At 36.8% G+C, this 60,948-nt stretch overlaps 7 protein-coding genes across 12 annotated transcripts; 2 read left to right on the top strand and 5 right to left on the bottom strand.

Annotated features, from left to right (window-relative positions):
• Nucleotides 1-720: 720 nt before the first annotated feature.
• LOC148566627 (uncharacterized) lies at nt 721-1,176 on the bottom strand. Its single transcript, XM_088484348.1, has one exon. The coding sequence runs from the start codon at nt 1,174-1,176 to the stop codon at nt 721-723; it is 456 nt and encodes a 151-aa protein (XP_088340474.1).
• Nucleotides 1,177-1,752: 576 nt separating this feature from the next.
• LOC107635989 (uncharacterized) lies at nt 1,753-2,127 on the bottom strand. Its single transcript, XM_016339533.1, has one exon. It carries the CDS (start codon nt 2,125-2,127, stop codon nt 1,753-1,755), a length of 375 nt encoding a protein of 124 aa, XP_016195019.1.
• Nucleotides 2,128-3,229: 1,102 nt separating this feature from the next.
• Nucleotides 3,230-8,701, top strand: LOC107638809 (pentatricopeptide repeat-containing protein At1g73710). 6 transcript variants are annotated; one of them, XM_088483743.1, is made up of 8 exons: nt 3,255-3,521; nt 3,801-3,968; nt 4,293-6,952; nt 7,056-7,199; nt 7,295-7,369; nt 7,849-7,935; nt 8,019-8,094; nt 8,282-8,701. In XM_088483743.1, the coding sequence occupies exons 2-3, from the start codon at nt 3,945-3,947 to the stop codon at nt 6,870-6,872; spliced, it is 2,604 nt and encodes an 867-aa protein (XP_088339869.1). In that variant the 5' UTR covers nt 3,255-3,521; nt 3,801-3,944; the 3' UTR covers nt 6,873-6,952; nt 7,056-7,199; nt 7,295-7,369; nt 7,849-7,935; nt 8,019-8,094; nt 8,282-8,701. The 6 variants fall into 6 exon arrangements, with proteins under 6 accessions (XP_088339867.1, XP_088339868.1, XP_088339865.1 ...); XM_088483744.1 differs by having other exon boundaries at nt 3,258-3,521; nt 4,286-6,952; XM_088483741.1 differs by having other exon boundaries at nt 3,230-3,521; nt 3,801-6,952; nt 7,056-7,195.
• A 1,464-nt stretch (nt 8,702-10,165) lies between these two features.
• LOC107638806 (Nucleotide/sugar transporter family protein) lies at nt 10,166-11,938 on the top strand. The gene has a single exon (XM_016342203.3). It carries the CDS (start codon nt 10,500-10,502, stop codon nt 11,796-11,798), a length of 1,299 nt encoding a protein of 432 aa, XP_016197689.2. The 5' UTR covers nt 10,166-10,499; the 3' UTR covers nt 11,799-11,938.
• A 1,534-nt stretch (nt 11,939-13,472) lies between these two features.
• LOC107637568 (polygalacturonase-like) lies at nt 13,473-17,048 on the bottom strand. Its single transcript, XM_016340971.3, has 4 exons — nt 16,380-17,048; nt 15,327-15,616; nt 14,301-14,529; nt 13,473-14,178 (listed from the first exon to the last, which is right to left on the bottom strand). The coding sequence occupies exons 1-4, from the start codon at nt 16,833-16,835 to the stop codon at nt 13,960-13,962; spliced, it is 1,194 nt and encodes a 397-aa protein (XP_016196457.1). The 5' UTR covers nt 16,836-17,048; the 3' UTR covers nt 13,473-13,959.
• A 31,690-nt stretch (nt 17,049-48,738) lies between these two features.
• Nucleotides 48,739-50,433, bottom strand: LOC148566626 (uncharacterized). The gene is made up of 3 exons (XM_088484347.1): nt 49,666-50,433; nt 49,212-49,299; nt 48,739-49,124 (listed from the first exon to the last, which is right to left on the bottom strand). Exons 1-3 carry the CDS (start codon nt 50,431-50,433, stop codon nt 48,739-48,741), a joined length of 1,242 nt encoding a protein of 413 aa, XP_088340473.1.
• A 159-nt stretch (nt 50,434-50,592) lies between these two features.
• On the bottom strand, nt 50,593-52,298 carry LOC148566625 (uncharacterized). The gene is made up of 2 exons (XM_088484346.1): nt 51,331-52,298; nt 50,593-50,878 (listed from the first exon to the last, which is right to left on the bottom strand). The coding sequence occupies exons 1-2, from the start codon at nt 52,296-52,298 to the stop codon at nt 50,593-50,595; spliced, it is 1,254 nt and encodes a 417-aa protein (XP_088340472.1).
• Between the last annotated feature and the right edge of the window lie 8,650 nt (nt 52,299-60,948).

Below are 60,948 nucleotides of genomic sequence, written 5' to 3'. Positions count from 1 at the left end.
GATAAAAGCAATTTTATCTTGGTCAGCCGAATACATTAATATTTGGTTGTAACCAGAATAAGCATCCATAAAACTTAAACATTGGAAACCGAAGGAACTGTCAACAAGTTTATCAATGCATGGGAGGGGGTATGCGTCCTTTGGACATGCCTTATTACGGTCTGTGTAGTCCATACACATCCTCCACTTACTGTTGTTTTTTCTTACCATTACCACATTGGCTAACCAGGTGGAGTATCTTATGAACCCGGCGTTGAGGAGCTTTTCGGTTTCTTCTAAGGAAGCTGTCTTTTTATCTGTTCCGAGGTGTCTTTTCTTCTGGGCTATAGGTCTGATAGATGGATTGATTGCCAATTTGTGACAAATTACGTTGGGATCTATTCCTGGCATGTCAGCTGGGGTCCACGCGAATAGATCAACGTTTCGCCTCAATAGCTCGGTCAGTTGTTCTTGTTCCTTGTTTTTCAGTGCGTTGCTGAGGTATGTATATTTTTCCTCCTCGGCTGTTAGTTGGACCTTTGCGAGGTCGTCTGTTGGCATCGGTCATTCTTGGTGATTGGTCCGAGGGTCTAAGTCAGCCAACGGGGGTAACTGTTCTGAGTTGTATACTATTTGGACATACTGTTGCTCGGGTCGTCCTGAGTATTCGTTTTTCAAGCTGGCGTTATAACACTGCCTAGCTTCTTTTTGGTCCCCATGGATTGTTACGACTTTGTTATCCTACGAGAAGAACTTGACACACAAATGCACAGTGAAAATAATAGCATTGAATGCATTCAAAGAGGGTATGTCTAGAATTATGTTGTAAGGACTTTTGCAATCAACCACTAGGTATTGTATATCAATAGTTTTGCAGTCAGGATAGTTTTCGAGTGTGGTCTGTAACCAGATATATCCTCGGATAGAAATTCGCTCACCTGGGAAACCTACCAGTTCTTCGGATGATGGTTGTAGGGCTTTTTCACTTAGCTTCATCTTCTGAAACGTTGAATAGAATAGTACGTCTATGCTACTCCTCGGATCCATTAGGATTTTCTTGACCAATGTCTCTCCAACCTGCGCAGAGATAACAACGGGGTCGTTGAGATTGCGGTCGGTTGCCTTATAGTCGTTGGGGAGAAATGATATCCACGGCTTGTCTGGGTTGATAGGTTGAGATGAGGTTGATGCCGTCATGGTCATCATAGCTTGGTAGGATCTCTTTCTGGCCGAGTTTGTACATCCTCCTCTTGCAAAACCACCAGAAATGCAATTTATTATTCTGTGAGGTGGATTAATATCATCGTCTACCTTTCTCCCTTTATCTCGGGGATTGTCAGTTGTTTTGGGATGTTGGCCGAGGTCTTCTGTGTTTCGCTTTCTTCCTCGGCTTTCGATATATTTGTCCAGTAGGCCTTGGCAGGCCAGCTTTTCTAGGAGATCTTTTGCTATTACACAATCATCTGTGGTATGTTCGTACTTCTGATGGAAAGCGTAGTATTTGGATTTTTCTACATATCGTTGGTCCTGGTATGTGCCAGCCCTGTTTGGAGGTTTGATGAGTTTTAAATGTAGGATGTCTTTGATGATGTCTTCTCTTTTGGTATTGAGGGGAGTGTAGCTATCGAATTTGGGTGTGAGTCTAAACGACCTTTGGTCTGTCTTGCTGTTTGAATACTTGCTTCGCCTCTCGTCTTCTCTGTGCGAGGTGGGCTTCTCTGCCTTTCACAGTGCTCGGAATTCTTCTATCTTGATTTGGGTTGTTGCTTTTTCTCAGAATTCAACTAGGGTTTTTGGTTTTGCTATGACTATGGTTTCTTGGAATTTTCTAGGGCGGAGGCCGCTTTTTAGGGCGTGGAGGTGGACTTCTGGGTTCAGGTTGGGTATTTCGTTGGTTGCTTCAGCGAATCTGGTCATGTACTCCTTTACGCTTTCATTCGGCCCTTGCTTAATAGTACCCAGGTAGTCAGAATTGTGCACGTATATCTTGGATGCAGCGAAGTGGTTGACGAATTGGTCGGCTAATTCATCAAAGTTAGAAATGGAGCCTTCAGGGAGGTTGGAGAACCAAATTAGGGCGGCTCCGTCCAAGAAAGTTGGGAAAGTACGACATAGGATTGGGTCAGACTCCTTGTTCATGAACATCATGGTGTAAAATTTGGTGACGTGGATGTTTGGGTCTCCTATTCCTACATAGGGTTTCAAGGTCATTGGAAGGGTGAAGTTTTTGGGCATCTGAAAGTTCATGACCTCCTTTGTGAAGGGATTAGTTCTTTTGGTTACGGTTTTTAGGGAAGTGTGTATGGTGTGCTTTGCCTCTGACATGTGTTCTTCATTGTCATCCTTGTTTTAGAATAGAGATATTCAGAATAGAGAATAGAATGAATTGCGTACCTGTGACCTAGTAGGTCACTAGTATATATTGAGTCACTCTGAAGTGCTTATTCGTATCTTTGTTGCTAGTTTTACGAAGTCTTTTGTTAATGCTCCGATTTTTGGGGTTCTGATGGTTTGGTTGGAGAGATTTTCGTAGGATTATCTCTTTTAGCGGTTATTCGATTCCGAGCTTTGCTGGTTAGGCCAATTTTAGTGGTAACGGATCATGACTCATAATAAGTATAATGTCCATGTAGCTAAGTAAAAGGAATCAACTACTACAGAGGAATCAACCACCATAGACATTGAAAGTGAAAGAGTGTGAACTACTGAGCTATATTATTTGGGAAAAAGAAAAGAAAAGCAAAAGATGGAAGCCTTTTCTCCTCTTTTTTTTTACTACTCCAAATTCCCCATCAGTGATTAATTCACATTATCACAACACAATTTTTTCAAATTTGCCTATAAATAAAAAATTATTTTAATTATTATCCTTCACAAAAATGTGTCTGAAAAACTTTTAAAAATAAAATAGCATTCTATTTTTATCAAAAAAAACAAATTTTAATTTATTTTAAATTCAAATTTATAATTTGGATCAACTAATTGTATTAATGAAATGAATTATTATATACCTGGTGAGAAATTTATTGTAACTTCTTACTTCTATAATGAATAACAAAGTCATGAAACACAAATGATTGGTAAGGAAGGAAGAAAAAGCAAAAAACACAAAAAACTAGGTATGGCAATTTTTCTCGTGGGGGGCGGGGAAAGGAACCCGGGCCCGTTTATTGGCGGAGCGGGATAGAGATTCCTGTGGAACCCGTTTAATACCGTTATAAAAAATGTCTAAAATACCCTTGACATATATATGTCTGAATTCTGATTCCCCCTCTGTCCCTCTCAGTCCATCTCTTCTCTCCAGTCCACTTCTCCTTTCACCGCCATCCACCACTCTCCTCCCCCCTCATCGCGGCCCTCCCCCTTCTCACTGCTTTCCCCTCTCACTCTCAAGGTCACCGCAGACGAGGAGAACGTCACGTCGCGCGCCTCACCTAGACTAGGAGAAAGTCTTCGCGTAGAGAGCGTCGCCGTCGTCGTCGTTCAAGAGAGCGTCGCCGTCTTCGTCGTTCTTCATCGCCGTCGTCAGCATCTTCCTTCTGGTAACTCCCTCTCTGTGATTTCTGTGATTTTAATTATTATAACATTGTTGCGATTTCTGTGATTTATGTAATTTGCTCAGCTGTGATTATGTATGATTTGCTGTGATTTCTGTGATTTTAAATTTGGGATTTCTGGGATTTTAATTATTATAGCATTGCTGTGACTTCTGTGCTTTTTGTAATTTGCTGTGATTATGTATGATTTCTGTGATTTGCTGTGATTTCTGCGAAGTATAAAGTTCAATACATCAAATTATCTAACCGTTCTCTACTATAAAGTTCACCGCAGGCGAATTTCCCCACTGAAAAATCTTGCTTCTGTCGCCGTTTTCCCACCTTAGACCCTCACCAAGGCGCCAACTACCTCCTCCTTCTCCTTCTTCCTCTTTCTGGGGTTCGTTATTACTTCAAAGAAAGCATAACATGTCATGTTCAGACATATTTTTTGTAAGTCCTCCTTCTTCATCTTCTTCAAACTTTGTTGCCAACGTTATCACAAAACCTCACCACTGGGGCCATTTGCCAACCCCCATCACAAAATCGCACTTTCCTCGCATTCATTGTCATTCAAAGACTCTATCTTTACCCACAAACTCCTCTTCTTCTTCTTCCTCCCTAAAGGGTCGGAAGAGCAAGAAGAAGAAGGGGTATGGCGGTAATTTACCTTCAATTTTGAAATCTTTAGAGTATTCTGTTGATGTTGAAGCGACCCTTGATTCTTTCTCTGAGAATCTTAGTCCTAAAGAGATAACTGTTATACTTAGGGAACAGGGTAGGTGGGAGCGTGTTGTTAAGGTTTTTGAGTGGTTTAAGTCACAGAGAGGGTATGTTCCCAATGTGATTCACTATAATGTTGTGCTTAGAGTTCTTGGTAAGGCTCAGAGATGGGACCAATTGAGGCTTCTCTGGATCGAAATGGCGAAGAACGGGGTTTCGCCTACTAATAACACTTATAGCATGCTTGTTGATGTGTATGGGAAAGCAGGTCTTGTTAGAGAAGCACTTCTGTGGATTAAGCATATGAGGTTGAGGGGTTTTTTTCCTGATGAGGTTACAATGAGTACGATTGTTAAGGTGTTGAAGGATGTGGGAGAGTTCGATAGGGCAGATAGGTTTTACAAGGATTGGTGTGATGGTAGGGTTGAGTTAGATGATCTTGATTTGGATTCTCTATCAGTTACTGCTACGAATGGTTCTAGATCGATGCCTATTAGTTTCAAGCATTTCCTTTCGACCGAGCTGTTTAAGACGGGTGGGAGAAACATTTTGAATTCATCAAACAAGGAGATTGGTCCCCAGAAACCCCGGTTGACTTCAACTTTCAATACCATGATAGATTTGTATGGCAAGGCCGGACGGCTAAAGGATGCTGCCGAAGTCTTTGCTGATATGTTAAAATCCGGAGTGGCAATGGATACAATCACTTTTAATACTATGATCTTTATCTGTGGAAGTCATGGTAATTTGTTGGAAGCTGAATCTCTGCTTAATAAAATGGAAGAAAAGGGTATATCCCCTGATACGAAAACTTACAATATCCTTCTGTCCTTGTATGCTAATTCGGGGAATACTGATGCTGCTCTTTGTTGTTATAGAAGGATTAGAGATGTTGGGCTCTTTCCGGATGATGTAACTCACAGAGCTCTTCTTGGTGCGTTATGCTCAAAGAATATGGTTCAAGCTGTGGAAACTCTGATTGATGAAATGGAGAAATCTTCTGTTTCTGTCAATGAGCACTCTCTTCCTGGTATCATCGAGATGTATGTTAATGAAGGAGCCCTTGACAAAGCAAATGATATGCTTCAGAAATTTCTAATGAACAGTGTACCATCATCAAGTATATGTGCTGCAATTATGGATGCTTTTGCTGAAAAGGGACATTGGCTTGAAGCCGAGAATGTGTTTTATAGGGAAAGAGGTGTGCCAGGGCAGAGAAGGGATGTCATAGAATACAATGTCTTGATCAAAGCGTATGGCAAAGGAAAACTTTACAACAAAGCTGTTTCTCTCTTCAGGGGAATGAAGAATCATGGGACTTGGCCTGATGGTTGCACTTATAATTCTCTCATTCAGATGTTATCCGGTGCTGATTTAGTCGATCAGGCAAGAGATCTCATGGTTGAAATGCAAGGGATGGCATTTAAGCCGCATTGTCAGACTTTTTCTGCTGTTATTGCATCCTATGCTCGTCTCAGTCAGCTTTCTGATGCTGTCAGTGTGTACCAGGAAATGCTACGAGCGGGAGTAAAACCAAATGAGGTTGTGTATGGATCTTTAATAAACGGATTTGCAGAATACGGTAGTCTTGAGGATGCACTTAGGTATTTCAACATTATGGAAGAATCCGGATTATCTGCCAATTTAGTTGTCTTGACATCCTTGCTAAAGTCTTATTGTAAGGTTGGGAACTTGGAAGGAGTAAAAGCGATTTATGAACGGATGCAGAGCTTGGAAGGTGGTCTTGATTTAGTTGCGTGCAATAGTATGATCAGTCTCTTTGCAGATCTCGGATTGGTATCCGAAGCCAAGATGGCTTTCGAGAATTTGAGAGAAAAGGGCTGGGCAGACGGGATTTCATACGTGACAATGATGTATCTTTATAAAGATGTGGGAAGGATCGACGAGGCCATTGAGATTGCGGAGGAGATGAGGCTTTTAGGTTTACTGAGGGATTGTGTTTCATATAATAAGGTACTGGTTTGTTATGCCACTCATGGACAGCTTTATGAGTGTGGTGAACTAATACATGAGATGATATCTAAGAAGCTTTTGCCAAATGATGGAACTTTTAAAGTGTTGTTCACTGTATTAAAGAAGGGAGGGTTTCCAATTGAAGCAGTTGTGCAGTTGGAGTCATCTCTGAAGGAGGGGAAGCCTTATGCGCGACAAGCTGCGATCACTGCTTTGTATTCTTTAGTTGGTATGCACAATTTGGCGCTTAAATCCGTTCAGACATTCATAGAATCCGAGGTTGATCTTGACTCATATGCATATAATGTGGCAATCTATGCATATGGTTCGGCTGGAGAAATCAACAAGGCCTTGAACACATACATGAAAATGCAGGATAAGCATTTGGAGCCGGACATTGTGACTCAGATTAATATGGTAGGTTGTTATGGAAAAGCCGGCATGGTTGAAGGCGTGAAACGGATATTTACCCAACTAAGAGGCGGAGAGATCGAGCCATGCAAGTCTTTGTTCAAGGCTATTATAGATGGTTACAAAGTTTGCAATAGAAAGGACCTAGCTGAGTTAGTTAGCCAAGAGATGAAAATCACATTCAACTTGGAAGAAAATAATGAAGTTGAGAGCAAAATTGAAAGTGAAAATGGAAGTGATTGTGATTGATTTTGATGAAAGCTTCTTTGAGGTCTGTTAAATCCACAGGTGGTTGTATATTAGGGGAGACAAATTTATGTATGAACAATGTAAGTAATCATATATAAATTTCTTTCTGCTTATTTTGTATAGCGAAATATATTGATTGACAACAATTATTATTCAGTATCTTTTCTATTTATGTTTTTGCAGGATGTTGGCAAAATTTGTGAACAGTTACCTGCTTTGCAGGATCTCAACTTATCTAACAATTTAATGTCACCATATAAATCAGAACTTCCACCACTGGAAAGCATCCGTATTCTAGTTTTAAATGATACTGGTGTAGATTGGCAGGTTCCTTTCTATATCTTTCCCCAGCTTATATTTGCTGCTTAAATTCCCATCATGTTTGTTAGGAGCCACTAAATGTTTCATGTTTAACTGGGCAGGTTGAATGGCTTAGACAATCATTGACAGCTATTGAAGAGCTACATCTTATCGTAAACAATATAAGCAGAATACTGGTACATTTTGTTTTTGGTTCATTATTCTTGTTAAATATCTTAACGGCTGTACGCTTAGATATCCTTTCATGAGTACCCATTTGTAAACTATGGAGAGCAGTTGAATAAACATTAGAAATTGAACCATTTTGATCACACTGCAAGATTTCTCTAAAAACTATGTACTGAGTATTTTTTGAGCAAGTCTTTCATGTCTGATTGAGTTATTGTGTCTCTTGCTTCTTGTAAACACATTTTTTTTTGGTGTATATTCCTCTCGAACTGCTTTCTTTACATAACATGGATGTAGTCAGATTATGAATTCATAATTTACCATAACCCCAAGACTGACCCTTGAGGCTGAAATTTATTTATAAACAAAAAATTTACCATCACATGGATGTAGTCTGATTGAGTTATTGTGCATTTGATCCTTTTTTGAAATAAATAAATAAATTGAAAAATCCTAAACTTGTGATATTTTATTAACTTGGATATAGGGATATGCAGCTATCACTTTGAAGTGTGTTGGAGCATCCATGGGTGAGAAGCAACTGTTGACGAAGAAGCTGCCAGCAACAACTACGGTTAAAAATCTATTCTTTTATTAATGTAATGTTCACCCTGTTTAGACCTAACACAGTTTTTCTAATTAATTTGTTTTTCTCAGGTTGGTAAGCTGAAATTTCTGAGAGAGCTTTTTTAAGCTTAAGTCATTGAAGCTATAGTTATTTCTTCAAGAAGAGGTTTGTTTTCATTAAAAAAAAAATAGCACGTGTGTTCAAATCACGATTGCCTGATTCAGTTACCGGCGACTTAATCTTGAAAAATCATTTCATTTTCCCTTGATCGTCGCAAAGCTTTTCAAACTGATATGCTGGAAAACTAGAATATAGTTTGTATTAATGTAGTGCCATGTCTTTGAATTTGCAGGGCTCTCCATTACCTGTGCTGCTGGACAACGACACATCATCTCTTATGGATCTTGGAATTGGCAATGAATCAATTAATTTTAAAAGTTGATAGAAAGTTCAGAAATTGAAGAAAGTTGGTAGAAAGATCAGAAATTGAAGAGATTCTCTTGTGCTGAAATTTCTACCCCGTTCTGATTAGCTGCAATTAATTTTAAAAGTTGGCTTGCAAATGAATGTATTTTGAAGTGGTAGACCGATTGAGTGTGGTTACAAGCCAACATTAGATGTGTCATGTGTGTTTGAGGCCCTGCTAAATTGGATGTTCTTTACCCTTTCATGCCACAAATCTTTTCGGATTCCATTGCAAACAGATTTGGATCTTGCACGCCAAAAAAGAATAATGGCATTATTTGGAAAATGAGCTCAAATCTATTACAAATATGTTGTTTATGGAACATTTATTTTTGCAATGCAGATTCGGATTAGTCCCTCAAAAAGTATTGTTGTTTCTGTTTAGTCCTTGGATTAGTTGGCATGGAATATAGGATAAATAGAAGGGTTAGATGGAAAATTTGTGATATTTTAAGGGATAGAAGAAAGAGTTTAGTTTTCATATACTAGCAGTGTAAAATACTTTCTATGATTATTCAATTAGATTTGTATATTTAGACTTTAGATAACCTTTTAAGTATTACTTTTGAATTTTTTTTTGTTGATGTGACAATATATGACTGGTTGTTTATGTAAATCTTTTATTCTGACCGTATATAAAAATTAAATTAAAAAATTATTAAATTTCCAAATATTTAACAAAAAGAAATTATATTGTTCTATCTAAAATATTTTATTTATACAAAATGTTATTTGCACATTAAAAATTAACTATTAAAACAGTCACTATGTATTTATATATTTCTTCGTCAAATACCGGACTTTGCCTTTTTGTAGGAATTCCTTGAACTCATATCCAAGGCAGCTTTATATATATATATCATTTAATTTATTTTTAATATATATTTTATATTTTAATATATATTTTATATTAATAACTAATTTAATAATTGATATATTTGTAAATAGTAAACACTCAGCATAGTTGTTTATTCATATTTACGTATTTAATTCCTTTTAAATTGAATAATCATGAATTTTATATTAAATTGTAATTGAGAAAGTATAAGGAAATAACACTTTTTTAGAACAATGTAAACAATAAATTAAAAAAAAGTTAATTTTAATTTTAAAAATCAAATTTTTAATTAATTAGATATAATTTTTTTAGATAATAAATAAATCTAAAATGTGATTCATTATTCACGTTATTCGCATTTGTCATTATTTACCTAGTGGAATAGTAAATAATTATTTTCATATTTGCAATAGGAAAAGTCTAGGGGGCCAGCAACTTTATCAAATTCTGGCCAGCATATAACCATCAAAGAAGAGTGAGCCATTGGATGACACTAATCTCACACCATTAAAAGCTTCATTGATGGCTATTTGATGGCTATGAATCCCAAAAGTTGCTGCCCCCTAGCATTCCTCTTTGCAATATTCAAAAATGAAGTTTTTCACTTTATTAATTTAAAATTGGATTATTAAGTGTATCTGAATTTTAAATGTAATTATTTCAATTGCATATCTTGTAGTTTTTGGCTTAATTATTTGCCTACTTTAGTAAGATTAACAAAAATAAATTGATAAATTAATAGAAAATCAATTAATGTTAAATGTGTCTGGGGAAAACAAATAATGTTGAACTTATTTGTACAAAGTACAAACAAATGAACAATTATTTAATTCAGATTAATTTTCAAATAACAACTTCTAAAAAGTAAAAACCATTAAACTTGTGGATTTATGGACCAAATTACATAATTTTTCAAATTGAAAAAATAAAATAAAATAAAATAAAAGAGTTGTAGACTTGTAGGGACAAAATTGTACCTCTAACTCTCCAAGTCTCCAAACTGTACTAGGTTTTAGGTACATGCTACACAGACCACAGTTCGGTGTATGCTCTCAGAAGTCAGCAGGAGCAGGACTTCAATCCTTGTACCTGCTGGAATCTCAACTTTCCAACTCCAATTTTAAACTTCCAAAGCTTCTACCTTTTTGTTTCTTCACCTTTCCAGAATCAGTTTTTTTTTTTTTTTTTTCTCTCCATTCTCTTATTCTTTTCAGTCACTTCTTCTTCTACCTTGTGAAAAAGGGAAGAAGGAACAACCACACAAAAAATGTTGTCTTTGAATGTAGTTTCACCCTCATCATCCAGTGTCACTTTCACCAAACACAATCACAAGTCTTCCATAAATGCATCCACCATTTTCAGGTCAAATCTCCTCAGCAAGGTTCACAGCCACAAGAACCTACCCTGCCTCAGAACCACCACCACTTCCCAGCTCCATGAACAAGGTCACCAAAGTTCCAAGCTTTCTTTCATGCCCACATCTCAGATCCAAGATTCAATTACAAAGTTAGGAACTTTCAACAGGTTCCTCACACACCCTTTTGAGTCCAAAGCAAAACCCATTAACCAAGCTGTGAAAGCAGCTTCTTCTGGTGCCAATCCTGAAGGAGGAGAAGAAAGTGTAGCCCCCAAATCAAAGACCCTAAAGCTTGCACTTGTTTTTGGTCTATGGTACTTCCAAAACATCATCTTCAACATTTACAACAAGAAGGCCTTGAACATTTTCCCATTTCCATGGCTTCTAGCTTCATTCCAGCTATTTGTTGGTTCAATTTGGATGCTAACTCTATGGGCCTTAAAGCTCCAGCCATGTCCAAAAATCTCAAAGCCTTTCATCTTTGCACTTCTTGGACCTGCTTTGTTCCACACAATAGGCCACATCTCAGCTTGTGTCTCATTCTCTAAGGTTGCTGTTTCATTCACTCATGTAATCAAATCAGCAGAACCTGTTTTCTCTGTCATATTCTGTTCTGTTCTTGGTGATAGGTTCCCTATTCAGGTTTGGCTCTCAATTCTACCTATTGTTCTTGGTTGTTCTCTAGCTGCAGTAACTGAAGTGTCTTTCAACTTGCAAGGATTGTGGGGTGCCTTAATTAGCAATGTTGGATTTGTGTTGAGGAATATATATTCTAAGAGAAGTTTGCAGAATTTCAAGGAGGTTGATGGATTGAACTTGTATGGTTGGATTACTATAGTTTCATTGTTTTATTTGTTTCCTGTGGCTGTTTTCATTGAAGGGTCTCAATGGATTCCGGGGTATTATAAGGCAATTGAAGCTATTGGAAAACCATCCACATTTTATATTTGGGTTTTGCTTTCTGGTGTGTTCTACCATCTCTATAACCAATCATCTTACCAAGCCTTGGATGAGATTAGTCCTTTAACTTTTTCGGTTGGGAACACAATGAAGAGAGTGGTGGTGATCGTGTCGTCGGTTTTGGTGTTCAGGAATCCGGTTAGACCACTTAATGGCCTAGGATCCGCCATTGCCATTCTTGGAACTTTCCTGTATTCGCAGGCAACTGCAAAGAAACCAAAGAAAATTGAAGGTGAAAAGAGTAGTTAGAGTAAGAAAAAGAAGTGGGGAAAAAGAGTGAAATGTTGTTAGAGGGGAGAAATCTGGTTGGATTATTTGAATATCTTCAGTTAGACCATTTGATTTTTGACATTAATTAAGATCTTCAATTTCTGCTTTCTTTTGAGCTACTGCTATGGTTTTGAAGCACTTTTTTCTTGATTTTAATTTGTTTTCATGAGTATAGTTTCTTCTTGCTTGGTTCACATAAAATAGGTTAGGAAGATATAAGAATTGACCATCATATATTCGTTAGTCTCAATGTTACTTGTATGCTGAGTTTCAAGTTAATTTGATTCACTGCTATCTGCAATAACTGCATAAGTGCATATCATAATTGTTCACTAGAAGAGCTTGTTGATTTTCAAATTGCAATGCTTTTGCTGCTTTATGTTGCCATGGCATTCAAGTAATTTACCACTCTGTTGATTATATTGTTGATCATCAGAAGTGAACTAAGGTTCTTTGTTAATTTCAAAATTCTCAAACTAGAGATTCCTTCAGCTAAACAGGTCCAATTGGATTTGTTGTTTTCATAATAATATTGCTCTAGAATTTTAAACTTGCTTTTACATTTTGATTAGTCTCTTCATTAACAAAATCATATACTAACCTCTATTGAAATTTTATGTGATATTATGCTCAATAGTGAAAATCTTATGCCATTGTAATTTGTAAAATGTAATAGTGAACACCCAATAAACAAGGGGGTATTTTCTATAATATGAATTAAAATAATGCTAAATTAACTATCTTTTCTTCCTTTTGTAGTATGCTGATGCTAATAGGAAGTAGAAAAGTATCATTGGCTATGACCTTATTCAAAGTTATTGTTATTGGTTCAAATATACATCATGCTTGCAAAATATCTATAAACAGTTAAACACAATGTATTCATGTCATTTTCAATCCCTTATATCTTCCAACTAATTAAGTATATAAATTTGTGGTTTCAGACACACTAATTTAGAGTTCAAATTCTAATAGATAGATAGATAGATAGATAGATAGATAGATAGATAGATACTAGTTGGCTAAAATTCTTAAAATAATGAGTAATCTCTTGAGAATATTATTTGAGGTTGTGAATTTCAAGTATTTGTAATTACTAATTACACATTTGCCATGTCTCATACTCTAAGTATAATTTTCATGTAGCTAAGTAAAAGGAATCAACCACCACATGCGTTGAAAGTGAAAGAGCGTGAGCTATATTATTTGGGAAAAAGAAAAGAAAAAAATGGAGACCTTTTCTCCTCTCTTTTTTTACCACTCCAAATTCCCCCATTAGTGATTAATTCACTGTATCTCAACACAATTCTTTCAAATTTGCCTACAAATAAAAAAATTGTTTTAATTATTATCCCTCACAAAGAGTGTGTTTGAAAAACTTTCAAAATTAAAAAAGAATTCTATTTCTATTAAAAGTACATTTTAATTTATTTCAAATTCAAATCTATAATTTGAAACAACTAATAAAATGAATTATTATTTTTTACTTTTTTTGTCATTCTCTCCCTATAACCCTCCAATAATGGCATATAAATTCAGTAGATATACATTATATACCTAGTTAGAAATTCATTGTAACTTCTGTAATCAATAACAAAGTAGTGAAACACAAATGATTGGTAAGGAAAAGAAGAAAAAGAAAAAACCACATACACAAAACACAAAAACCTAGTGGTAATCACCACATAAATTACAAATATCATACTCTCAAACAAGTTACCTTTTCTCACCCACCAACAAAACTCCAGTATATATAAACTCATCAAAAGACTATAAAGTTGTTCAACCAAACACACACGTACACAAAATGAAGTTACAAGAAAAATGTTGACCAAAAATACAAAAACAAAAAATCATTAACTATGCATTTGGTTTGTATTTTATTTTTGTTGTTATCTTTAATATTTTTTATTTTTAAAATTTTGTGAAAAGAGAAAAAACATATGAAAACAGAAAATATGATTGTATTATTTTCATTGTTTTCTCTTTTTTTTTTTCACAAAATCTTAAAAATAGAAAACACTAAAAATATAAACAATAAATAAAAACACAAACCAAACTCATCGTAACAACTCACGATAAAATATGAATCGACGCAATATATCTCATGATAAATCATATGTACACGGAACTAATTACCCTATAAACAACTCTCGGGTTGAACTGTACCAAATGCAGTTCCACCGGCATTTCTACAAGATGCTTGAGGAACTTGGTTCTTGTAGGTTAGGTTCACATCCTCCAACCTTAACCGTCTGCATGGATGCTTCAAACTACAATCAAATTTCACAGCAACCTGTGTTGCAGATGTTCCATGTATGTCCTTATACGAAATGTCGCTGATTCTGATTCCAGAGGCCTACAGTAAGAATTACATATAAGTGCCCGCAAGAGTTACAATTTGCAACAAAAACACCTAAGAAGGCAATAAGACAAAAGTACCCCTAGAAATGAATAAGGAGATAGAATGAAAGTGATTACCATTTGAGGGCAGCCAGTGTAATAAGGGCAGTAATGTTGGTCAATGACAATGGGATTTTGAACATCAGACATAAATGCATGCTCAAAATGTACATCATTCACAAACCCATTGCTGGGTCTCCCCCAAGATTTTATCCTAAAACCATTCATAGTCTTTGAGAATGTTGCCGTTCTAACCGTCACATTGATCACACCATCTTCGTTCATGCCCCATCCTAAGCTTCCTATGCTGCACCACACAAAAACATTCATAATAATAATTCATCAAATAAAGTTTAGAGTAAACAACAAAAAATTTAATTTTAATGCATTGTCTAAAGTAGTTTTACCCTGGATCAAATAACTATTTTTTATATTGGCAACATGATCATCCAAAAAAATAGTGATTATACGACGGTATTTATACTGTTAGTGCATCAAAATTAAACTCAATACTAAATAGGTCCTGATTTTTTATCTCAAAGATAAATAAGTTTTTAACGAATTAAAATTACAAAAACATCCTTTATTTTCTAAAACGCACATCTAAGTCTCCCTTTGAAGATAGCAGAAAGACTTAAATATATCGTATTTTAAAAAATAAAAAATATTTTTAATTAATTAAAAACGTATATATATTTAAATTAAAAAATTAGAATTTTTTTTCTGTAGTTTGATTTTTTATACCACCCTAATAGCTGTACTATTATTAAAGACCATGACACTTCCATTTTTAATAATGTCATTTTTTTTATATATTAATAATAATTTTAGTTTCTAGTTTTTATGTAAAACAGTTTAAGATTATCTCATAATGTCACTTATATTAGAGAATAATCTTTAAAAAATACAAAAGCAAAGAATGACAATACTATATTTAGAAATAATAATATTTGTCCCTTACAAATTATACTAAATTATTACTTACTTTGATAATTTTGAATTTTTTATCATCTGATACTATAAAATTACTTTAATGTTAACCAACAGAAATCATTCGCTGAATTCAAACAAAATAAAACAAATGCATTAAATTGAGAAATAAACCTAATTCCATGGCCAGGTCCACATGCAATATCCTCAACCCACAAATTTTTGGTGCCGGGGCCGACGGAGACACAGTCGTCGCCGGTCCGGATTCTTGGGTTGAGAATGGTGACGTCAGAGGAGAACTGAACGTGGATGCCGTCGGTGTTGGGGCTGTTTCCGGGGGCCATGATCTTCACTCCATGCACTTGGACGTTGTTGCATCCACTGATGATCATGTGAAACAGTTGACTGTTAATTGAGGTCAACCCCGTAACAACAACGTTGTTGGAATTTGTGATTCCAAGTGTCTGCTTCCACAAATAATCATTCACTTAATTTTAAATCAGGATAATAATTATTTTATTATACATAATTTTCTTTAATAAATTTATTAAAAAGAATGAGTAACCCTATCAAAATACGAGTGATATCATTATTCTTTATTAAATTTGTAAATATTCAATATTTTTTCCGTATTCGCTAAGAAATTATTAGGAAGATAGTATATAAATTGAATAAACATGAGTTTAATTTTTGTATTATTTATTTTGTCATGTGGTGGGAATGGTGGCGATAAAGAATGAAAGGTGCATGGGAGTGATGAGTTTTGAAGCCGTAAATCTGGCGAACAGGATCCACACAAAAATACTACTCTATATAACATAGGAATGCTATATGGCAAAATTTTTCATTCTTAAATAATTAATATGCATAAGACATTAATTAATCAAAGTTTATTTTTAATTTATGAAAGAAAGTCAATAAAAAAATAGTCATTAGTTATATGTTAGCTAAAAATCCGTTAATTAGTCTCCTAGCATGATAATATACAATGATACACTATTTTGTGGACCAACAACATCGTATCAAAAGTTCAAAACCTTATTGAGTGTCTACCTCGGACACTTGCCAATTTTGCTTCAACAGAGAGAGTGAACGGTTACAAAACAGTTTCATCATCTCTCTTTTCACCTGGATTTAGCTGAAAAGACAGTAATGCCCCCCATTCCCGTAACCCACTTACTACTCCATTTTCATTCAAATTTCAATAATAATGTTGGTGGAACTTACTATGGCTCCAATTGGGCAAGGTTGGCCCGAACTCTTGCAAGCCCACAAGGAACCGCCACGGGCATCAAGAACGCCACCGTGAATCCTAACGCCGCTGACCTGGTCAAAAGTCAACCAATGCAGTGCTTCTCCGATGGCCCTGTAGTCAGAGGGACCCACCAACGTCGCCCCTCCCATGCTTATGGAGATTACCTTGTTGTTGCATGGCCCTCCGAACCTCGTGGCAGTTCCAAGCAGGAACTGCCCTGGAGGTACTTGGATGCGTGCGGGTCGCCAGGACCCGCACGCATTGCTCCAGGCACCTAGGAAGGCCAGTGTGGAGTCCTTGAGGCCGGTCGGGTCGGCTCCAAAGTTGACCACATTGTAGGTTGTTGATTTGGCTAAGATTTGTGTGAAGATTAAGGAACAAAACAATGCATGGCGGAGAAGAAGAGTATGAGGGAGTTGTTTTGCCATTTCGGAAAACGTGATGAATAATAGTAGAATTAATGAATTGAAAAGGATGTAGTAGTAGTAGTGTGTGCTTTGAGAGATAATGAGAACAAACTTTAATTAAAAGAAGAGAATGTGTTTATGTGTGTGTGTGTGAATGTGAATTAATGGTAAGCAGAAAATTGAGAGATATAGTAGGAGTGGTGATGGAGGGTGGAGTCGTGGGGCATGGAACGGTTTCTGACGCTATTTAAAGCTAAGAATTTTGTACTTACTTGTACAATACAAGCTATATCATCATATCCCTGTTTTTTTTTTCTCTCTTTCAAATTTCTTCTACACAAAAAAGTTGTTTATTCATCAATCATATAAGCTGCGTTTGTTTTTTAGAAGAGGACACTACAAGATATTGAGAACAAGACAGGATAAGATATTAATGGGCAGAGATATAAAATTTTGTGTTCTTATATTCTGTTTAGTGATAAACTAGAACAAATTATGAAAATTCAATTCATTCTCATTTTTTTTCATTAAAAAAATTTGAGATGAAAAATATAATAATAAAAAATATAATTATGAAAAATTAACAAGAATAATAAAAAAAATAAAAAATAAATTGTGTCCATTGTTATTGTTTCTATCCTTTCTATCATAATGGACACAAAATACACTAATTTAGTATCTCTGGACACATTGTCTCAATATCTCAATGTCCTGTCTCTGTAAACAAATACATACGATAAACTTCATATAAAAATATCTAAAATTATCTTTATTAAAAATATAACTATTTATGATATTTTCATCTATTAATTTAAATTTTTTGAACGAATAATTTTAGAATATAGTAATTATTAGTCATAACTATTTATATTGCTTCACTTGTTAACTTAAATTTTTTGGATTAGTGGTTTGATAATTTTTGTATAATGACTGAAAAATATTTAATTTGGCTAAATCATACTAAAAAAATTATATTATGTATATATTAAAATTAACTATTAAAATTAGTTATTAGTATAAAATATATATTAATATATGTATTAGAAATAAATTAAATTATTAGTAACTAAAATTAGTATATAAATTATATTTTTGGAAGAAAGAAAAAAACGGTTAAGTGGCAAAGAAAAAGGCGCGGCGAAGAGCGGAGTTATGAGCATGTTGGTGTGTTTACGGAAGTGAGCTTTGCGTGCTCCATTTCACAATAAACGTCACTTAATTGCTTTTTTCTTGCTCGTCAAAATTGGTTAACTTTGATTTAATTAGTCACATGCGCCCTACACATTCATTACATAGATATATATAGTTAGGACCTATATATGGATCCATAAGTAATCGTATTAGTATAAATAAGTATATATACACTTATCATATGGTCACACAGTATATAATTAAAGTTAATATTACTAAGGGTATAAATGTAATGAACAATCTAGGGTCAATTATGTAATGTAGTACACTAACATCTTCAGATAAATGCATGCATGGATTTGATCAACTACATATTTGTAGCACATAATTAGGTCAAGCAAAGCAATTAATTAAAGGCCCAAATAATTAAGAGAAAATTATTGGGGGTGGTACAAAATTAGAGGGATTCACTAAAATTAATTGAAAAGAAAACGATGGAGCAAATAAAGTTATTGAATTTTGGCTTTATATATATGTTAGTATTGATGAGGAGAAAAATTAAATTACAAATTGGTCGGAGAGAAGACAAAATGGAAAGAATGAGATGGAACCTACAATATCATGCTAGAGAGATCAGATTCTTTATTTGCTTGTAACACGACTACTGTGGGACATGGCACCGTACACAAATATCGCATGCAAATTAAATATTACTAAATAAAATATATGCAAATATAAAAATATTATATATATAAAAAATTCACTCAATTTATATTTGTATATAAATATATGTATTATTTTATTTTTAATATATATTTTATATTTTAATATATATAAATAATTCTTTAAATAAAAAATTTGATTTCATCATTAAATTCATTCTTTTGGAATATCATTTGCTATATACTGGTTGAAAAAAATTACTTTGGGAAGTAAAATATTCTTTTGATTGTTAAATTTTTTGTTTAAAATTAAACTTTTTGTTTAAAATTAAAAAAATACTTTGGGAAGTAAAATATTCTTTTGATTTTTTTCTTCATTAATTTACTGTACTAATAAAAAGCTACTTCATAACCATGCAAGACCATTGATAATATGAATCACACTAGAGGTGAATTTTTGTCTGATTGAAATCACAAGAATAAAACCTTGTTTTAGGCCTTCTCATAATTATTCAATTCTTCAATATCTGTGAAAGCACAATTGAGATGAACTGTTTTAGAAATTGCTCTATTTGTTGATGAACAAATGGTACATATGATATCTAGAAGAATTTACAAATCAAATTTTGTATACATCCAAATTCAGTGACGAATCCAAAAAATTTTATGAGTGGGGACAAAATATACATAACATGATAATTATTTTTATAATTATATTTATTATTATAAAATATAATTAATTTTCAAATTATCTCACAAATAAATTAAAACAATAAAATAATTATTTAAACAATAATCTGTTAATAATTCAACAACACAAAATTAAAATTAAAATTAAATTCTCTAATCAAATATAATTTTAAAATCAATTCATGAAACAAAATAAAAAACCGCTCGTAAAAGTAGTAGTGAAACCATATATACACAAAACACTACTGTTGCTTTGGCTATAATTTTTCTTTGATTTTGTGGTAAAATTAATCACATGAATAAAAAAAAAAAAGAAACATGTAATAAGGCATGAGTTTAATTTTTTTTACATATATGAACCAATTCTCACTTCATTAAAAAGATCTTAAATAAAATCATATAGAAAGATGAATCAGAATTGATAGTGAAGTTAATAGTTGAGAACGGTTAAATAATTTGACTGTTTTGACCAAATTTTTATCTAGCGACTCTCAATTATTAACTTTACATAAAGTTAATTGCACATGAATTTCCATCTTAATATATTTAAACGGCATGGAGACAACAATCACGCATTCACGCAGTCAATGAAGCAAAACAATGTTCAGGAGAAGAAACAGATGGCAACATTAGATATCTAAATTACTTGAATAATTATTAAACAACACTTTGAAAAATTGAAATGATTCAAATTGATTAGGTTAGTATTATTAGATTTTTATTATTATTTATTTAATTATTTTTATTAAATAATTAATATAATATTTTATAATATAATAAAATAATTTAATCTTTTTTCTTTTTATTTGTATATAGATGTTGTGAACCAAGAAAATAAATATGGATGAGGTCAAATTTATTTACTTTGTGGGGGGAAAAAATATTTTTACTATATACTACATATAAAATTTTTAAAACTCAGTGGGGGCACTTGCCCCACACTAACCAATATAAATCTGTCCCTGTCCAAATCCAATTACATCAAAAAAGGTATCCATCTTCAGAGAAAGGTCATAACTGTAAATTCCAGTTAAATTAGTAGATAATTAGTCAAAAAATTAATTTTTAATAAGGAAGATTAGAAATGTGAATATTATATTAAATTAGGATAGAACTCATCGAAACGAGAATTTTGACACTAATTTCGAAAAAAACGGTCCAAAATTGGACCGAACGAGCCAAACCGATTGAACCGGACCTGATGCCCAACCGACCCAGCATTTAATAACCCAAGCCTCTCTTCTTCCCCATTTAGCAGAGGCAGTGTGAAACACATTTAGGGGAAGAGAGAAACGAAGAACGTTTCCAACCCTTACGGTAAATTCAATTTACCGTAACTCCTCCGTCCGAGCTCCGATCACCGCACCGTTTGTGGCCAAGCGTCCACTGCGTCGAGTTCTACGTTTCTACCGGAACAATTTTATAGGTAACTTGTTCTTTTATTCTCAGCCTCTTCTTCCCCAATTTTTGGGAAATTAAGTGGAGGTATTGAATTTCTTTGCTCTTTGATGTTTTAAGATCCAATTAGCTTGAGAAAAATGTTCACTCTTGCTTATGTGAAGCTTGGGTAAGGTGAGGATATAATAATTCTATTTTAATTTCATTGGATTTGAGCTTTGAGTATTAAATTGGATATATATGTGTTATAAATGTGTATTAGGTTGTGAATAGATAATTGGAGCTTGAAATTGTGAATAGTGGAACTTGGAGAAAGCGGATTAGTTGAGGTTTTGAGGGCTGTGTTTTTTTAGAAAAATTGTCTTGGAATAATACTTGAGAATCGGCTAATGTTTGGTTTAGGTTTCTTGCATTTAATATATAATGTTCTGTGAACACTTAGGCTAGATGACCATAGGATAAGTTGGAATGCAGGTGTATGCTTAATGTTTAGTAATTTGTCGATGAATATATTTGGTTGAAGTTTATTGGATAATTAGTTATTAATTTTGGATGGTGAATGTTGTTATGTTAATTTGGAGAGAATTATGGTTGAATGTTATTGTTGATGAACATGGTTGGTTTGGTGCTTGTTGATTAACTAATGATTTGGTGAATTATTGATTTGAGGTATAATTATTGTGGAGGTTGTTGTGATAATGAGGTATTTTGTGTTCAAAGCCTAGGATTTGTGAACTATGATTCTTAGTTGAATTTTGGTTATTGGATTTGAATATTGTATGAGTTTAATTGTTGATCTGAGGTAGATTTATTGTGGTGATTGTTATGATGATGAGGAAGGGTATGTTGAATTGAAAAGAATGCAGGTTTGGACCCGAAAAGGGTGGCAAAGTCCGAGTTTTAGAGGAGATGCTGCCAAAATTTTATAAAAATTAGAGATTTTGTTTATATGATTATTTGAAAAGATTTAGATTCAAAGGTTATAGGGTTTGATTTTGAGTTATTAAAAAAATGAGTATGTTTTAAGTTTGATTCATTTAGAAAAGAATGAATTATGTTTTGAATTGGAACTATTGATGGACGGAGTGGGAAGTGTGATAATGAAAGATAAGGATTGAATATGATTGATGTATAATGATGAATGAGATGAGATTGAGAATGATGTGGATGTTGATGAATTATAATTGAATTATTTATATGGCTTGAATAATTTAATGATCTGAGATACGAGGTTCCCTGGATTAAGTGCCGTGGCTTGCCACCACGTGTACCAGGTTGAAAACTCGATACTCTGTTGACCCTACGACGTAAGTGTGACCGGGCACTATATAAATTCCCGGGAATGTTACCCCCATTGAGTAATATTGATTATTTGAGATAAAGCTATGCATAGACTCTTGGGGATGCACGTCGGGGGATAGTCTAAGGACAATTCAGACTTGTCGGGTTGGCTAGATAACCGATAGATGAGCCTCATCAGCCATAGGACAGGCATGCATCATATGCATAATACTTGAATTACTTGCTTGTGCTATAATTGTGTGTGTCTATATGTATTTGCCATGTTAAATGTGTATTTGTTACCTGCAGTAATTGTAACCTTCTTGTGCTTGTCTTTATCTGTCTATTTGTCTGTGAAAATACATGATGGAGTTGAAGGTATGGAGGAATGGCAGTATGGGACTTAGATTTAAGGTTAAGTTAGGTTTAAATATTCTTAGAAAACCACCTCTTATGGCTCCTGTTTAATACTTTAAGCTCTATAATCTGAGTGTCGGCGTTCTAGGATTGCCTCTGGCATTCCCAGGACCTTATATATTATGTGTGTGGCACATTTACCATACTGAGAACCTCCAGTTCTCATTCCATACTATGTTGTTGTTTTTCAGATGCAGGTCGAGAGGCACCTCGTTAGGCGTCTGGACTCTTGAAGCGGAGTGGTTACTGGGTAGTTTTGTTGTACAATGATAGATATATATGTACTTAGCTTTCTCTCTGCATAACTTGTTCTTTTTTATCCTCTTAGAGGTTTATGGAGAGGCAGGATTGTGTATATGTACTTTTGGGTTTTGGATATGTATGTATATATGTGTAAATATTCTCCGGGCAGTATTGATTTCGCAGGCTGAGTTAGGAGCTTGTTATTTTGTATCTTTGGCACTCTATTCCTACTTCTGTTATCATATGTTTAATAGTTATGGTTTCCTTAGCACGCAAGTTAACTTGTTCCTTAAGCGTTGCGCTTTTATTTCGCGATTTTTGTTTTCTCTATTCTTCAAGGCTCCTAGCATATTATAATTCTTCTGCTATTATATGTACTTATTTTATTTTAGAGGTCGTAATACCACACCACCTCTGTTTTACGACTTAAGAGTAAAGCTCTATGTGGTAGGTGTTACATTATGGTATCAGAGCAGTTCGTTCCTATAGAGCCTGAAAGACGGACTGATTGTGCTTCTGTACATTCTCTGTGTATGTGTTTATGTGCTATTAGGATATTTGACTGATATATATGGCATAAACATTTGTGAGCATGCATTTGGAACTTAAGGCATTAGACCTGTGATATTAAGACTGATCAACTTAATATCACTTGTTTAGTGTGTATAAGGACCAGATGTCGACTCGCGGACGCGGTCGCGAGCGAGGTAGAAGTAGGATAGGCACCGTTACTCCTAGCCCGGTAGGGAATGATCCAGTAGACTTTATGGCTACTTTGGAAAATATGGCTGCAGCTATGCAGTCAACAGCCGAGGCACTGGGTAATAAGATAAACCAGGGTATTCATGGGAACAACAATGATGAGGACAATCCTATGACACTTGCTACATTTCTGAAAGTTCACCCTCCGACTTTTAGGGGAACCTCAAATCCCACTGATGCAGATAATTGGATTCAGGCTATGAAAAGGACGTTACAGGCTCAACAGGTTTCTGAGGAGCAATGGGTTGAATTTGGAACTTATCAACTGCAAGGTGAGGCTCAGTATTGGTGACAGGGGACACGATGTATCCTGCAGGCAGGTCACGCTGTGATAGTTGGGAGATTAGTTATTTAAGAATCATGTTTTGCTTGATTGTTCTGAGAAGTCAATTCCAGAAGCACCTGTTGTGGTGAATAGTTACTATTTGAACTCTATGATAGTAAACTATTCTGGAACTGAATGTCAGGGTATTATGTTATTAACTGTGGGAGTATTAGGTGATAATCAGAGTTTAGAGCAGATTCTGGTTGTATGTGAATTTTCAGATGTGTTTCCGGATGATATTAATGAATTTCCACCTAATCGGGAGGTTAAATTTGCAATTGAGTTGGTGCCTGGAGCCGGTCCGATTTCGATTACTCCTTACAGGATGTCACCTTTAGAAATGGCTGAACTGAAAGCTCAGCTGGAAGATCTGTTGGGTAAGCATTTTATTCGACCAAGTGTTTCTCCGTGGGGAACGCCAGTGTTACTGGTAAAGAAGAAGGATGGAAGTATGCGCTTGTGTGTCGATTATCGGCAATTGAATAAGATTATTGTGAAGAATAAATATCCACTACCTAGAATCGATGACCTAATGGATCAGTTACAAGGTGCAGGTGTGTTTTCTAAGATTGATCTGCGATCCGGGTATCATCAGATAAGGATTAAAGATGAAGATATTCCAAAAACTGCTTTCAGGACACGTTATGGTCATTATGAGTATACAGTGATGTCTTTTGGGTTAACTAATGCCCCAACAGTATTCATGGATTATATGGACAGAATTTTCTGACTGTATCTGAACAAGTTTGTTATTATTTTCATTGATGATATTCTTGTTTATTCTAAGACTGAAGAGGAGCATGCTGATCATTTGCGAACAGTGCTACAAATTCTGAGAAACAAGAAGTTATACGCTAAGTTATCTAAATGCGAGTTTTGGAAGAGTGAGGTAAAATTTCTCGGTCACGTGGTGAGTAAGCAGGGAATAGCCATGGATCCTGCTAAGGTAGAAGCAGCGATGAAATGGGAGTGATTAACTTCAGTAATAGAGATTACGAGTTTCCTAAGTTTGGCGGGATAGTATCGGAGATTCATTAAGGGACTTTCATAGCTCGCCTTACCTTTAACTAAGTTGACTAGGAAGGATACGCCTTTTATCTGGACTCTGGAGTGTGAGGAGAGTTTTCAAGCATTGAAGCATAGGTTGACTACTGCACCCGTGTTGGTGTTACCTAAGGCAAGTGAACCGTTTGAAGTGTACTGTGATGCATCGCTGAAGGGTTTGTGGTGCGTTCTGATGCAGCACCAGAATGTTGTAGCATACGCCTCACGGCAGTTAAGGCCGCATGAGATGAACTACCCGACACATGATTTAGAACTTGCTGCTGTTATGTTTGCTTTAAAGATCTGGAGGCACTACCTCTATGGCGTTAAGTTTCATGTTTTCTCAGATCATAAGAGTTTGAAGTATTTTTTTTAGCAGAAAGAGTTGAATATGCGTCAGAAAAGGTGGATGGAACTTCTGAAAGATTATGATTTTGAATTGAATTATCATCCAAGAAAAGCGAACATTGTGGCGGACGCCTTGAGTCAGAAGTTTTATATATAGCTTGGATGATGCTACGAGAGGAAGAGTTACTAAAGGCATTTCAAGGTTTGAATATGGGAGTTAGAGAAGAATCTAGAATTCTGTGTTTGAGTCAGTTGCAGATTTCAAGTGATTTTAAATCAGAACTTTTGAAGGCTCATCAAGATAGTGAAGCGTCACGTAAGGTATTACCAGTAGTTGAACAGGAAAAACAGTGGAGTGTATCAGAAAGACAGGATGGTTTGTGGAGGTTCAAGAACCGAATCGTTGTGCCAGATGTCGGAGACCTGTGACAGAGTATCTTGAAGGAAGCTCATAAGAGCGGATTTTCAATTCATCCAGGGAGCACTAAAATGTACCAAGATCTAAAAGCAATGTTCTGGTGGCCAGGAATGAAGAATGATGTGGCATTGCATGTGTCTAAATATTTAACGCGTCAGAAGGTTAAGATTGAGCATCAAAGACCATCAGGGACCCTTCAGCCTTTAGAGATTCCACAATGGAAATGGAAGAGTATCGCAATGGATTTTGTGATAGGGTTGCCTAGAACCCGATCTGGTTGTGACGCTATTTGGGTAGTTGTGGATCGACTGACAAAATTAGCTCACTTTCTTCCTATCTGAATAAGTTGTACAATGGAAGAATTAGCTCGAATGTATATTAAAGAGATTGTCAGGTTGCATGGCATGCCTTCTATCATTATATCTGACAGATATCCCCGTTTTACATCAAGGTTCTGGGGAGCTTTTCAGCGCGCATTTGGGACTCAGTTAAGCTTGAGTACTGCATATCATCCTTGGAGGATATGCTAAGGGCTTGTGTTTTGGACCAGCCTGCGAGCTGGGATCAGTATATGCTATTAATAGAATTTGCTTATAATAATAGCTATCATGCGAGCATTGGAATGGCTCCATATGAGGCTCTGTATGGCAGAAAATGTCAATCTCTGTTGTGTTGGTATGAAACTGGAGAAATAAGTTTGTTAGGGCCTGAGATGATAGCTAAAACTACTAAACAGATAAAGAAGATTCGTAGTCGAATGCTTATAGCTCAGAGCCGTCAGAAGAGTTATGCTGATCAGAGGCGAAAGCCTTTGGAATTTAAGGAAGGGGAGCATGTTTTTCTGAAAGTTACACCAACCACTGGAGTGAGAAGAGCTATTAAGACTAAGAAACTGAATCCCCGTTATATTAGACCGTTTGAGATCCTGAAGAGAATTGGGCCGGTAGCTTATAGAATTGCCTTACCACTGTATCTTTTAAATTTGCACGACGTGTTTCATGTGACACAGCTTCGGAAGTATATTCCTGATGCAAGTCATGTTCTAGAACCAAAACCAATTCAAGTAAGAGAAGATCTAACACTAACAAGTAATTCCGGTAAGAATTGATAACACCAGTGTTAAACGATTACGTGGAAGGAAAGTATCATTAGTAAAAGTAGCTTGGAGTCGAGCTGGTATCGAGGAACATACTTGGGAATTCGAATTGGATATGCGAAAGGACTATCCACATCTCTTTTCAGGTAACTGAATTTGAATTTTGAGGACAAAATTCTTTATTAGGTGGGTAGGATGTAAACCCCGGTTAAATTAGTAGATAATTAGTCAATAAATTAATTTTTAATAAGGAAGATTAGAAATGTGAATATTATATTAAATTAGGATAGAACTCATCGAAACGAGAATTTTGACACTAATTTCAAAAAAAATGGTCCAAGATTGGACCGAACGGGCCAAACCGATTGAACCGGGCCCAAATTGGGCCCGTGGGCCCAAGCGGCCTAGCATTTAATGAACCCAAGCCTCTCTTCTTCCCCATTCAGCAGAGGCAGCGTGAAACACATTTAGGGGAAGAGAGAAACGAAGAACGTTTCCAACCTTTACGGTAAATTCAATTTGCCGTGACTCCTCCGTCCGAGCTCCGATCGCCGCACTGTTTGTGGCCACGCGTCCACTGCGTCGAGCTCTACGTTTCTACCGAAACAATTTTATAGGTAACTTGCTCTTTTATTCTCAGCCTCTTCTTCCCCAATTTTTGGGAAATTAAGTGGAGGTATTGAATTTCTTTGCTCTTTGATGTTTTAGGATCCAATTAACTTGAGAAAAACGTTCACTCTTGCTTATGTGAAGCTTAAGTAAGGTCAGGATATAATAATTCTATTTTAATTTCATTGGATTTGAGCTTTGAGTATTAAATTGGATATATATGTGTTATAAATGTGTATTAGGTTGTGAATAAATAATTGGAGCTTGAAATTGTGAATACTGGAACTTGAAGGAAGCGGATTAGTTGAGATTTTGAGGGCTGTGTTCTTTTAGAAAAATTGTCTTGGAATAATACTTGGGAATCGGCTAAGGTATGGTTTAGGTTTCTTGTATTTAATATATAATATTCTGTGAAAACTTAGGCTAGATGACCATAGGATAAGTTAGAATGCAGGTGTATGTTTAATGTTTAGTAATTTGTCGATGAATATATTTGGTTGAAGTTTATTGGATAATTAGTTATTAATTTTGGATGGTGAATGTTGTTATGTTAATTTGGAGAGAATTATGGTTGAATGTTATTGTTGATGAACATGGTTGGTTTGGTGCTTGTTGATTAACTAATGATTTGGTGAATTATTGATTTGAGGTATAACTATTGTGGAGGTTGTTGTGATAATGAGGTATTTTGTGTTAAAAGCCTAGGATTTGTGAACTATGATTCTTAGTTGAATTTTGGTTATTGGATTTGAACATTGTATGAGTTTAATTGTTGATCTGAGGTAGATTTATTGTGGTGATTGTTATGATGATGAGGAAGGGTATGTTGAATTGAAAAGAATGCAGGTTTGGACCCGAAAAGGGTGGCAAAGTCCGAGTTTTAGAGGAGATGCTGCCGAAATTTTATAAAAATTAGAGATTTTGTTTATATGATTATTTGAAAAATTTTAGATTCAAATGTTATAGGGTTTGATTTTGAGTTATTAAAAAAATGAGTATGTTTTAAGTTTGATTCATTTAGAAAAGAATGAATTATGTTTTGAATTGGAACTATTGATTGACGGAGTAGGAGGTGTGATAATGAAAGATAAGGATTGAATATGATTGATGTATGATGATGAATGAGATGCGATTGAGAATGATGTGGATGTTGATGAATTATAATTGAATTATTTATATGGCTTGAATAATTTAATGATATGAGATACGAGGTTCCCTAGATTAAGTGCCGTTGCTTGCCACCACGTGTACCAAGTTGAAAACTCGATACTCTGTTGACCCTACGACGTAAGTGTGACCGGGCACTATATAAATTCCCGAAAATGTTACCCCCATTGAATAATATTGATTATTTGAGATAAAGCTATGCATAGACTCTTGGGGATGCACGTTGGGGGACAGTCTAAGGACAATTCAGACTTGTCGGATTGGCTGGATAACCGACAGATAAGCCTCATCAGCCATAGGACAGGCATGCATCATATGCATAATACTTGAATTACTTGCTTGTGCTTTAATTGGGTGTGCCTATATGTATTTGCCATGTTAAATGTGTATTTGTTACCTGCAGTAATTGTAACCTTCTTGTACTTGTCTTTATCTGTCTATTTGTCTGTGAAAATACATGATGGAGTTGAAGGTATGAAGGAATGGCAGTATGGGACTTAGATTTAAGGTTAAGTTAAGCTAGGTTTAAATATTCTTAGAAAACCACCTCTTACGGCTCCTGTTTAATACTTTAAGCTCTATTTCTGAGTGTCGGCGTTCTAGGATTTCCTCTGGCATTTCCAGGACCTTATATATTATGTGTGTGGCACATTTACCATACTGAGAACCTCCAGTTCTCATTCCATACTATGTTGTTGTTTTTCAGATGTAGGTCGAGAGGCACCTCGTTAGGCGTCTGGACTCTTGAAGCGGAGTGGTTACTGGGTAGTTTTGTTGTACAATGATAGATATATATGTACTTAGCTTTCTCTCTGCATAACTTGTTCTTTTTTATCCTCTTAGAGGTTTATGTAGAGGCAGGATTGTGTATATGTACTTTTGGATTTTGGATATGTATGTATATTTGTGTAAATATTCTCCGGCCAGTATTGACTTCGCAGGCTGAGTTAGGAGCTTGTTATTTTGTATCTTTGGCACTCTATTCCTACTTCTGTTATCATATGTTTAATAGTTATGGTTTCCTTAGCACGCAAGTTAACTTGTTCCTTGAGCTTTGCGCTTTTATTTCGCGATTTTTGTTTTCTCTATTCTTCAAGGCTCCTAGCATATTATAATTCTTCTGCTATTATATGTACTTATTTTATTTTAGAGGTCGTAATACCACACCACCTCTGTTTTACGACTTAAGAGTAAAGCTCTGTGTGGTAGGGTGTTACAATAACAAAGATTAGTCAACTAAAACTTAAGAATATAATTATGTTTACACGCTCATCCAATAAATGATATAATTACATTTTTTACAGGTGAAAATTTCAGTATATGTATGCACGAACAACATTATGGCTAATGGAAAGAGTCAGCTTCTTGTTCATGATGATGAGTAACACAAAAGAAACATTCCAAAGTCTGTGCAAAAGATCTGATAACTCAAAAAACAAAACACCCGAAATTCTATAAAAAAATATCTATTTACACAGAGATAAATATCCAGAAAGCCAATTAAATCTTCTAATTTTGTAAGGGTGTATAAAAGTAACTCTGACCAATAACTAAATATTTTCTGGCCAATGCATTGAACTCTTTGAGACGTATGTACCCAACAAGAATAGCACCACCATCCATTTGTTCCAGCCGATAAAAGACTGGTGTTCGAGCAACAAGTTGTTGCTGGACTTCTACTAATTCAACAAGACCACAATTGCCATGCCTTACCTGAGAATAGTACACTACAACAAAACCGACACTTTGCGGCGGTTAATTAAACGCTAGAAGATGGGGCGCGGGCAAATGGTTAGCGGTGGTTTTTTCAACCGCTGGAATAACCGCCACAAAATGTGAATTAGTTTCGCGGCGGTTATTTAATTGCTGCAGCAATCGCCGCTAAATGTCAGTGATATGAAAACAAAGCCGTTTTGTGGCGGGTGATAACCGCCGCTAAATATCAGAAAAATGGACAACATGACTGTTTTGCTAGCGAAATTCAAAATTGCCATTAAAATTTTATGTTTTTTTTATTATTTTACCTCTTTTGAAAATGTCTGTTTATTAAACTTTAATTTTTTTATTTTCAATTAATTTAAAGAAATTGCAACCAAGTAAAATAGTTAAATAACATAACAAACCAAACTAAATATATGCAAACATAACATATATAATGAGATTATCATAACATCATCAAAATAAAGTAAGAATGCTTAACTTGAAAAAAATAAGCATAAAACACTAAAAAATCTTAAATGCAAAAGTATCTAAGAACATTGATTGAAATTCAAAATTTTGTTGCAGGTCGTGATTACCAGATGAAGATGGTTCTGTGCATGACGAGTCCGGTGTACTGCCTAAAAAAGCCAGCTCTGCAGCAACCTTAGCTGGCAAATTGCCTCCTCGCTGTTGGACTAGATATCCCAAGGCCTTATGTATCTACTGTCTCTTCGCCTGTTCTTCTTCTAGCTTAGCCGTCAATTCTGCAATCCTCCTCTCGTACTCTTCATTAGGCTCTGCAGAACCCAACGGTTGTCCAGCAGCGTTACCAAAGACCTGGGTGGGACATGGTCTAGCACCTAGGGCATGAACTCGTCCTGGGTGCTCCTTTCTGAGAACTTGTGCTAGCGAATCATTTTGTGAAAGGTGCTTAGAGGATTCATCCTGCCTCTCAACATTCGCAATTACTTCCTACAAATATACAACACATTGGAAAGGCACGAGTTAACAGTAGCACGATATATACATTAAGCTAAGTTGCTTGAAATTTTTAGACATGACTTACACTAACAACACGCGCATCGGGATGGATATACGAGTCATTTTTTTTTCTTATGAGTCATGATAAACAACTCTCCTTTACCAACGGGCCTTCCTTGCTCTTTTTCCTATATCATTGATATCGACACAATTATGTAAACAACAACAACATATTTAGGAAGATTAATCAAAATCTTAATGCAAATAATTACTTATTACCACTTCATCTTTTTTTCTTGCCAATGTTTTGGAGCCCCCAGTATGTGTGTAAAGTTGCTTGCTCCGATTTAAAGCGTTCTGTTTATACTTTTTCTATGAACAAATAACATAACAAATGTAAATGAGAAAGAGATGTTAAATATAAAATGTAAGGGGTGTAATATATATACACATGTATGTTTTTGTGGAGATAATAAAAAATACCAAGGCTTACCTTTGTCTCTTCCGACTGGCGATACGTGTGCGCGTGATTTGAAGATTTGCACAGCGACGCGTACGCATGATTGACGCGTACGCGTGACATGCGACACGTGCAGAAAACGCAGAAGACGCTGGGGATTTTGGGCTGAGTTTGGACCCAGTTTTCGGCCCAGAAACACAGACTAGAGCCAGGAGACAAGCAGAGACTCAACACACATTCTCATTTGCATAGTTTTTAGTTTTTAGATTGGAATCTTAGAGAGAAACACTACTTCCTCTAGGTTTTCTTTACATTTATAGTTTAGAGTTTTATGCTTTTTGATTTGGATATTGAGAAGAGTCACTACCTCCGTTGAAGTTTCCATTATTCTAGTTTGTTTTCTTATTCCTTTACTCTTTCGATTACCTATTAACCCTGTTCAGATATGGATGTTTATGATTTTGGAATTAATTAATGCAAATAAGTACTTTTATCTTTAATTAATTTTCAGTTATTATTTTATTTAGTTTATCATGTCTTCTTTTTATTCCCTTTATATGCCTATGAAAGTAGTATTCATGTCAATGGAGTAGATTCCCAACTTGACTTGGGGGTTGATTGAAAGGAGACCCTTGAGTTGGAATACTCAAGTATTAATTTTGATTGGAAGTTGTTGGCTAACTCTCTATTTACTAACGCTAATCCTTCCATAGGAGAGGATTAGGATTTGTGAATGAGAGTTAGCTCAATCACTTGACTTTCCTTTATTCGGTAAGGGTTAACTAAGTGAAAACAACAACCTCTTGCTATTACACTTGGGAAAAATTCAACAAGGATAGAACTTCCAATTAATCTTCCCCCGATCAAGGTTCTTATTTTAATTATATAATTTCTCTTGCTAATTTTCGTTGCTTTAATTTACAATCATTTATTTTTCTGTTCTCCAACTCTTAAAATTTCTTGAAAAAATTCCTAACTAATAAATTAGCACTCTTTTGTCAAATCGTTGGGAGACGACCTGGGATTTCTACTCCCAGTAGATTTTTTCTTAAACTGTGACAACTCTTTCTAAATTGATAAGCGGAATTTTCGTCGGTTAAGAACTGTACTTGCAACGCTGTTCTTATTATAAATTCTTAATCGGCAATTTTTCTCCACGTCAATCTTTGGTCCATTCATTTTCTTCTATTCCTTTTGGGCGATGCTTAAGATTTTCCTCATAAGTCCTTATTTCTTTATAACACTTATGATACAAGTTGTGCCTTGTATCCTTCCAGTTCTTTCCTATCCTCTTCATAATTTCACGCTTTATTTTTCCTCTGGCGTCGTCCTCATAGTGAAAGACCCGCTGCAATTAGTTGACATTGTCATTAACCAAGACCAACTAACAAGCATAAGACTGATAACTTGAAGAAATGCCACAACCATTACAGGCTAATTTAAATTGATAAAATATGACACTCAAATCCAGTACAAGCAGTCGTAATTACGTATACATGAGAAGTGCTTAAATAAACACGTGAAAAACAAAATTTGAAAATTTTACCAACCATATAATTTACCCATACAAAAGATCTTACCAAAAAAAAAATGAAATACCAAAATTGCTTAAATTGTTGAAGCTTAAAGATGTACCTTAATCATGTCGTATGCATGTTCCTTCTTAGCTTTGTTCACATGCTTCCAACTCTCTGCATATATGGGGAATTGAGAATAATCCGCACCCAAACTCCCTAAGAAACCACTGAATAATCCAGCTACCTGACCAATCGGTTGCAGCTCTTTGTTAAATGGGAGTACTATCTTTGTATTGGAAGGAAGTGTTATAGCCTCCTTCACGCTCAGCCTAGAAACTTTTCTCACACCGTCCTCTAAGTGTGTGGGAAACAAAATTGCTATCTAATAATTGCACAAAAGGAAAATAGAAGTAAAGACTTTAAAGATAACTGTTTACGAAAATAGGAGGAAAAAAAAGTTTACCGATAACAGTAACTTCCCAGAAATCTGTATCTTTGCGTTTCTGGTTGTTGTGCTGACCTTCGACTTCTTAGGCAGTAAACAAGTCGTCGATGTGGTCATCAAACGACGGAATTTCATCCACCTCTGGATCGTAATCCTCATCCTCTAATTCATGATCAGCCACTTCCGCGCGATGCCGAGTCTCTATGCGTTCTGTGGGAGTTTGAGGGTCATCAGCACAGCTTGACTGCGCAAGCCTATGATCGTTGCGCGCTGCACGAAGCGGTTCATTGATATGGGTTGCCGGAGCTCTATTAGCTGAGGACGAAATTGGAGGAGCTCTATCACGTTGCTCACGTGATGTCTGAGCTCCTCTGGTCATGGACCCAACCTTAAGGCAATATGAAAGCATTTAGAATTATATTTTACAGAAAGAATTAATATTGAGAATTAATTTAATTAATAAACTAGTAATTTTGCCGGGATAAAAATTTACAACATGGCTCAATGATACAATTGAAGGATATCTAATTTTCACATAAAGTTACGTTAAGAAATGTTAACCACAAACACTTACCGTAGTCTCTTCAGTTCCGGCATTAGTTCCGATATCTTTCGGGAGTTCCCGTATAATGTTGTACCGTGGTTTCCTAGGCATCCTTACAAACCTTGATAGAAAACAATATTACTAAACAAATGACAAGCACAACGTAAACATACCCTTAAAACAAATAGAGAATACAAACTATACCCCAAAATTAGAGAATAAAAAATTATGAATATCTAGATGGAACACTATAAGCACAACTAATAATAATTATATTTAATAAATAATTTTTTAATTTTAAAAATATTATAATAAATATAAATATATAAAAACTAAATAAATTTATATATTTTTTAATATATAAAGTTATATTAAATTTGTTAATTTTAATAAAAATAAATTAATAACTTGTAGAAATATTTCTATAAGAGAGAGAAATAAAAATATATTATACCCACTTTATTATAAACTTATTCATTCAACATACTCTTTTAGTACTCTTTTCAAGTATTTTCAATAATCTTATTTTTATTATTATAATTATTAGTATACATGATCAATTTTTTAATTACTTTGTCCAAAAAAAAGTCAATAATTCATACATTTGGTTCATTGAGGTGTTTTGCTCATGGAATTATGCGTAAATTTAATTTAAAAAAATAGTATTTTTTATGAACTATTTTAATTTTATGTTTTAAAAATATATCTAAGTAAAAAAAAATATCTGCAACAATAATTCACACTTTTTCTAAAGAATAAGTTATATTTTATTACATGCGTAAAAATTTTTTTGATGCATTGAAGTGGTTTCTTATAGTTAAGTTTATCTTTTTATTTAATATAAAACCAACTACAATTAATTATGGTATAATAATTTTTGCAAATTATAAAAATCCATTAACTATTGACTTTGTTCAATTTTTTTCTTTCTTAAACTATTTCTATAACAATATATAAAGGGAATAAGAGAGTTTGGTGTCCAATTTTCACTTTTTTATCTTATTCCAATTACTAAACAATGATAACTATAACTGTCATACGAAAATTTGGTCAAAAATGTAATTATAAGTCAATTTTTCGGTTTTTTCACACTTTTTTTTGTTTACACATAACTTTTACTCATGTTGTCATCGATTTTTTTTACGGAGTACATGTAGTACTCTCCCTTTCCTTTTACATGTTAGATAATGTAAGCTGATTTATTTTTTTAAATTTAATTTCAACTGTTAAATTTATATTTCTAATTTAAAAATATAAATAAAAACATTAATTTTTGAAATGCTGAATTTTAATGATTATTTCAAACGGAGGAAGTCTCAAAAAATATAACAAAAACAAAGGTAACAAAAAGCAATTATACTCCTTTTATCTTTTTTTTATCAACCCGCATATTTAATAATCATTTTTAACCAAAATAGATATCGTGACAATAATTAAAAAGTCCAAAGTTGAAATGAAATTCACGAAAGGCAATGCGTTTGGGGTTTCAATCTTCTGTAATTATTTTTTCTATTAGTGGTTATGTTTTTTGTTTTGTGGGCAAGAATTTTATTATATTTCTAGTAATTTAAGTTTTTTATATTTTTTTAGTTTCATAATAAAATTTAATCTTTAACATCTAACTTATTTGAAATACACATTATATATAATGATGGAGATGAATCACCTTTTTTTTTATGTTATATATCATATGCTAAGGTATATTTAAAAATGGTATAGAATAAAAAAATATATAATGTCTGATAATAAAATAATAATTGAGACTCCCAAATTGGAACCGTAGAGGATCTTTTATTCTAAATTAGAAAGTGGCTGACAATAAAATATAATTTATTAATTTAAATTTATAATTTCTTTTAAAATAACAATAGAATCATTTTGGATTTTAATATTTAATTTTTTCAATATTACTTAATGTAAAATGAAAACACGTTCGACCAAGTTGCATGACACCTAAACAATAATTTAGTTAAAACAAGTTGAAGTAATAAAATATTTAATAAAGACATTAGTTACACATTCTTCACTTTAAAGTACATTGACAAAAATTTTAAATAATAACAATACCAAAACTATAGAAAGTGCTAATAAGACTATATATCGTTGTATTTTATTTAAGTATTATTCGTCACAATTTCTCTTATGAAAATTATAGTAAGTGAAGGAAAGATATTTTTTATATTGTGCAAACCTCACTAAATTTCATATCAACTGTAATTCGCTAAACCTAAGTTGCTATCTAAAACTAAATTGTGATAATTCTGATGGACGAAAATTTTTACAAGCTTGTTTTCTAAATTTTCTTATGTCACTATTAATTAGTTCGATATATTTTGATACTATACTAGATATTGATAAGACCTGAATTTTAAAGTCACGGAATAGTGTGGAATATAGACAAGGATTGAACAATTTTTTAGACTTTGCGTTTGCGAATGCATCCTCCGATGGCATGATAAAGTGTCCATGTCCTAAATGTGGGTTTCAACTAATGCAAACAAGGGAGGATGCATACGATCATCTGTTGTTATGACCATTTCCCCTGGATATACTATTTGGCTGCGTCATGGTGAGAAGTCGGTTGAGGAGAGATCTAGATTGGGACGAGTAGATGAAAATCTGATATCCCAAGTGAATCAAATGCACCAAATAGTCAACAAGGCATTTAATTTCACGATGCAACATGGGAGTGAGGACATCACAACAATTGAAAATGCAGAAGATGATGAAGACGTGTTACAGTACTTATATGAAGGTCCAAGTCGCGCGGCGCGGGATTTTAATGATCTACTGTCAGATGGAGAGCAGGAGTTATATCCCGGATGCTCAAAGTACTCCAAATTATCATTCTTAGTGAAGCTTTATTATATCAAGTGTATGTGCGGTGTGAGTGACAAGGCAATGTCCATGATTCTTGACTTACTGCAGGACGCATTCGAACAAGCAAAACTTCCAAAGACAGTGTATGAAGTCAGGAAGACAATAAGAAAGTTGGGTATTGAATACACCAAGATAGATGCTTGTCCAAATGATTGTATGCTGTACCGAGGTGATGATGAGAACTTGACTAGGTGCAAGAAATGTAGGTGTTCAAGATGGAAGCAGAAGACTAAAAAGGGCTTTATTGTTAGGCTCAACGTACCTGTGAAGAGAAATGGAAAACCTATATCAGCCAAAACTCTTCGTTACTTTCCTCTCATACCACGACTGCAACGGTTATTCATGTGCAGCAAGACATCAAGTGATATGTTATGGCATAAACAGGCATGTAATAACCATGGTTTCCTTAATTTAATGATTTGGGTCGCAGTTGTACATGTTTATCTACTTTTAGAGTTTCTTGATTTAGGTTAAGTAAGGCATAACTTTAAAGAGGCGTAACTTTGATTTATGCTCTCTAGAACTTTATTTTAACTTTATAAATTTAGAGTATCATTTTATTTTTTTCTTTTACATCCATGTTTGAATGCAAATTTAAATGCCAATAAAGTAAATAAGAAATCTTATTGGTAAATTTGTTCACATGAGTTAACATATATAACTTATTTAACTTGTGATTTTTTTTACGTAAAACGAATGTAGAAAAAGTGTTACGAATTTAAGTAATAATGATTTAAACATATGTAGGTTAAGATAGTAGTTTTTACTTAACTAGATTATACCCAGATGGTTATTACTAAAAAAAACAGTGCAATATGTGGTAATACGCATTTTGCGGCGGTTTAAACAAAACTGCCACAAAATATAAAATAATAACTTGCCCGATGGTACATATAGCGGCGGTTTTCAAAAAGACGTCACTAAATACAAGCCTGATTGAAATATAGCGGCGATAGTCCTGATTACAGCCCCAACCAATAACCGCCGCTATATGCATCGTAAGTTGCTGTTTTATGGTAGTTAAAACCGTCGCAAAATTTTCGCCGCTATCTGCTGGAATTGTTGTAGTGGTAATACCAGATTGAACAATAGGTTGTTCAAATTGTTGGAAGTTTATTGTAATTTAAACTTCTGTTGTAGCCTAATTGTAATTATTTATAAATTATTAATGACTTAATCTCATCTGTTAATGCTAATGTTTGATGGACACATTAGATTTATAGGTAATAACACATATAAAGATGGTCCTCTCTCTACTTCTATACACGACGGTTTTTTTTTACCGTTTCTACTTACTGAAAATACTAAAATCTGTCATTCTGATGAATGTCTGAAAGAAAGGAAAAGGGAGAGAAACCAATCTTAAAGTCCAATTCTACCCTAACCAAAACTTACTACGACGACCAATTCAGGTATGAAAATCACAACTTTTAAGATCCTAATTAATGCTTCCGCTTAAATTAAGTTTACATGTGGTATCAGAGCAATTAAGGTTTACATGATTTTCTCTAATCTAATTATGATGTCCACCATGTTTCTGATTAATTATTTATAGTAGAATTTTAATTAAGTGGGTTTCAAATTTTATGCCATCAAAACTGTATATTTGTGGTTGTATATGTTCTATATGTTTTCTTCTGAATATTTTAATTTGGCCATAAATTATACTCATGTATAAATTTAATCTTGAGTTTATGTTTAGTATTGATGACAATTATGAATTTATTTTGAGTACGTAGTGTACTCTAGTTTTATGAAAAATCTATAAATATTTTATTTATAGTATTAAGTTTATTTCGACTATTTACTACTTGTGTACACCAAAGTTACCAAGTTATAACATAAAATGCCAATATAGTTAATAATGTGTTAATTAATTGTAGAATTAGATTTACCCAAAGAAAAATATATTCTATTATTAATAGACTTGAAAGAGAAAATTTATTATTCTTGTGTCAGATATATGTATTGTCCAAAGATGGTATATGTAGTGACAGAGAATTTCAATCTTCAAGTATGATAAATATGGCAATTATTTGTATGTTAGTATATTATAGAATTTTACCCATGAACTATAATATGCTTTATTATGTTCTGTAATCTGAGTAAATGATAGAATTAAAATTAATATGAGCGTTGTATGATTAAATGACAGGTATTTCAATTCATTCGCAAGCTTCATCTGTTACCATGTTTAATGGCTTAAACTTCTCTAAATGGAGTGAACAGATGAAGTTTCATCTAAGTCTTTTGGATCTTGACTTGTCACTTTTGGAAGAGAAACCCATTGCCACTAATGATAATGATGAGGATGAGAAGTATGCACTTAAAACATGGGAACGTTCTAACAGATTAAGCTTTATGTTTATGCGAATGACTACTGCAAGTAATATTAAGACTACCCTTCCACAAACAGAAAGTGCTAAAGAATATCTTGCGTTTGTGGAAGACCGCTTCCTTTTTGCTATTAAGTCACTTGTTGGTACATTAATGTCACAGCTCACGACCATGAAGTTTGATGGGTCTAAGAGCATGCAAGAGCATACTATTGAGATGACTAATATTGCTGCAAAATTAAAGTCATTGGTATGACAGTTGATGACTCCTTTATGATGGACAGTTCATTCTGAACTCACTATCTTCTTAGTATGAAGCTTTTCAAATTGATTATAATGTCATGAAGGAAAAATAGAATGTTAATGAATTGATTGGAAAGCTCATACAGGAAGAAAATAGACTTAAGAATTGTGGTGGTCATTCTGTCAACTTGGTTCAAGGAGCTGGCAAATCAGAAAAGAAATTAAAGACAAAGCCCAAAAATTTTAAGAAGAAAGGACATGTCAATGCAAAACAGTGTCATTTCTGTAAGAAGGAAGGAAGGACATATCCAAAAGGATTGTCCTAAACATAAGGCATGGTTCGAAAAGAAAGGTACATTTGAAACACATGTACTTATGAATCAAATTTAATTGATATTCCCCATAATTCTTGGTGGCTTGATTCTGGCGCTACAACTCATGTATCTAATGTAATGCAGGGATTCCTTACGATCCAAACCACAAGCCAAAATAAGATGTTTCTCTACATGAAAAATCGTGTGAAAGCACCAATTGAAGGAATAGGAACTTATCGTTTGGTGTTGGATACAAGCTTTCATTTAGATTTACTCAAGACTCTTTATGTACATTCAATGTCTAGGAATTTAATTTCTGTTTCAAAGTTGGACAATTGTGGTTTTTCTTTTAATGGTGGACATAGTTGTTTTAATTTATTTAAAAATTCTAATATTGTTGGTTATGGTGTTCTAATTGATGGCTTATATAGATTAAAACTTCTTGATCAATTTTTTGAATCCTTGCTTATTAAGTACCAGAATGACATAGTTAGGCCAAATACGCTTAAAGAAAGTTCTGCATTCTTGTGGCATAAACGCTTGAGTCACATATCCAAGAAAATAATAGAAAGATTAGTAAAGAATGAGATTTTATAAAATCTAAATTTTACTGATCTTGGTTTATGTGTGGATTGTATTAAGGAAAAACAAACAAAACAAAACAAGAAAGGTGCCACAAGAAGTAGTCAACTTCTTGAAATTATACACACTGATGTGTGTGGACCTTTTGATGCTCCATCTATTGGTAGAGAAAATATCTCATCACTTTTATTTATGACTTTTCACGTTAATGGATATGTCTATTTGCTTAAAGAAAAATCTCAAGCAGTTGATGCTATTGAGATTTATATTAAAGAAGTTGAAAGACAATTAGACAAAAAAGTGAAAGTTGTTAGGTCAGATAGAGGTGGTGAATATTATGAAAAACATAATGAAACAGAACAATGTCCTGGTCCATTTGTAAAACTTCTAGAAAGACATGGCATATGTGCAAAATACACAATGCCATATACACCGCAACAAAATGGTGTGGTAGAAAGGCGTAATCGAACATTACTGGATATGGTTAGAAGTATGATGAGTACTTCTTCTTTATCCAAATACTTGTGGATGTATGCATTAAATACTGCTGTGTATTTACTAAATAGAGTTCCTAGTAAAGTTGTTCCAAAGACTCCTTTTGAGTTATGGACTCATAGAAAACATAGTTTACGACATTTGCATGTTTGAGGTTGTCCAGCAGAAGCAAGAATATTTAATCCACAAGAAATGAAATTAGATTCTTGAACAGTGAGTGACTATTTTATTGGCTATCCAAAGAAGTCTAAAGGGTATATTTTTTATTGTCAAAACCATAGTCCAAGATGTAGAAACTGGTAACGCCAAATTCTTTGAAAATGGTGAAGTTAGTGGAAGTGAAAATCATCAAAATGTAGAAATAAAGGAAATTAAAGTTAATGTTCCTATACATGTTAGTGTTCCTTTATCCACACCTACTCAAAGAGTTGTTCTAACTATTGTTGAAGATATTAGTAGTGATGAACAAAATTTGAATGATAATACTCCCAATGAAAAAACTAACTCACAAATATCAGAAAGAAATGAGTCTCTAGAAATACCATTGACGAGATCTCAAAGAGAAAGAAAGTCAACTATTCTAAGCTATTATGAGACTTATTTACAAGAAGAATATATTAGAATATCTAAAGATCCAATTTCATTTACACAAGCCATAAATAGTGATGATTCAAAAAAATGGATTGACGCCATGAAAGAAGAGTTAAAATCCATGGAAGATAACAGAGTTTGGGATATTATTGAATTGCCAGAAGGTGCTAAATGTATTGGTTGTAAATGAGTCTTCAAAATTAAGCGAGACTCAAAAGGCAATGTTGAACGATATAAAGCTCGACTTGTTGCTAAGGGATTTATTCAAAAGAATAGTGTTGATTATAAAGAAACATTTTCACCTGTTTCTAAGAAAGACTCATTACGTATCATTATGGCACTTATGGCTCATTATGACTTAGAGCTACATCAAATGGATATAAAAACTGCCTTTCTGAATGGTGATCTTGATGAAGAAGTTTATATGGATCAACTTCAAGGTTTTTCAAATGAAGGAAAAGGTCGTATGGTGTGTAAACTTAAGAAATTAATATATGGACTGAAACAAGCCTCACGACAATGGTATATTAAGTTTAATAATACCATTCTTTCTTTCGGAATTGAAGAAAATGTTTTTGATGTATGTATATACCGAAAGGTCAGTGAGAGTAAGTTCATCTTTCTAGTCTTATATGTTGATGATATTTTGCTTGCAACAAATAATTTGGAAATGTTACGTGAGACTAAAGAATATCTTTTTAGAAACTTTGAAATGAAAGATATGGGGGGCATCCTATGTGATAGGAATTGAAATTTTTCGTGATAAATCATAAGGATTGTTAGGATTGTCTCAGAAGGCCTATATAAATAAAATTTTACAGATATTCAATATAAAAAAGTGTTCAGCAGGAATTGCACCAATTCAAAAATGGGACAAATTTAGTCTTATGCAATGCCCAAAAAATAATCTAGAACGGAAGCAAATGGAAGCAATTCCATATAGTTCTGTAGTGAAAAGCCTTATGTATGTGCAAACCTACACAAGACCGGATATTAGCTTTGCAGTAGGAATGCTAGGAAGGTATCAAAGTAATCCTAGAATGGATCATTGGAAAGTTGTAAAGAATATTTTAAGGTATCTTCAAAGTACAAAGAATTATATGCTCATGTACAAAAGGTCTACCCAATTAGAAGTAAGTGGTTATTTAGATTCAGATATTGGTAGATGTGCTGACACAAGAAAGTCTACATTTGGCTACTTATTCTTATTTGGAGAAGCTGTCATATCATGGAAAAGCTCCAAGCAAAGTGTTGTGGCAACATCTACTATAGAGGCAAAATTTGTAGCATGTTTTGAAGCTACAAATTGAGTTTTATGGCTGCGAAATTTCATTTCAGGACTTGGCATTGTTGACTCAATCGCTAGGTCATTGAAATTTATTGTGATAATTCTACAACCGTATTTTTCTCCAAAAATAATAGATATTCTAAAGGTGCCACGCATATAGAAATAAAGTACTTTGGCATTAAGGAGGAAGTTCGAAAACAAAGAGTGTCCATAGAACATGTTAGAACAGAACTTATGATTTCTGATCTATTGACTAAAGGATTGCAACCAAAGACATTTAAGGAACATGTACATAGAATGGGTCTTGGTTCTTCTGAATGATGCTAACACTCTGAGCTCACTATGTTTATTTATATGTTTTCTGAACATTGATAGTTTGTTGTTTCTAGTTAAAGTAATATTATTTTATGAGTTATAACATAATGATCTAGAAACTTTATGGGACCAATATAAAATTTGTGTTAATTATGTAGCTTGTGTAGTAAGATGCTAATGGTTGTAGTATATGGAAGGAAATGTGTTTCATATTAAATGACTGCCATAACTCACACAAAGTGTTTTACCATATTAAAGCAATTATGTAATGTGTGAAAATATGATTACACTTAGGCCAAGTGGGAGAATGTTGGAAGTTTATTGTAATTTAAACTTTTGTTATGGCCTAATTGTAATTATTTATAAATTATTAATGACTTAATCTCATCCGTTAATGCTAATGTTTGATGGACGCATTAAATTATTAATGACTTAATCTCATCCGTTAATGCTAATTTTTTTTACAGTTTCTACTTACTGAAAATATTGAAAACTGCCATCCTGATGAACGTTTGAAAGAAAGGAAAAGGGAGAGAAACCAATCTTGAAGTCCAATTCTACCATAACCAAAACTTACTATGACAACCAATTCAGGTATGAAAATTACAACTTTTAAGATCCTAATTAATGCTTCCGCTTAAATTAAGTTTACATAAATGTCCAAAAGAACAAATCAAGTTGTTGTTCAAGACATCAATTCTATCCAGTGCCATACCATGTTACAATTGTAGCACATAGCAAGCATATTTTCAAAATCGATAATAACAGAGTAACTTTCTAGAATCATCTTTGTTGCCTGTCTTACACTAGCAGAATAAACAGGGTCGTCCAATATGATTCCAAGCACTTTTCAGTTTGGGTTCTCCATTTTCATCAGGAATTTTCCTAAGGTTTATTCCAATACCAGTCATGTTATATCTCGCCATCTTGGAGAACTTTTAACAGTGAAAAAAATCCAAATGTCATTAAGCAAGAAATGTGAGAAGCACAATATTATAAGCTAGTAGTCTGTATATTATATCATTATATAGAAATAAAGCAAAGAACTATGAAAATCGTCAGATTGATGATACAAGAATACAACTATTTGATAGATAATAATTTGAACAGTTTAAACAAAAGAGAAAAAAAGGGAAAAAAAACTAGGATCCGGGGCACAATTGGCGTAATGTGATTGTGATTTTTGTTGCTTCATGTAGAGGACGTTTGGCACCGAGTCAGTGAGGGGCAGCGACAGCGCGAGAGGACGAGTTAGCGAGTGGCAGCAACAACGCGAGGGGGCGCGGGCGTGGCAGCGACGGTGCACAAACTGGCTTCGTGTGGGCTAGGTTTGTTGGTGCTCTCCAGGCCGAAACGCGGCTTCTCGATGCAGGGCGGTGTCACCGGAACTAGTTCGGAGACGGCGACGCGACTGAGTGGACTCTAGCGGCAGCGTCGTTGGGAGTAGGAGGAGAATCGTGTGCTATGAATCCTAATTTTACTGCCTGTGAATGTGAAAAGATAAGCTAGGGTTAGTATGTGTGAAAGTGGTGGAATGGCTTAGTGTGTTATTGGATTTTATGGTTAGGCCATCTAATTTTTAAAATTAATTTAAAATTAAATTTTTAACCTGTTGTTCACGTTGTTCAATATGAGCATGATCTCTCTATATTTTCTTTTATATCTAAATCTCCAATTTTCTCGTTCTTTTTAATTCTATAATATTAAAATTCAACAAATAAAATTAAACTTAAAAATTTATATAACCAAAATTATATTTACAATATAAATTGAACTAAAAATATAAAAATGATACGATACCAAAGAACATATTATTAATTGTTTTATTAATTTTTTATATATATTATATATTTTATAAATATATTATATATTAAAATTATATATATCCTGAAACAAATACTATATAAATCTAATTCTGCTCCATATCGAATCAGATAACTTATTTCAGCTAAGTATGGAAAGATTAGATATTCGTGAATCTAGAGAGTATTGCCACTTCTATTGGTGGGTGCAATAAAAGGTGCTCGGGTAGAATTGGAGAGTCGATTAGGGTTTCTAGAATATTGGAGTTGGGTTTTGTTCGATAGGTCGGTTACCGGACGGATCGAGTTGGTATACTGGTTGGTAATGGGGGTCTCGCCTCATCGTGAACTGCCGGTCTGGTGTAGGCGGGGTCCCGAGCACTTCTTGTAGAGAGGGGGGTGTCACCTGCAAAGACACTCTGACGCTCTAGTCAGTAATGTGCAGGCGAAAAGGGGGGAGAGTGATGTGTGACGTACCTTGGGGGAAGGGTAAAACCTTCCCCTTATATACTGTGTCAGAGGTGGGCCCTACAAGGACAAGCCCACTTTTTCCGAGACGTTCTCCCACAGCTGTAAGTGAACTGTCTGGGACGCGTGTCTGGGCCGGTTGCGGGGCTCCTCACCCTTGACCGTTCGGGTCGGGTGGCGCTCGGGTCGGGCCAACCCGTGGAGGGTTTGGGCCAGGTCGTAACAGTGCCCCCACGTGCCAGTGATAGTCGTGGGAGCTATTAGTGGCGTGTTATTTCATGTTCCATTCATCGTCGTCAGGTCGGCCGCCCGTGGAAAGGACATGTCCCCTGCGCGCGTGTCTCTTGGTTGTTGAGGCAATCGTTCGTTGCTTTGTTCTTCGTGCTAAGCATTAAATGCTCATAATGGGTTGCAAAACCCCACGCGCAAATACTATTTTACCCCAAGTCTTTCGCACTTCCTGAGTGGCAGTTTTAAACAGTTTGCCTCAACTTTTTTTCCCTTTTACACTCCTATTTCTTCCATCTCCCTGCTATCTCCCTCTTCTTCTTTCAAAAATTTAGAGCGTTGTTGCAGTATCCTCGTGCATCTTCCCTTCATCCTTCTCAGTTTTCGCAACAAATTCAGGTAATCCTTGGACTTCTCTCTTTTCTGCTTCGTTGTTGTACGCTTGTTGTTTATATTTGCTTTGTGTTCTTGCTGTCTTGTTTGGTTTTTGTTGCTAGATGACATTTTAGTGATAAGTAGATGTGTTAGGGGAGGGGTACCATTCCAGGGTAGGTTTTTAGGTGGCTTGCGTGATAGGTGTAGCTTTGGCCATGCTTGATCTTAACTGTTGAATAGGATGGACATAGTTTTTGGGTTTTTTCTGGACTCCCGACCTCATAGACTAATGGAGTGGTACCCCCACTGTAGGTATGCCTCGCGTCATCTCCCGGGCTTCTGTTTCCGCCGCGAACTATGACCCCTACGACTGGGTGACCTCAGATGTGAAGGACTCGCCGAACCAGATGGATCTGGAGGAGTTGACAGAGTTTCGGCAAGCCGGGTATCTGTGCGGGGGGACAGATGAGGAGGCCAATTACGAGACCTTCGTTCCTGCCCCCAACGAGCGATTGTATGAGATTAATTTCCATTCTCCCCGGGTCGCCGACTGGATTTGGTTTTACAAAGCCATGTTCACCCAGGTTGGCATTCGCCTACAATTTTCCGATTTTTAGATGTCGCTTCTTAATCGGATATCCGTGTCGCCATCGCAACTCCATCCGAACAGCTGGGCTTCTATCCGCTGTTTCGAGATGGTTTGTGAATATCTTGAGCTGCCGGTGTCAGTGAATGTCTTCCTCTTCTTCTTCAATCTTACCAACCCTTCCAAACAAGGGAAGGCGAGGAAAAGGTTCCTGTCCTTCCGGTCTACCCAAGGCCAGAGGATATTTGGCCTGTTTGAGGACTCTTATCATGGGTTCAAGGACAAATTCTTCAAAGTTCGTCCCGTTAAAGGTCGCCATCCCTTTTGGTTATCGTTAGAGGAGGAACGCCTCATCCCGACTTATTGGAGCTTCGAGGCGGGGTCTAATTCTTTCATTAAGGTGACCTACAAGGGAATGTTTCCTGTAAATAAGAGGATTGCCGATGTGTTGTTTGCTCTTTTTGGAAAGAACCCCGTGAACCCCCACCTCCTTATGGGTGAACGGGAGTCCACCAGGAATTATATTTGTGAGCTGTTCTGTCTTGTGCTTTTGCATTGTTTGTTGTTTAATTTGTTCTCCCCGACTTCACGACTAATGTATTTGTTTCTCTATTGTAGTGGAGATGTCTGCTTCGGTGACCGGGCTCGAAAATTTAGTCAAGACCTTCTTGGAGGATAGCGATGAGGAGAATGCTGACGAGAAGGAGGCCGGGAAGCCGGAAGGCCCTTCCGGGGAGAAGGAGGATCAGGCCGTGCCCTCTCCCTAGGACACCGCAATGGCCGAAAAGAATTCGGCCGGGGCGTAGGCTTCCCCTATTCCCGAAAAGGCGGCCGTTGTTGGTCATTCGCCCTCTACCTGCCAAGAAGATGACGATGTAGAAACTGTTCATACTCCTAAGAGGCTGAGGGCCTCCGCCAGCCCGGAAGGAACCCTCACCGTGATGGAAAGAAATTTTGATGCTGGGACTTTCATCGACTCCCAGCTGATCCCTGGCACGGAGGAGCACTTCCTTGGCACCAACTTGGCGGGGCAGGCGAGGTGGATGTATCGAACACTTCTTTGCGGAGCTGTGATAGCCCGGAAGGCCGAGTTCGAGTTGTCGGGTATGCAGGTGTTGCGAAGAAAACTTGATACCGCTGCCAAAGCCAACAACGAGTTCAAGGTCCAGGTCGAAAAGCTTCAGGAACAACTGGCCGCGGCGGAGATGGGGTGGAAGGATGCCGATGAGAGAGCTGCGTCTTTTGAGGAAAAAATGAATGCCTCCGACGCCACTGTCTCCCGTCTAACCGAGCGGGAGATGACTCTAGAGAGCCAGCTTAACGCCGCGCAAGGTCGGGTGGTCGCTGTGGAGAAGGAGCGCGACGCGGCCGTCTTGTCGGCTGAGGCTGCGCGAGCCGAGGCGGGAGAGTTGAAAAGGAAATATAAGATGGTCAGGGAACAGGGAAAGAACGCAATCTTTATGACTGAAGAAGCTCTCAAGGCCCAAGTGAAGGTCGTGGTCCCAGAATTCGATACGTCGGCTATTGGAGTCTTCAAAACAATCCAGGACGGCAAGATTGTTGATATGCCTCGAAAATGAGCTCCTGTAACTTTGTGTTTTTGTGTGACTTTGTAAGATACTTGTTATAACTGTTGAGACCTTTGCTACTTTTTAGTGGTCGCCTGGTCGGCCTTTTATTATCGCCTTTATTCTGTTTGTTTAGTAGCACTTATGTTTTGTTACCGTTTTTCTGGTATGGACTTATTGTTTGTGTCCATTTTACCGTTTATGTTGGTAACGGTTGGAACCGTCTTGGTCGTGTTATCGTGGCCGTTAGTCATGGCTATGATCCGACTGGCTCCCGGGGTGATCAGTCCCGGGTTGCCGTTGAAGAACGCGATTGTGTGGAATACGTATTGGAGAATAGTAGATAAAAGAATTTAGACAAGTAAAAATTAGTCGTTAGCCAGACAAATTTGTGAACATGGCAGGTATTTGATAAAGATAAATCGCTAGCAATTAACACGTGAATGGAGTAGGCATCTATTGGCTCGTCAGGCCGCTTGGCCGGTGTGCCCAAGCTACGAATAGAATCTCCTTAGGTTACCTGCATTCCACGTTCTCGGGATTTCTTTGCCGTCGAGTCTTTCCAGCTTGTAGGCGCCTTTGCCGAGCACTTCTTTGATTCTGTAGGGGCCTTCTCAGTTTGTCGCCAGATTTCCTTCTCCTCGGGTTGGTAAACCAACTTCGTTGCGTCGCAGGACGAGGTCTCTTTCCTCAAATTCCCTCCTGAGGACTTTAGTGTTGTAGCGTAGAGCTATTCTTTGTTTCAGTGCTGTTTCTGACAAGTGGGCCATCTCTCTGGTTTCGTCCACCAGGTCCTTTTCCACTGCTTCTTCTACTCCTGCAAGAAGTAGCCGTGGGCTCGGTTCGCCAATCTCCACAGGTATCACCGCGTCGACCCCGTATGTTAGGCGAAAGGGGGTTTCTCCTGTGGAGCTTTGCTCGGTTGTCCGGTAGGACCAGAGGACCGAAGCGAGCTTGTCGGCACATGCGCCTTTCTTGTTGTCTAAGCGCTTCTTGAGGCCTAGTAGGATGACTTTGTTTGCGGATTCCACTTATCCATTCGTCTGGGGATGTTCAACTGAGGAAAACTTTTGCTTTATCCCCAGGCCAGCGAGGAACTCTGTGAACTTTTTTTCAGTGAATTGCGTCCCATTATCCGAAATGACGACCTCTGGTATGCCGAAACGGGTTATCACCTGCCTCCACATGAACTTCCTGCAATTGGATGAGGATATGCTGGCTAGCGGTTCAGCCTCTATCCATTTGGTGTAGTAGTCGATGGCAACTATGAGATACTTAACTTGTCCTGGGCCGACCGAGAAGGGCCCCAAGAAGTCGACTCCCCATTGAGCGAAAGGTCGGGTAGACGTCAGTAGGCTCAGCTCGAAAACCGGCGCTTTGTGGAAGTTGGCGTTTTCTTGACACTTTACGCATTTTCTGACAAATTCCCTGGAGTCTTTCATCATTGATGGCCAGTAGTACCCAGTTCGGATGAGCTTCCTTGCTAGGGCTTTGCCCCCGATGTGGTGGCCACAGCATCCCTCGTGGACTTCTCTAAGTACGTAGTCCGTCTGGTCGGGGTGCAAGCACTTCAGTAGGGGTTGGCTGAGTCCCTTTCTGAACAGTTGTCCTTGTATGATTGCATATTTGGCCGCCTCCCTTCTCAACATTTTGGTTGCTTTCTCATCATCAGGTAGTGTGCCATGCTCCAGGAAGTTTATGATGGGGTCCAACCAGGAGGGGCTTGCTTTCGCCAAATGGAGGGCGACCGTTGGCTCCTTTACCATGCCCTGGATGAGAGACCGGTTGCCCGCTCCCGACTTTGTGCTTGCTAGTTTAGATAGGAGGTCCGCCCGTGTGTTCCTTTCCCTTGGAACGTGTTGGACCGTGACTTCCTGGAATTGCCTGGTCAATTCTCTAACCTTTTCCAAATACCTTTGCAGCAACGGGTCTCTTGCTTGATAGCTTCCGTTCACTTGCAAGGTGACGACCTGTGAGTCGCTGCACACTTCCAGCCTTGTCGCCCCGACTTCCCTGGCTAGGGTCAGTCCTCCCAAGAGGGCTTCATATTCCGCTTGGTTGTTCGATACGGTGAATTCGAACTTAGTCGATTGCTCGTACATGACCCCGGCTGGGCTCTCTAAGATGACCCCAGCGCCCCCGGACGTCTGGTTGGAGGCCCCGTCTACATGGAGCCTCCACCGTGTGCCCGTTTCCTCGGGGGGATCGCCTGTTACCTCCACTAGGAAATCTGCCATTGCCTGCGCCTTGATTGCATGCCGGGGCTCGTACTGCAAATCATATTGGGAGAGCTCGATGGCCCATGTCATCATCCTTCCTGCCAAATCAGGCTTTTGGAGTACTTGACGAATTGCTTGGTCCGTTCTCACGACAATACGGTGGCTCTGGAAGTACTACCTCAGCCTTTGGGAGGAGGTTAGGAGTGCCAGCGCCAGTTTCTCCAATTTGCTATACCTCAGCTCTGCTCCTTATAACGCCCTGCTTACAAAGTAGATTGGTTGCTGAGCTTTCCCTTCCTCTCGTATCAGCACTGCTGCAAGCGCTTCCTCTGTTACGGCCAGGTAGAAGTAGAGTGGTTCTCCGGCCATTGGCTTCCCGAGCATCGGAGGTGATGCTAGGATCTCTTTGAAGTGGTTGAACGCTTTCTCACATGCAGGAGTCCATTCGAACGCTATCCCCTTTTTCATCAGATTGAAAAGGGCAGGGCTTTTGCTGCCGATGCGCCGAGAAAACGGGATAACGCCGTCAGCCTTCCTGCCAATCGCTGTACGTCTTTGATACAACCCGGGCTCTTCATCTGGAGAAACGCTAGGCATTTCTCAGGGTTGGCTTCTACCCCTCTTTGGGTTATCATGAACCCTAGGAACTTCCCGGCTTCCATGGCAAGGGCGCATTTGAGCGGGTTGAGCCTCATGCCGTTTTGTCGGAGGGACGCAAACACGCCCCCCAGGTCGCTTAGGAGATCGTTGGGTCGTATAGTTTTCGCAAGGATGTCATCCACGTAGACTTCTACTGTCTTGCCTATGAGCTCGCTGAATATCTTGTTCATCAGCATCTGGTACGTGGCGCCAGCATTTTTCAAGCCAAACGGCATCACCTTGTAGCAATAGATCCCTCCAGGCGTTATGAACGCCGTTTTGTCTTCGTCGGGCTGGTGCATCGGTATCTGATTGTACCCAGAGTAAGCGTCCATGAAGCTCAGATACCGGTACCCCGTCACCGCGTCGACGAGTGCGTCGATGTTCGGGAGGGGATAACAGTCCTTGGGGCTTGCCTTGTTGAGGTCGGAGTAGTCCACACACATTCTCCACCTCTCATTGTGCTTTTTCACCAAGACCACGTTCGATAGCCAAGTCGAGTAGTCCAGCTCTCGGATGAACCCCGCTTCGAGGAGGCTGGCCGTCTGCCTGGCCACCTCCTCCGCCCTTTCCTGCGACATCTTCCTCCTCCTTTGGGCCACTGGTTGGGCTTCCGGCTTGACGGCCAGACAGTGCGACATGAGTTGGGGATCTATTCCCGGCATGTCGGCCGGTGTCCAAGTGAACAGGTCGGCATTGGCTCTGATCATCTCCATTAAAGGTCCCTTCAATCCATGGGGGAGATTTCTGTTTATGAACGTGAACTTCTCCTCCGTGTCCCCGACCTTAAATTTTTCCAGGTCCCCCTCTGGCTCGGGTCTGGGTTTGTCATTTATTCTGGCGTCCAGGTCGGCTAGAAAAACCCCTGATGCTTCTTTAGACTTTTTCCTCAAGGAGAGGCTGGCGTGGTCGCAGGCGACTGCCGTTTCCAGGTCTCCTTTGATGGATCCTATAGATCCGTCATCAGTAACAAACTTCATTACAAGCAGTTTCGTGCTGATCGCCGCGCCAAGGTCGTTGATGGTTTTTCTCCCCAAAATGATGTTGTAAGCTGTGGAATCTCGCAAGACCACAAATTCTGCCATTACTGTCCTCCGCCCCTGTCCTTGTCCTACTGAGGTCGGGAGGGAGATGATCCCGTCCAGCTTGATGAAGTGGTCGCTTAACCCTACCACACCGTGTTGGTGGGTCGCTAGGTCGGTGTCACGCAGCCCCAGGGCGTCAAATACGTTGCGGAACATGATGTTCGAGTCCGCCCCCGTATCCACGAGGATCCGCTTGATGAGGCCGGTTCCGACTCTGGCTGTAATGACCATAGGGGGACTTTCCAGTATCTCGTCAAACCACTGGTCTTCGGGACCAAAGGAGATGGATGGGAGCCTCCGTGGATGGGAGCCTCCGGGAATTTCTCGCAGATGAGGAGGAGACGGCCAGGACCTTGGCGTCTTTCTTCTGTGCCGCTTTTGACCTCGGGGCCAAATTCCTGGCAGTTACCACGTTCACCACCGTAAGGCCATGGTCGTCTCCCTCCGGTTCTTGGCGTCGCCTTATCGCCCGGGGCCTGTCTTCGCCTTCGTGGTCGCGATTCCGTCTCCTTGGCTCTCTAATGAGGTAGGAGAATTCGGCGAGCTTCCCATCCTTGATTGCTTGCTCTAGCGCATCCTTCAAGTCGAAGTAGTCTTGGGTCTTGTGTCCGTACCCCTTGTGATATTCGCAATAAAGGCTCTTGTTTCCTCCTGTTCGGTCCTTCAGAGGTCGGGGTTTCGACAGTATTCCTTTCTTGGCTATCTGTTGGTAAACTTCTACGATTGGTGCTCCCAGGGGGGTGTAGTTGGTGAACTTCCCGACTCGGGGAAACGGCCTTGATGTTTTGCTCGGACCGCTGTCCCTGGCGTGTTCCTTCCGCCTTTCTCCGCCCTCGTGGTGCCAGGTTTGGGTGTAGGGGGGTTGCCGTTTATTGGCAGCCACGACCCGGCTGACTTCTTCGTCATTAATGTACTCCTTAGCCACACATTGGATCTCCTGCGTTGTCCATACTGGCTTCGTAGTGAGGTACTTTCTGAAGTCCTCGTTCAGGAGTCCGTTCGTCAAACACAGGCTTGCCACTGAGTCTGTCAGCCCGTCGATTTCCAGGCACTCGTCGTTGAATCTGTCTAGGTATTTCCTGGTCGACTCGTCGGGTCGTTGGGTCACCCCAAGCAGGTTGATTGGGTGCTTCGCATTTGCAATTCTGGTCGTGAATTGGGCTAAGAAGGCATGGCTGATGTCCGCGAAGCCGGTCACCGAGCCCTGCGGGAGGTTATTAAACCACCGAATTGCAGGTCCTGCCAGGGTGACCGAGAAAGCACGGCATCTTACCTCGTCCCCCACTCCCTCCAGGTTCATCCTGGCCTCGAAGACCGTGAGGTGCTCCGGAGGGTCTTGCGTTCCGTCGTATCTCATGTCCGTGGGCTTGTCAAAATGTTTTGGCAGCCGGACTTCGAGTATGGAACGATGAAATGGGGTCGCCCCCATTATCACGGGTCCTCGTGTTCTCGTCGTTCTCCCTTCGTCGTTCTCCCCACGGGCGTCTTCGGTTCCGCGATCTGTAGTACACCGCCTCTCATGCCTGGCATAAATGATGGGGTCATGGCGTCTTCTCGCGCGTCCCCTTTCCCCAGCGCTCTCAGACTCAGCTTGGGGGCTGGGCGTGCGTCTGGAGTGGCTCCTTGAGTGGGAGCGGGAGTGGCTTTGTTCTGGGGTGTGCTGATCGTGTTCTCTTTCCGCCAGCCGACGTTCCAAGTCTTGCATTCTGTGGCGTAGCTCTTGCATTATTCTGGCGTGGTTGTCACCAGTTTCCCTGAAGGGGCGTCTCTCGTGAGGTTGTGTTGTGTGTCTCGGAGGGGATCCTGTGCGCTGCCGGGGAGCAGTCGCGGCGGGGTCCCCTACGGGCTCGGCCTCGCGGGCTGTCTCACCTTAGACCAGTACGAAGTCCATGGACGAATCCCCACAGACGGCGCCAATGTTCGGTAGGTCGGTTACCGGACGAATCGGGTTGGTATACTGGTTGGTAATGGGGTCTCGCCTCGTCGTGAACTGCCGGTCTGGTGTAGGCGGGGTCCCGAGCACTTCTTGTAGAGAGGGGGGTGTCACCTGCAAAGACACTCCGACGCTCTAGTCAGTAATGTGCAGGCGAAAAGGGGGAAGAGTGATGTGTGACGTACCTTGAAGAAAGGGTAAAACATTCTCCTTATATACTGTGTCAGAGGTGGGCCCTACAAGGACATGCCCACTTTTTCCGAGACGTTCTCCTACAGCTGTAAGTGAGCTGTCTGGGACGGATGTCCGGGTCGGTTGCGGGACGCCTCACCCTTGACCGTTCGGGTCGGGTGGCGCTCGGGTTGGGCCGACCCGTGGAGGGTTTGGGCCAGGTCGTAACAGGTTTGGATGGAGTTCAACTTGTTATTGCAAGGGTCACTAGCAAATTAAACTTTTTAATATAAAGACTATTTTAAAAATTTATTGTAACGTTAGGAATGATTTTCAAAATAAAAAATATAAGGGATGCAATTTTGATTTTCAACAAAAATTTAGATAATGATTAAAACAATACTTTATCTTTATTTTTAATTTTGCTGACGTAACAATATATAAATATATACATGAATAAAACTTCTTTATATTATCAGTGAACCTTAACTAAATTCTTAAAGAAATAAATATTAATTTATCCTAAATGATATGTATAATTGGTATATATAGATTATTATTGGAGAAGACATAAATGAAGTAGAAGAGCTGCTGCTTATAACATATGGCACGCGTATAGTTTTCAACATCCTACTTAATTAAAAACCCTAGCTAAATTAAGCACACATTTTTTTTTATCAAAGATAGAGAGAGTCGAATCTGCGACTTCTTAGATGAGTATAGAGAGACTATGTCATTTAAGTTATAACTCATTGACAGCACACATTTCGTGCTTAATGATTATTTTCGTGCTATAGTATAGTTGGTGTATTCATGTATTCATTTCATTGCTTAAAGCACAGGATAATGTGGTACCAAAATATAACGGGCACAAAGTACAAACACAGCAATAAGTGGATTGAAATTAAAGGGAATCAAGTTTTTATACAATGTTCATGGGTCTCATATATAGTTTATTATTATTAATTACTAATAAACCCTTTTTCTTTTTTGTTGTTACATAGCTCTTGCCACACACACAGTAGGAAGCTTAACCAATAAATCATAAATGCATTTTGGCATCAGTTTCTTCGTAATTAAAGATCGATGATATCCACGTGATCATAATCTATAGCTAGGCACCAAAGTTTTGTTCCTATGTAACAATAATATCATTTAGTATATAACACATGGGTGGCTATGTATTTTATGACCCTCATCAATATAAGCCAAAGATATATGTGCATGGTTCCAAATGTACTCGTACGTCCTTTTACTTTCATATCGCATTATTCATTATTCTCTACTATTGATTTTGTGGTCAAGCAAGCTCTATTTTTTTTTTTTTTCTTTTTTCTTCTTCCTCTATATATATATATGAATAGGCCAATATATAGGACTCGGTAATTCGAGTGTCGTACTTAAAAAGTGGAAAGATTAATTAGACATATATCCTAGCTTCTTTCAACATTATATAAATATAATCACAACAAATTTTATCAAATCCTAGAAAATATCAATGTAATTTGTCCTTAACTAACGAGTTATGTGGTACAAAATAGTATACTATATATTAACCAATCATCATGCTGTCGTTGGAGCGCAAAATATCACTACTCCTTTATTTTGCCCTCTATGTTGATGATGACCACATCTTTACTATTAGTTGGGGGCTTATTTTCTTGGCTTTTCCTTTCAATTTAAATAAAAAATTATTATTTATATTTTCTTTTTCAAAGTATGAGATATTTACGTATTTAGCAAAATACACTAATATTAATGTACAAATGAATAAATATCTTAAATTTTAAATCAATGTTCGTATTCTGATTTAAAAAATGAAGAGTCAAATTCAAAATTAATAAGGCTTGATCTATAAAAATCAAATCTAAGTCTATTTCGCTGCATTGGTCGACTTCATATGTCCAATTTGTGTGCAGAATTCTAAATACACGTACAAATTTAATTTGCTTACTAATTCAAATATAAGATTTCAAACAACTTCTAAATAAAAGGAAGAGAAACCACCCAACATTATTAGAAGATAAGTTACAAATATCTTTTTTATTGTATATATAGATACTTCTAAATCCAAATTTATAAAAATTTGTTTAAAATTTTTACTAATTTAAGTATCAGAGTCTTTGCTAGTCACTAAAAAAAAAAAAAAAAAGAGTCTCTTGCAGGTATTATCCCTTATTCTCAATTAAAGATTGAGATCGGAATCTCCTCCCATAACTAAAGTGATAACTTCCCACTTTATAAAGTTGTATTTATTTTTTGAGATGGAAATTAAGATTGGAAGATTGAGACTAAATATTATGTTTGATGATGAAAGACTAGAAATAAAATTTTAGTCTTGGGACACAGAATTTCAATTCCTTCAAATACCACGAAAAAATGAGACACAAAGAACCGAAATTTCTAAGGACGGAGAGTGAAGTCTTAGACTTTAGTAACATTTTATTACAAAAATACTCTTATTTAACCTTTTAAATTCTAAATCTATTTTTAAATTTTTATATTTATTTTAAATCAAACATGATACTGAAACATATCTCAGTTGAGTACATTTTATATTAGTCTTTGTCTTCTAACTTTTGTCTCTCAATATTAGTTTCCTTACCAAACGCAGTTTAAGAGATTAACCATCAATGATCTTCAGAAGTGATCTCTAAAAAATAACTAAATTTTAGTCTATCAATCTATAAATATTCCAACACTAAGATATTTTTTTAATCTATTCTTGTCTAAAACTTATTTAAACCCTTATTGACTTAGCATCAAAATTTCTTATAAATACTCTCGTCACCGTCTAAGTGAAGACGTCACATCATCAACTGTCCTAGCAAATAAGTTGAAATTCTCATCCAAAGATATTTGAACCTTATTTCTAAGCCTAAATTCTCTTTAATTTTAGGTAATACTTCAGAAAATAATATTACATAATTAATAAATTGTATTATTTTTAGCTAAAACTCAATTAATATTCTAAATTTTAAATACAAAATTTTAAACTTTAAAATTTAATAATATAAAAATAAATTATTAACCAAATATTAATTAATATTAATAAAAAATGTTATCTTCTACTACTTCTCTCTTTTTGTATAATGCTATTTTTCGTGCCCCCTTAAATGCCTTGTAGTCGCATATCAATCTTTAGAACTCTTTGACGTGTATGCATGTGCAACGTAACCTTCTAGGATCCCAGGGTTTAATTTATTTATTCTTTATTAGGTAGGTGATGTTCGTTTAATTCGGATGTCTTCCCTTCTCAGAACTGAGCTTCTAACATCAACAATAAAAAAAAGCACCAAAATACTTAAGATCACAGTAATATATAAATAGTTACGAGTAAATAGTTAAATTGATCTTTTAAAAGAACTATAATCTTTAATTTAGCTTTTAAAATTTTTTTAAACAAATTTATTTTCAAAAAATTTAAATTTAGTCATATTAATTATTCTATCAATTCGTTTATTAACATTATTAACAAGAGTTGATCTCACACGTTAAATTAAATAACATGTCAACATTAAAAACGATGTCATTTTTAGAGAGAAGAAACTGCGAATAAAATAACGCTATTTTAACTTCTTACTCTCAATTGAATTAGTAATTGACAATTTGACATTCACTACAAGAAATGTGTTAGGTACTGTTGGATTTACCGTCGGATTCATCAAAAAAATCTGCCGGTAATTAATTTACTGTCGTCTTGAATGTGACAGTATAAACGGTAGTGAAAACTGTTTATTGGCGGATTATTTCGTCCGACGCTAATTACCGTCAGACTTTTTGTCAGTTTTTCAATGAATTTGTTGAGATTGAGGTGCTTATTACCGTCGGATTATTTCGACGGTATCTTTGGCGCCATATCACGTGCTTTTTGGAGCCAAATTACCATGGGATTTGTCCACCGATAAATCCTACGGTAGTGTTTTATTTTTTTGGCACAGTTCAGCCACAAATTAATAGTCAAATTAATACTCTTGTTAACAAAATTACCATAAATCAACAAATTATTTTATTAAAAGTAAATGGTCTGAATATAATAAAATGTCACAAAAGTATAATACAACGAAGTAGACATAAAAAAAATAAAATTCCTAAACCCTACAAATCACTATAATTGTCATTGTCGTCATCTTCCTTATGCTGAGGCGGCGGAGTAGGTGCTGATGACGGTGCCCCACCAGCAGCGTCGCCGCTGGTACCAGCAGCACCACTTAGGGGTAGCAACATGCACCCTACCGTGGATACCTGATCCTATCTAACCTGATCCGCAGCGGGTAGGGTTCTCGTGCAGGTTAGATAGGGTGCGGGTTAAGCCTCAACCCTACCCAACCAACCCACATCCTATATATGTATATGTTATATACCTATATAAAAATATGTTTCAAGTAGATATTGAATCAAAGACCTCTCACTAAATGCAAAAGATCCTTAGCCACAAAGAGAAAATTATTAATTGATAATTTGATACGTTTTTTCTACATAAAAATTAATTCTATTTTAAATTATCATCAAGTTATAGAATAATGTTGCATATTTTTTGTAATCCACGGTAGAGTCGGGTACCTGCAGGTTAAGAATGGGTAGGGTTAGGGTTGGTGTTGCGATATTCTCAACCCGCAGGTAGAGGTAGGGTTGGATCCAAACCCTACCCTACCCTACCCATTGCCACCATTAGCGTCATTACCTCCAACGAGCATATGCTGGTTGTACCCCTCTATTTGCTCTCACAAACAATCTAGCTGCTCCAGCTTCTCCGCTACGTCCGAATTGATGGCAACGACTCCTCCCACGCGTGCAACAAGGTCGTTGTACCTCTGCTAAGACTGCTCTCTTGTTGGTGAAGCTCCTGTGTCAGCTTATGTACCTCCTCCCTCAAGTCTACAACTTTCTGAGGATCGGCAGGACTGGTGGCAAAGGCAAAGGATGCCGCCAATGCAGAAGAGCGAATGCCACTGGCGAAGAATGACCCTAACTCGAAGCAGCGATTCTTGTGGAGTTCAGAGGTGGTCTCGTGCCATACCCTATCAGGATCTACCACTGAAGTCTCAAAGTCGGCTTCATCGTTCCCACTAGGCGGCTGAGATTGCTAGGTCGTGACCTCCGATCTCTACGTGTAATCCTCTTGTGTCACACACGTTGTGATTAGGATATAACACTTAATTGACTTTAAATTAAACCAAATAAATTTCAAATTTAGAATTAATTGAAACTCACATAATGGGCCGTAGACTGCTCGTCAGCAAATTTCTCCTTGTTGGCCTTCAAAGCATGGGTATACTTGAAGGTCTCCGGCAGTGTGACTTCACGATCCAAAGACTTTGACTACACAAATTCAAGCCAACCAATAAAATAAATCAACAAACAACTAATCATCATATATTATTAACACTAATTAATACCAAACTTTTAACAAACATTACCAAACTACTTACCAGTCTGCTCTCCGTCTTCATGAAGGTCACTGACCCACTCATATACTTCGACGACCTCGGCGAATCCCGGTTAGCGACGTTCATCAGATGGCGACGCTTGAACCCCTCATCTGTACGGGTTTTCAACTCCTTCTTGATATCTTCATGGATCCACATCGTTAGGTTGTTTCGCCCCTGACGAACGTCACTCATCATCTACTGAAGTTGTTTCGCTGCCTGGTGATTGATGATATTGCGAATCTTCAGATCATGCTCCTTATACCATATAAATTTCAACTGCACAAAGTGATTCAACTACATTAATTAGCTAGTCAAAATAAAATACAGTTAATTAATTCAACAAATTAAATGCATACCGTCCACTTCTGAAACATTCCACTACAAGAAAAATGCTAAGAAACGTCGAAATTATCATCGAATTTAGTGTCGGACTTTAGCTACGGATTTTTCATTGGATTTGACAATAAAGCTGTCACCATAAAATATTACTGTCGGAGTTGATGTTTCGATGGTAATGTCGATGGTAAAATTTGGAAGAAAAAGTAAATTTTGGTATGCTAGCTACCGTGGGATTTACCGGCGAGTGAATTGGATGCTGAACCTTGTTAAGTGAAACATTGCATTTTGGTTACACGTACCACGTTACTGTTGGATTAATCCGTCGGTTAATTCGATGGTAATTGTGCCCTAAATTCAAACCTCGAACCTTCTTCCCCTTCATTTCGAAATTGGTTTCTCTCTCTAATCTCTCACCTCTCTCTCTCTCTCTAACCTCTGATGTCTCAGTCTCTCTCTAGCCACTGCCTCCGCTGCTGCCCTGCCCTGCCCTGCCGCTGCTTGAAAGACTGTTGCTGCCGCTGCTCGAAACACCCCCTTCTATGTTCTCTGTTCCCGCTACTGCTGTTGTCCTGCTGCCGCTGGTCGAAACGTCCCCTTCTGTGTTCTCTGTTCCTGCCGCTGCTGCCCTACCGTCGCTACTCGAACTGCCCATTGCTTTCTTCTCTCTTCTAATTCCTTTGCATTCCAGGTTTCATGTATTGCACTCTATTTCATTTCTGCTTAGTTAATCTTAATTTTATTTAGTTAGTTGATTTTTAGTAATTTGTTTACGTAGATTAATTTCTGTTGTAGTTAATTTTTTGTGGTTAGGTTATGATATTTTAGTTAGATTGATAGGTTCTGATCTCTACTCAATGTGTTTAGAATTATTATCTAAGATTGCCAATTCTTGTTGCTGGGATTATTTGAATTGGTCTGAATCATTAACTCTGCCTTTTAATATTAATTTGGCTGAAGAATTATTGCTAAATTTGTTTGAGCAATGCTTAACTATGTTGATAATTCG

This window comes from Arachis ipaensis, chromosome B4, assembly GCF_059453495.1.
Source record: "Arachis ipaensis isolate K30076 ecotype BB chromosome B4, ASM5945349v1, whole genome shotgun sequence".
Lineage (NCBI taxonomy): Eukaryota > Viridiplantae > Streptophyta > Magnoliopsida > Fabales > Fabaceae > Arachis > Arachis ipaensis.
Note: the sequence above shows the minus strand (reverse complement) of the source record. Positions and strands in the feature narration are given on the sequence as shown.

Coding starts and splice junctions, on each gene's coding strand:
- LOC148566627 (XM_088484348.1), bottom strand. CDS start 1,176: ATGACGGCATCAACCTCATCTCAACCTATCAACCCAGACAAGCCGTGG.
- LOC107635989 (XM_016339533.1), bottom strand. CDS start 2,127: ATGATGTTCATGAACAAGGAGTCTGACCCAATCCTATGTCGTACTTTC.
- LOC107638809 (XM_088483741.1), top strand. CDS start 3,945: ATGTCATGTTCAGACATATTTTTTGTAAGTCCTCCTTCTTCATCTTCT.
- LOC107638806 (XM_016342203.3), top strand. CDS start 10,500: ATGTTGTCTTTGAATGTAGTTTCACCCTCATCATCCAGTGTCACTTTC.
- LOC107637568 (XM_016340971.3), bottom strand. CDS start 16,835: ATGGCAAAACAACTCCCTCATACTCTTCTTCTCCGCCATGCATTGTTT. Junction 15,617..16,379: donor CTTGCCCAATTGGAGCCATA/GTAAGTTCCACC, acceptor TTGTGGAAGCAG/ACACTTGGAATCACAAATTC. Junction 14,179..14,300: donor ACACTGGCTGCCCTCAAATG/GTAATCACTTTC, acceptor TTCTTACTGTAG/GCCTCTGGAATCAGAATCAG.
- LOC148566626 (XM_088484347.1), bottom strand. CDS start 50,433: ATGACATGGGCCATCGAGCTCTCCCAATATGATTTGCAGTACGAGCCC. Junction 49,300..49,665: donor ACCCCGACCAGACGGACTAC/GTACTTAGAGAA, acceptor ATGTGGAGGCAG/GTGATAACCCGTTTCGGCAT. Junction 49,125..49,211: donor GTTCACAGAGTTCCTCGCTG/GCCTGGGGATAA, acceptor TCATCCTACTAG/GCCTCAAGAAGCGCTTAGAC.
- LOC148566625 (XM_088484346.1), bottom strand. CDS start 52,298: ATGGTCATTACAGCCAGAGTCGGAACCGGCCTCATCAAGCGGATCCTC. Junction 50,879..51,330: donor GACGCGGTGACGGGGTACCG/GTATCTGAGCTT, acceptor AGCGATTGGCAG/GAAGGCTGACGGCGTTATCC.